Source organism: Eucalyptus grandis, chromosome 3 (assembly GCF_016545825.1).
Source record: "Eucalyptus grandis isolate ANBG69807.140 chromosome 3, ASM1654582v1, whole genome shotgun sequence".
Classification (NCBI taxonomy): domain Eukaryota; kingdom Viridiplantae; phylum Streptophyta; class Magnoliopsida; order Myrtales; family Myrtaceae; genus Eucalyptus; species Eucalyptus grandis.
The window spans coordinates 59387629-59459717 of NC_052614.1; the positions used below are offsets into that span (position 1 = coordinate 59387629).

The window sequence follows — 72089 nt, forward strand, 5'->3', positions numbered from 1 at the left end:
TGGTTTCGGTCGTGTCATCGTTTGTAGCACATTTAGCCGTGCCAATGTCGATCGTCTCATCACGAATTTGTCATGGATGATTTGCCTATCACGGTAGCTATTTGCATGAAAATCGTTACAATATAATTCATAGCTAAAGATGTAGTACCTACGCCGGTTGCTATTACTGACTAGTTGTAATAGTTGTTCTGGAAATCCCCCGATCTTTTCCTTTGCTCACTATGTCAATGTTAGATTATTGATTAAAATTTGAGTAATATTATCTACTTAATGAGAATACGAATTTTTATAATTTCGAATTAATCACGTGTCGTGTGAGAGATAAGAAAATTGTCAGTTCAAGTTGAAGAATTGACGTAATGATGATGGGGTTACCTTGATAGTGCATGTTTTATTTATTGTGTTAATATTTATTCGTAATGTAATAATAAGCATAATATTAGCTGTTTACTTTTAGTTGCGATTATCTAAATAAAGCATTAGCCATGTAATAAATTCTATTTATTTGATTATATTCACATATTGTCGTGGTAGGTTTAAATAAAAAAACATGAGTTAATTATTAGATAATAGATAAGATGTTATAAATTTTTAATATCTTGATAATGAATATGGGGCAGTACACTCATGATTGGGTATTGAAGTGACTCGTGTGTTTAAATTTTAAATATAACCATCCAAACATTAAAAAGAAAATCAAATATTGATTCTATAAATTATTGTGATTTCTCTTATTATAATTTTTTAGGCATTCAAGGAATTTAAGGGTGCGAATGGTAACGTTTAACATTTTTTTTTTGCAGGGACAGAACGAAAAAAAGTGTTTTTGTTAAACAATTTTTGAACAAAAGAACGCGTTTGGTAACGTTTGGTCCTAAATAAAAATGAACAAAAACACGTTTGGTAAATTTTATTATTTTTTTGTTTCTTTTAATTTTTAAACATTTTTATTTTATTTTTTATTTTTTCCTTTCTTTTTATTTTTTTTTTTTCGGTGGTCACCGGCCTCCGGCAAGAACCGGCCGACGGGGCCGGCCTCGCCCAGCCACGGCGAGGCTCGCCGGCCTCGGCGAGGCCGAGCCTCGCCGTGGTTGGGCGAGGCTCGGCATCGCCGCGCGGTGAGGCCGAGCCTCGCCTTGGTCGGGCGAGCTCGGGCTCGCCTGATCCGGCGAGGCCGAGCCTCGCCATGGCTAGGCGAGCTCGAGCTCGGCCTCGCCCAACCAAGGCAAGGCTCGGCCTCGCCCGCGCCGGCGACGCCGAGCCTCGACGGCCGTCGCCGGCCATGGCCAAGGCCGGCGACCGACGAAAGAAAAAGAAGAAAAAAAGAAGAAAAAAAAAGAAGAGAAGAAGAAGAGAAGAAGAAGAAGAAATGTTTCTTCAAGAAATGTTTCTGGAGCAAGAAACAACAATACAAATTGTTGTTTCTTTTTTTTTTTTATTTCGTTCCAAAAACAAAAAAAAAAAAAAAAAAAAACGCAACCAAACGCGTTTCCTTTTCCTTTTTGTTCCTTAACACTTTCCGTACAAAAGTGTTCCAGAAACGTTTCTTAGAAACGTTTCCATGCACGCCCTAACATTAGCCCCCCCAAAAAAAAGAAAAAATTACATGTCATTTCTGATATTAAAAGGTGCAACACGCATTATGCTACTTAAACGAAACAACTTGATAGCTATTATTTTTCTAGTGTGTTACAGAGATAATAACTATCATATTATAGTTTGACTTTACATTGCTACGACCAAACAATTTATTAATAAATGAGTTTTGGTCATGATAGGATTTTAATACTTCTAGTGACTTTAGGAGCAGACTTCGTGAAACATGGCGAGTGCTTCAACTCTAGAGTTTTTTTGAGGCAAAAAAGAAACATCAATCGAAGAACTTATGGTCACGAAAAGGAAAGTAGAGTTGATTTATTTGATTATATTCACATATTGTCGTAGTAGGTTTAAATAAAAAACACGAGTTAATTATTAGATAATAGATAAGATGTTATAAATTTTTAATATCTCGATAATGAAGTGACCCGTGGGTTTTAATTTTAAATATATCCTTCCATACATCATAAAAAATAAATAAATCAAATCTTGATTCTATAAATTATTGTGATTCCTCTTATTATAATTTTAGAGGTATCCAAGGAATTCTAACATTAGCCACCCCTCCCCCAATTGCACATGTCATTCGTGATATTAAAAGGTGCGGCACACATCACGTTACTTAAACGAAACAACTTGATAGCTATTATGGTTTCAGTGTGTTACAAAGATGATAAAATATTATATCATAGTTTGATTTCACATTGCTACAACCAAGCAGTTTATTAATAAATGGGTTTCAGTCATGATAGGATTTTAACAATTTTTAGTGACTTTAGGAGCAGACTTGGCAAAACATGCCAAGTGCTTCAACTCTAAAGTTTCCCCGGGCGAGAAGAAACATCAATCGAAGAAGCTATAATCATGAAAAGAAAAAGCAAAGTCGATATGCTGCATTGCATAACAAAACAAAAACAATCTATAAAAGGGTTATTGGCAACGATTAGGCACTCAGCTCGGGGCCTTCCGCCTCAAAACACGAAAGATCCCAAGTTCACTGCCTTTGCCAATTTCATAAGCCCATCCAAAAGCCTTGAGAAATCGTTCAATGCAATTGATTATCGGTAAACAAAAGAAAAAAAAAAATATGCACAAATATCTCATGGCAATTATGCATCATTTTCTTTCGAAATCAATCAAAGAGGAATTGATGGTTGGAAAGGATTCTCCTACCTAATACTTCGCCTATTCATGTTGTTTTTTGTCTTGCCAAAATAGTCACGTCCGAAGCATTTTTGGCGCCACATGCACATTTTCATCTTTCTTTTATTTAATCAGTGGAAACTGACGAGGATCTCAGAGATTTTTTTTGTATTCTTCTTTCCCGGAGTTCGGACCAACTGCTTTTTTCTCTGCCCCATAATTAATTGAAAAGATTCGACTTCGCATGTGTGCCACCAACCAAAACAAAAGGCAGAATAGAAAATTTTAAAAAAGGGGACAATAAATAAATTTAATTGCTATGGTCCTAAAAATGAATATTAATAAATCAATTAATTGAAATTGATGGAATACATAAGTGTTCGTGTTGATGATCGTCCGTCCTCTACAACAATTCAACGAGACTTTGTACGGCCTATTATAAGTACAACTGCCTACAGTTGATTAATATTGATATTGATGGTTACAACTGCATCTCCATAGTTTGAGATCCATGATTGTAGGTCGACCTTATTTACAATTAGTTGAATTTAACCATGAATCAGTATCTTCATCTTCCATTAGCATCTCCGTTCTCCAGCTTCTCTATATTCAACATTTAACCAAATTTGCTAAGTCACAATCATCAATTGATCACCATCGTACGTTGACCACTGTATTGTGGTCACCGACATGCGCATTTGCTATCAACAACTCATTGATAACCAATTCATACTTAATGCCGACATTCGCATTCATTCAAGTTGGCATCACGTTCGTCAGACTTGATGGGACTTCCGATAGTTATTATAAAAGCTTAAATTATCATAAAAATACACGATTTTAAATACCCCAACACTCTTTGAGGAGGCAAATGAGGTTCGAAAAAATTTAAACTTAGGACTTTCGACTTCAATTTTATGAAAAATTTTATGGAATCATTGTCAACTATTATGAAAAATGTTAAATTTTCGGGTTAGGACTTTTCTAACATCGTCGATTTTTTCGGGCTGTCTGGGAGCGCAAAAGCAATTCATGTTTTAAGCAGTACCGCGACGAGCATCGCATTGAAATCTAGGAAAATGACCATTACCAGCCCGGTGCCCCAGCAATGGCATCGATTGGTCGTGGGCGAAGAATGGCCGTTCTAAAGTCAATGCGGGCTCATGATTGCGTACTTGCCCGACGCCGGACCACCCGTTTCCGACCACGCATGTTTCGTGCTCGTTTCTTCCGTGCCGCGAAGACGCACGCTCCCGGTCTCTCCTCACGCATTTCATGCGTTCCCCGTTTTCCGAGTGGGAAAAGATCTCGGGAAAGCGCACTCCATCGTCCGGCTTTAAGTTTTTAGAACATTCGACAGTTGATTAAGGAAAAACGCTATTGATATTAAGAATACGAGGCTGTGTACCCGAATCTCTCTAGGGTCCTTGTCTGCTGCTCGATTTCGGGAGCGTAGTGGAGAGCATCGTGATATCCATTTGACTATTTGGATTTTTAGTGCTCGGTGCTTGGCTTGGTAATAAAGCAAAAAAATAGGCATGTATATATTGTAATATATATTATAGTTATAGAGTTAATATTATGAAAGACCCTAAATTGGTGCACCTGCGATAAATTTATCGAAATTATTTTTTTATATTAAAAATTTCAAATTAATATACTTGTGATAAATTGGATTAATATCACGAAAAATTGCAAACCGGTACATCTGTAACGACCGAAGGGTAAAATTCTAAACCGGTACGCCCGCCAAATGTCACGTGTTATCTAATTTAACAATTTAACTGTAAAATTTAACAAAAACTAACGGAAAATAAATTTGTTATAGGTGTATTAGTTTGAGATTTTTCGTGGTGTTAATTCTTAGTTGTACTGCAATAGTTCAGTTATCGGTTCATTGAGTGCAAATAGTTTCCTTCTATTCGACTTTTCATTGGTACCTTAACCACAAAGCCATAAACATTGCATGGACTTAGGATTTATCTATTTTAGATGGGTTTTCTCATCGCGACAAAGACAAGTGTATTCTAATTAAAGTCGGTTGACAACCAGAGCCAATCCAACATATTCATGTATATTGCAAAAGTGTCTTTGACAAAGACAAGAGTATTCAAATGCAATATATTGATGACTTTTTTTAATAATTTCCCCCCTAAATTAAAGTCCAAGCTATGTCGTGCTGCCGTATCGAGCCCGGCTTCTTCTCCAATGAATTCGCGGGATTCATGCATCCAAAGGGTTCATGGCTCATGGGGGAATTCCATGTTCCAAAAATCAACGTCCAACAACCGCAAGGGCCAAGACCCATGTCGAGATCGAGAGAGAAAGAGGCCTTAAATGCTGATCTCACGCGTCAAAACTCGTAAAGCAAAGGAAGACCTAACAAACCACTGAGATTCCTTCAAGAAAAGACGCCATCGCCATCGCCATCAAGACCAACAAGAATCCTTCAAGAAAAGACGCCATCGCCATCACCATCACCATCATCATCACCATCACCCAAACGAACGAGAGCACCGAACGAATCGAAAGCAAATGGGCTTGTACGTTGTTTGAGGGCAAGTTCGACAATGTCAGCGAGGGGGATGGGCAACTAACCTCGCCCTCTCGCCATAAACCTCATCCCCTTTCCAGAAGGTCTAACGAATACATTAAGGGAAAAGTGGTTGCAGCTATTTGTGTCTGCTAATTGTGTCGCCGCCAAAGCAAATGAGTTGTTGCTAAGAAGATCTGGCTTCATTGAAGTTGGCCGTGATGTTGTCATCATTTATTACGGAGCGTAGGTCCGTTGCATTTTTTTTTTTTCACGGGAGGTTTTCCCATGGATCTCACTTAAGTCGCGTTGGTGACGGAGTGGGTGTAGGTCCGTTTCATTTGACATGCGAAAAAGTAAGAAAAGACGCTTGATAGATGTATTTTTCGATTTTCTTTTTTATAAAAGAAGGGGGAAAGGCCGAGTGTGTTGCACTATTAAGAGGCGGCCTCGAGTTCATTCGCGTGAATTGGAGATATTTGTGAAAGGAGAGAGCGTACTCTCAAAATGCACGGTAATGTCTTGTTTGTTCATTCGACCTGTCTTCTGGTTCCGATGACCAACGAGTAATGTCATTCGTTTGCACATGAATAGTGCTGAGCATCTTGCTAAATGGTCGTTAGAGTACACCTATGATTCGAAGCGTGATTTGATAAGATTATTCGAGACGTTTGAATAACATGTGTTGTTTGGTCGCTTCTTGTACAATTCACCCATAAATTAAACTTTGGCATTACTAACCCAAAAAAAGAAGAAGAAGAAACTTTGGCATTTATTTTAGTAAATTATTTTTGGAGGAAATAGGTAGTATCCCTATATAGCCAGAATTGAAAGGCTTGTTGAAAGCATTTTGCTTTCCCCTATAAGTCACCATGGGCATGGTGTAAGCATAGTATTAATAATCAAAATTTTAAAGAGTGCTGGCCCTCTGGGCTTCGTCTACGTTACATTTCTGCGACATATCCTCCAAGTGATTTGTGATCCCCTTGATCATAGGTTCGAAATCTCAGTCGCTCCTAAGCTTCGAAAGCCTTGGTTCCCTATGGCGTACATTCGACTGCGTGACATAACATTAGATATCTCTGGGTCTACTTTCACTAGCACACTGACAGGTTTGCTCAAAATGACAATAGTTATGGCTCAAAATCAAACGCTCTGTCGTGGGTGTTGAACTCTTATGGTAATGCATAGGAATTACCGAAACCAGATGTATCTTCATACCCTTTACTGGTCAAAAGAACCTATTAGGTCTAGGTAAGAAAAGATAGAAACAACTGGATTACTGGATGTAACTTAGAGAAAAGCGACACTGAGTCTTTGGGCCAGAAGGTTTGTTTTGGGGCAATTTATGCCCTAGGCTAATTGCAAATGATGGATGGAAACCATTTTGATGGGATGTTTAGAGTGTTGGAGATACAGTTGAAGATTGTGATCGTGGATTGTGAATATGTGATAGTTTTAGTAAATAGGAAATTTATAATTCTTTGTATATGATTTCCTTTTCTTCTCTTTCATTCTTGCACTATAAATGTATTAATGTACTTGTATACAAATCAATGAATATACAGAGAATTTTCTCCTTTTTCTTGCATTTCCGTCATAGAGCATGCATAAAAAATTTTTATTTCTCTATCTTTTGTTTTTCTATTATTCAGAATAAATTTCACAATTATTTATTTATTTTATTTATGAAATAGATTTTTATTTCATAAATGGATTTAGATCAGAAATCAAAAGCTAAAATTTTTAGCTGTTCCTTTTTGGAATAAAAATGAGAAATGAAAACTTTTTTTATTGTTTACTCTCATTACACTCGTTGCCCACTTGTCGTTTGTGGGACACTAGCCACGTTTTGCCATCATACGCCCCCTTGGAAATAAAAAAGTTTATTCGTTATAAAACAAAATTTTGTTCTATAAACAGAAATGTTGAGTCATTATTAAACGTGTTTCTTTATTTAAAACTTATCGGAATAGAAATTGATTTATATTCTAGAAATTTTGTCAAAGGCACCCTTACTTGCTGCCTACCATGATTATTAGAGACATGATATTTTAGGGAGAAAAAAAAAAAAAAAGGACAAAAAGAGAGCTCTCATTAGATACAATCCATGAGATAAATTTTGGGTGGTCAAGTAAATCCACAATTGGGAAAAAGAGCATACATTTTGAGACCTTCCTACTCTTCCAAAACCAAGAAAGTGTTCACCGAATATCATGGAATACCATCACCAATTGCATATTGTCGTCCAGCTACATCAAGAGAAACTGGACGTTTGAAGCATCCTGGGCCTGGCCCGGCAACACCGGCGGGCCACATAAAAACTGGCGTTGGGCTCGCAGCCCAAAACGACAGCGGCCCGGGACTCCCACTTTATACGACGTCGTTTTAGGAAGCCTCTCTCATCGCCTCCGCCCGTTAACTAATCTCGCTCGGCCATGGCGCTTAAACCTCGGGAAGAACCCTAGAGAAGAGAAGCAGAGGAAGCAGCGATGGAGCGGCAGGAATCGAGCTCGAAGAAGGGGGACAGGGACGAGATCTTCGCGGACTGCTCCTTCGCCAGCCTCGGCCTCCACTCCGCGCTGTGCGACCAGCTCAAAGGTTCTCCTCCCGCCCCGCCCCGCCCCGCTTCCTCCGGCCGCCGTCCTCCCGGCGGCCGCGGTTCGTGTTCCGTTTCGCGACGTTTGAATCGTCTGGTTTGTGTTTTTCTCTCTTGCAGAACGGCTGGGATTCGAAGCGCCGACTCGCGTCCAGGCCCGGACGATTCCCGTCGTCCTGTCCGGGCGGCACGTGTACGCTTCCGCTCCTCTCGCCGTATCGTATTTTCCGGTTCTCGTCGGTGCTGTGGTTTAGCGTCTTGACTCGGTGAAGGAATTTTTTTTTTTTTTTCCCCAGGTTGGTCAGCGCGGCCACCGGGACCGGGAAGACGATCGCGTACTTGGCGCCGATCGTTCATCACTTGCAGAAACGCGATCCTCGGATCGAACGGTCCGATGGAACCTTTGGTGCGCATTCATTTTCTAATTTTGTAATTCCGATTGGGCATGCTTGAGAAGCGACGATTCGCCGCCAATGTTTTAAATCTATGGTCTTTCTCATTGATTATAGAGCAGAGAAGAGTTGTGAATTGGTGGCAATTCAGAGTTAGGGCATTTTATTTGCTAGTGGTAATGCAGTTGGTGCATGGATTATATTGATATCCTGGTTACAGCGTTGGTACTTGTACCGACGCGTGAGTTATGTCTGCAGGTTTATGAAATCCTGCAGAAGCTGTTGCACCGGTTTCATTGGATTGTCCCTGGTTATATTATGGGCGGTGAAAACAGGTCGAAGGAGAAAGCAAGGCTGCGGAAAGGTGAGAAGTTTTGCTTGTATCTGTTGCTATTTTGATGACCCTCTGAGACTACAGTTGCAATTCAATTAATTTTGCCAAGTAGACTACCTCTTGAACTGTGAGTAACGATAGGCTTATTGATCTTTGTCAAATTACTGTCTCACAGCTGTCATTAGTTTTTTGTTATTCTGTGATTATTTATCTGAACCTGCTAAATGGTTTGACAAATTAGAGTTAAAAATAGAAAATTTGGGCGGCATCTGAAGTTGGAAGCTTTAGGGTGATATAAGTTTGGTGAAAGAAAAATAGCTGGCCTTGCTTTGGAGAAGGAGTTACTGCTATGATTATTGCTTCCACCCTCTGAACTGTGTTGCAGTTGAAGACGACGTTGTACAGGCACATTTTGTTGTTGGTCGGATATTTTCAAAGACGTGCATTCTGTATGTTGATCTTTTCAGAAGTTTCAAATTGCTTGGGAATGACCTGCCAACAGCTTTGTTTTGTTGACTTTCGATCACTTCCTCCAGTTAAAACTGGAATGCTCCCTCTCAATGGGATAACTTAGATTAGGTGATTTTGGATTGCTAATACCTTGTATTTCAATTGGGTAGTCATTCTTTACCAAGCTGAATTTGAAGGTTGGATCAGTTGATAGAACGATGATTTTTACTTTTACGTTGTGACTTTTTCTGCTTTTGTCCTTGTCACGCAGGATTTTAACATGAGCAATGTTATACATGTTCAGGGATATCCATTCTCGTGGCGACGCCTGGACGCCTTCTCGATCACTTGAAGAATACATCATCATTTGTTCGTATGAATTTGCAATGGATAGTTTTTGATGAAGCAGATAGGTTTGTATGAAATCCTCTAATGAGGCCCACTGTGATCATAATATCGTGATGCTCCATCAGAAGCTCCTATTTTATTGAAATAACTATGCCCCTGACTGTTCACAGAATTTTGGAGCTGGGATTTGGGAAAGAAATAGAGGACATATTAAACATACTGGGGTCAAAGCAAAGTGATTCTACTGGCGAGAAAACTGGAGCTTCAAGGGATGCTGGATTTCAGAGGCAAAATTTACTATTGTCTGCCACCTTAAATGAGAAAGTAAATCATCTTGCTAATATTAGCTTAAAAGATCCTGTTCTAATTGGTCTTGATGAGAAGAAGCTGCAACTACATCCATCACCTCAAAAAGTAGGATCTTCAGGATCTGACATTGATGAAGAATTGGAATTTCCCGGTGAAAGAGAAATGTCACTGACGAGCAACTACAATCTTCCGTCGCAATTAGTTCAGAGATATGTGAAAGGTATATGTTGGTAAATTCTTAGTGAAACCTCCCAAATTGTATATTTATTGCCGGAGTCCTGACTGAATGTCTATCCACAGTACCTTGTGGTTCCCGGCTTGCAGTACTTCTGTCCATTTTGAAGCACCTTTTTGAGAGAGAAGCCTCACATAAGGTTATTTTCTATGCTCTCTTCACCTTTGGTTGTATGAAATTTTAATCAGTGCCTGTTATTTGAGTTGCTGGATACCTAATATGCACCTTGGTATTGGTCAAATACTCTAGTTGTGTCTGGTGTAGAAGGTTGTGAAGTTTTTGTTGCAAGATGGATGTCCCTGCTGTTTAAAGGATACTCCTTCTGTTAATGGTAGTCAATGGACAATTTTCTGTCGATTTCTAACATTGTAATAAGAAAGAATTTGGGTATTCTAATGTTCAACAACTATAATCTATTGACAAGGCATTTGCTCTTTTTTTTTTTCTGCTAGTACTTTCTTTTTATACTAATTTGTCCTGAAATTCCTGACATCAGATATCTATCATTCTTGAATATTTTTTCTGAGTTATGCTGCTTATGATAAAATGGGAGGGTAACAAGATTGCATTCTTGTGCTCATCTCGCAGATTGTGGTATTCTTTTCAACATGTGATGCAGTAGACTTCCATTACACATTGATCAGTGAATTTGTGTGGTCTCCGCATTCACAAGAAAAGGAAGTCAAGAGCAAGTTCTTGAGGTGCAAAACATTTCGTTTACATGGCAATATGAAGCAGGAGGATAGAAGAATAACATTTCAGTCCTTTAAGACAGAGAAATCGGCTCTCCTTGTGTCTACGGATGTAGCTGCTAGAGGCTTAGATTTCCCAAAAGTCAAATGTATAATACAGTACGATTCTCCTGGAGAGGCTACTGAATATGTGCATAGGTATCTCTCTGCTTTTTGTGAGACCCCAATATACTTCTTGTTTAAGTGTTATATCATCTGTACGAATTGCTGCATTTTTGGCTTTGGACTTTAATATCGTCTATTGCCTGCCTAGACTATAATGCATTCTGCTTTGAGCCCTGCACACAGCCTGTTCTTATTTCGGGTGAAATACCCATTTGCATCGAAAATTGGCGATTCCTGAACTTGATACTTGGTTTTGGGGCAAATTAATACACCATAAAACATGTCGGGATTGGCCGAGACAAGTAGCTGATTTCATGTACGGGCTGGACCTTTTAGTACGTTAGTGGTGAACCTTGTTCGGGAGGGATGAGTTTCAGTGGATAGAAAATCTTGATGATAAAACTACAGCAATAATGTTTGGAAATCTTTTAGTGGGAATGATGCCATCTTGAAAGTGATTTGACAGGGTTGGCAGAACTGCCCGTTTAGATGAAAGAGGGGAAGCTCTCTTGTTCTTGCAACCGGCTGAAATGGATTATTTACAGGACTTGGAGAAGCATGGTGTAAGTTTGGCAGAATATCCCATGTTGAAGGTGTTGGATAGTTTCCCATTGTACGGCCAGAAGCTCCATGTCAAGAATTTTGTTTTATTGGATTTACATCCTTGGGTGCTAGCTCTGCAAAAGGGACTTGAGCTCTTTATTTCAGCCAAGGTACTTGTCTTCTGCACTCATATGATTTGATTTTAAGATTCTAGGACTTCCCTTTCTTGCTTTTCAGTTCTTTTGCCAAAATGTTGAGGACATGCTCTGCAGTGGCTTTTGGTTTGTATTGATTAGAATATAGAAACCGGAAGATGATCTATGCTAGATGTGCAGTACCTTTAGTATTTTTTTAGCTTTTTATGGCCTGTTTAAGCGCTTCCGAAACTTTTGAGACTTCTGACGTTCCTTATGGTTAACTGAACACACTGCCACATAGGTATCAATCAAAAATCAACCTGAAGGAAAATAGTATAATGAGAAGAATTTTGCATCTCATTTCTCTAAAATTGTGGACACGTAGCATTATTCAATTTATTGCGATAAGTATAAGAATGTCGGTGAATGGGGCTAACAACAGGGTACCCATAATCTCACTCAGCTGCAATAGTTGATTGTATAACCCAAGGGGGTGAGAGTGATGGCTTTATTATATCCGGACTCTTTCTTTATTAGGGTTTTCTGATCATGCTAGATAATCACTTAACCCTTTGCAACATCTGGTTTTGTCGTGTGTTGTTATTTTCTTTTGTTGGGCTGAATGGCATCCTATTTGTACATGCTGTTAAGTGGTCTAATCTCTTCCTCAGGCAAGAATACATACACTTGCCAAGAGTGCATATTGCTCTTGGGTCCGTGCATTTGCAGCCCATCGAGGGGAGCTCAAGAGAATTTTTATGGTGAAGAAACTTCACCTGGGCCATGTTGCAAAGAGCTTTGCCCTGAAAGAACAGCCATCTTTAGTGGGGCAATCATTCCAGAAGCAAGCAAAGAAGAGAAAACGAGATCAAAGGCTGAAGGGCTTGTCCAAAAGGAGGAAGGTCAGCAGGAAAACATGAGTACTGATCAGAAGCCATTCTTGTGGACATTTAAGCCTGACTGCCCCTGATCTCGGAAATTTTTGGGCATGCTGGTGATGAATTGACGGTCTCACTGGTCTTCTGTGACCATTCAATGACACAAGCTGAGCTCACTTTTGGCTTCAGGGTTTCATACTCATTGCGAAAGAAGAAAGGATCGAGATAGGTTTATGGATGGTTAACCGTAGGCAAAATTTTGAAATGAAGTTATGGGAAGTACATTCGCTTAGTGGCTGCTACTTCTTTTCTGTAAAAGCTATTTTTTTTTTAGCTGGGAAAATTATTTATAGGTTGCGCTCCGGGTATATGATCTAGCCCTGGAGTTTAAGATTAAGCGTAAGTAGAGTCACATCCATTTTGTGTGCTACTGGCTGTAAGAGAAATTTCAAAGAACTGAAATGTGATGCTGGAGCACGTATACTGTTGCCAGCAGATTACGTACCTTCGCTTTCTCGCTACCTTAATTGCTTTCTCGTCTCTGTTCATGCACGTAAATTATTAGTCTGTTGGGCAGTCGTCGTCTGCGATAGTTCTTGTCCAAGTTGGTACTGGAATGACTGATGCAAGGAGCATCCTAAGACCATAACTAATCAGAGGGCTCATTCGATGGTCTAATCCTCATCCCTGTACCGCACTGTAGAACTTAGTCTTGCTTTCGGCTCTCAATTGGTAGTAATCAAATCCGGTGGTCCACCATACGTGGTGGGAATATATGTTTATCGTTGCTGTCTTCTCAGTCGTCGTCGTCTTTACTGTAGAATCAGCGGCCGATCGCGTCTAGTGCTGCGAGACGATGCCACGTCCTTCCCGCTGCTCTTCTTAGCTCACGACGGAGGTGGGGTGCTCAATCGAAAGGACACTGCTCACCAGGTGCCAGACCATATGACATACCTAAATGTTAGGGACCTCAACCTAAGAAGAGAGCCATATACAATGCACGCATTAACTGCCTCACATGCAATGCGGATAGCCCGTGTCTGACCCTACGAGGATTCCCCCCGGGCGCACGGATCCATCGAGCATTTAGACTCATCGGTACCGGTCAGCGTCGACCGTGGGGCGGTGTTAAATGAAGGGCATGACCCCATTCTAAACTTTCGCCCTGGCCCGCCCCAGCCCGCCCCGCCCAACCCAACCCAACCCAACCTGATCCAGAATTGTTCTATTGTATTATTAATTGAACAATCACAATGAATTATACCCTTTAATGATTATCATTTGTTACTACAATTTATTGATTATAATTTATATTTGAATATACGCGAAATATAAATATTAACAAAATAAAAGTCTTTAGTCATGAAATAAAAGCTTAACTTAGACTAATGGTTTCACATTCTACGTTATGAGATATTGCAATATCGCACGAAGACATAAATCAATAAAAACCCAAAAAATTGTTCTAAGTTCTAAATTACAAATTCCAAGTTTTAGGTTTCACCGATCTAGAATTTATAATTTACTTGTTGAAACAGGTTCCTCAATTTTTGGAATTCGAAACTTATCCTGGATACCTTGAAACCTAAAACTAGACGGGTTCTTATCGATTCGGTTCTTAAGTTCCAAGTTCTATCCTCAAAACCATGCTCACATGTACGACGACTAGTTCATTTGCTAGAGAGCGACCTCACAGAGAGTCCCGTACCGCCGATGGGTCGAGAGGGGAGAGATTTTGACTAGCGAACAGCAAAGCAATGAAGGCTGTGGGGTTCAAAGCTCCAGAGGTTCGGCCGGCCTTCCCTTTCGATGCAAATACAAACGCCCGCCGGTGCGCCGTCGCCATAGCCATCTCTTTTCCTTGCTCTTTTGGCCACGAGTCGCTATAAGGAAAGAAACGTACCTCTCTCTCTCTCTCTCTCGCTCTATCTCTATCTCTTCGCCATTCAACGTTCCCTCCTGTCGTGCAGTCAACGTCAGATGCACATGCACGGATGAGGCGGGGGGCCCGCCCCCACAGAAAAGGCCACCGCGGACCGCCTTACACGTTGACCGGCGCGCTGCCATAAGCTCCGCCGTGCGGTCCGGAGCCCCGCCACGTCAGCCCGGAGGTTGGGACCCCGGCCGGCCGCTCGGAAATTGACAAGGTGGGCCTGGTGCCTGAATCAGGACGAGGCCCGTCGTCCAATTCGTCGTGGCCCACTCTACGGATCGGTTGTCGGAATCATTTAATTTCATGCAAGCAAATTCTAAAAGTAGAAAAAGAAAAAGAAAAAAAAGCTTACTATCGAATTCTTATAAAGGAAAGAAATATCTCTAAATCTGCTTTATATATTTAGGGAATCGCATACTTAAAATGATCACGTGCATCTTTTTGCCAAAGTAAGTATTTTTTTTTTTTTTTTTATTTGATAACGTCGAATCGAATGACGAATGGTTAGGTTTTTTTGTCGCAAGTGCACGATTGATTCAGTGAGACCAAAGTCGGGTCAAATCGATCTTACATAATGGCTTGCAGTGCGTGTTCGAGATCAGTCCGATTCTCTCTGCAATGTGTAATTTATCCACGCTACAGGAATATAAAGTCGTTTCCCCTTCCGCTTTATCTTTTGCAAATTATCATTCAATTCCTGAACTACTTTCTTGACGATGGAGCATTTGAAAAGAGTTTTGAGAGGTTTCGTGATAAACAAAAATTACTAAATTAGTAAATTTTGAGGTTAACCTCACAGGGTTGGTTTAGTCGCCAAGGAAATAGAATGTATCGGTACTTCAAATGTAGGATGATTTCTCGCCATTGCATCATCACCCATTTAGGGTTTGACTTTTGCATTATCCAATCCGTAAGGTTAATGGGGATAATTCGCGGGCTCGAGATTTACCTTCCTAAACAGGCTTCTTCGTCGTTGGAAGTTAGCTTGATCTTCAAGGGTAAGAAACCACCTCGACCCGACTGATCGGTCTAGACTTATCTTCCCTCTACAGATGGAGGACTAGAAGATCCAAACCATCAATTACAGCTTATATAATATATAATACATATAAATATAAATATAATATTGACTTTTCTCGATCCACTTCAACAAAATGGTCAGCACCAAATTCCACATTATACAGCCTAAATCCAACGGACAAGGCTTCATTGCCGCCCAAGCTATTGAAATCTAGCCGCTCTTGTTGATCGGGAGAGCGTTGGCAACTTGCATAGAAAAGCCTCGGCTGCGCCATCACTAATACGGGATTAACACCATCATTAAGATCGTTGACGTCTTCCCTAAGGTTCTTTTGGCAGTGATTAGCAGCCCCAAAACATGCGTCATCGTCCATGATGGCTGTGATTATCACACCAATTAATGATTGTCCCTAATTTTGTAACGTGACTAATTATGGCTCCTCCACATCGGAAAGTGCAAATTGATGTCCCTAAACTTTAAGTTTGTTAGAGAAATTTGGAGGCTTATCAGTTGATGAAGACATTCGAGTCAATGCTCTTCCCTAGGGTAAAATAGTCATTGTGGACCCGAAATTGAGGTCAAATTAAAGACTAGATAGTACTATTTATTTTGCGGAAAAGGAATGATTTTGAAAAAAAAATTCTTAATATAATCGTTTGAAGTAATTTATCAATGAAAAATGTTTGCATTATTCATCTTTAGGATAATATATTATAGATTATTTATTTTCTGAGAAATAAATGGAGTCTCGATTGCTTAGCTGAAAATTTTGAATAGTTGTGGACTATACGAGGCATATCAATTGATATTTCATTCTGTTTATTATGTCATTTTATGTCTATTTGTGATACTTTTATTGCCGGAGATCTTATCAAGTCATGGATCGATCGCATTTTATTTAACACAAGTCTATTAGCTCTATTAAGATCATTTTCTCATTAATTATGTTTGAAATAATGAAGCAAGAGGATGGATCATTGATATGTAGCATGAAATTATAGTCGAGAAGAATTATTGATATGTATGCTACATTATACTCAAATAATGCCATTCGCATGATATTATTTTTCCAAAACCATTAGTTTAGACCTGCATAGTCGTACGCGTGTGGTCTAGGGTTATATAATTTAGCTTTATTTACAGAAACTTTGAGATGCACATGACATTTATTGCCACCACATTGTTGTGAGCTAGGAAGTTAATGGCACGCACTTGCAATTAATATCATCGTAATGCATGCAAGCTATTGAATGGTGGTACATATATAGGAATGCAGAGAAAAAGCAACTAGAATAGTTATTGAAATAATTTTATGTACTTAACTCTATATAAAAGGTTAAAAAACATAGTTGCATGATATAGATGGATCAATTGAAAAGTACATGTAACTGAGTCCTTTCGTAGTCTTGTGAACTACCATTAATTATTCTGAAATTTTAAACTATTAAATGAAAACATTGATTTAGTTTGTAAATATTCAGACAATACAAGCACATATGATCATGAGATTAATGCTGCTTCATAGACATCATTTTTCCTTAGTCTTTGTCAAGCCTTTCATAACCAAAAAGAAATTACTTTTAACTATTTACCAGGGTTTATTTCGTATAGAAAGTACTCACAAAATTACTAAAATTAACATTTAATACCTGCATTCCTTTGACATTCTCAATAGTGTCCTGTCCATCATATAAACAAGATCATTCTCTAGACACTTCTTCAAAGTCGAAATTCCTAGGGAGTCCCTCTTGGACATTTCTACAATTTCCTGAAAGTTCTAATTTTTAAAATGCTATTTTTACACTCCTTTCCCTTCTATCATATCTCTCCAAAACATCTTCAGCAAGCCTCAACTTACAATCAATTTGCCAAACAAGAACAGTCGTTCGATAGTGCAAAAAAACGAAAATAAACCCCAAAATTTATGACCACGGCCCCACGTGAAGGCCAATAATAGCATGCAAATATATGGAAACCGTGGGAGAGGAGCTTCAAAGAAAAGACCAAATAATTGATAATTCATGAGCTGTCGGCGTTATATACATAAAATAATATGCACGAAGCTCCCTGCATAAAGAATTATAAAATGGGTTTCATTTCATTTTATTTCATTTCGTTTTGTGCTATTATTTTATAATTATCTCTTAGGGTTAAAATGCCCTAGGAGACAGAAGCAATCATATATCTAAATATTTACGGCTTCTCCATAATTTACAAAAGCGGAAAGTACATGGGACACGGTGTAAGGTGCAGGTTCCCTGCAGCACTCACCTGCGCCGTGAATCTCGCTCCTGTGTCCCTCTTTCCGGATCGTGTGAATGAGTTCGCACTCATGGGGTGCGTTCATTCGATGCTCAGGGAGAGAGCTTCCTGTTTAATTCATCGGGTAATGCACGGATTCAATTCATTTAATCTGTATCTTAGTTCAATGGAGGTGGAAATCATTGGGTGGAATTTCCATATCCCCATGATTTTCTTGTATGTATAACATGATATTGAAGTGTGATTGTATATTCTGTTTACTTTTGTCTCTTCATAGAAAGATGTTTATATATGCCAATTCTATCACTAGACACTAAGATCTTGCTTGTGCTCTTGGCATTTTTTTTATTGATGCAGGGCTTGAAAAGGGTATCTATTCCATAAAAATGTAAGATTCAAATTGTTATAATGCATTAGAGGTGAACATGTCTCATGCCAAATGCAAGGGGGCTTGTGATGATTCACAATTGAATGAGTTTGTTTTCATTTGCAAGAACATCGAATGCATAAATTTGTCTCAGCTAAGATTGCGATGAACCTAAAAGAAAATTGATATGTATGGACAAACATCGCTTGCATTATGCGATGGATCGAATGCACATGATAGATTGTAGATGCCATGTTTAGTTTGTAGTTGTAGTGGTTCTCTTCTCTTTTTACGGTATCCGATCTATGACCATTGTATAATGCTTACAACATGAGAGCCCGCAATTTCTCTGTTAGGTGAGTAAGATGAGATTTGTAATGTTGGCACTCAAACTAATCATCCAGGACTAAGGTAAGCTTCTAGGGTCCATCTCCCTTAAATAATAGTAAGCTTTTGGCTTTATCCTCAAAACAAGCTTGTCAATCTTGATTGATTCCTCCAAAGTGATAGAGTTGAATTACTTGGAAGGGGTTGCACTATTGGACATTTAATTGATCATTGAGAGAGAGAGAGAGAGAGGGAGGTCCATGTGAAGGAGCAAAAGGAATCTTAATTATGGCATTCATGAGTCATCAAGAGGAAAGATAGGAGGAAAGCAATAAAAAGAATGAAGAAGAACATGCAGAATATTCACTCACCACCCAAAATCTCTTTATCTTTATATCCCCAACTAAGGAGAGAAGAGCAGAGAGGAGTTTGATTGATTGAACTCCACCTTTTGAAATAGTGCAAATAAATTGAATTGCCTTTGCCAAAACAAAAAAGATGGGGGGACCCACAAAAAGGGGGGCGAAAAAACAAGGAGCAAAAAAAGATAATGTGCAATCTTTATAATATTGCAAAAAGAGCTCTCAAATCTTCCTTTAGGGCAAAATATTGTGTTGAATCACCTGGATGGGGACTTGAGTGACTCCATTATCAACATCAACTTTTGCTTTGTGTTTGTGTATTGAACCCTAAAAGACGTTCTTCCTCTTTTCTCTCTTGGCCATAAGATTCATATATAATAATAATAATACTACATGAATATAATAATAATAATAATAATAATAATAATAATAATAATAATAATGAATATAATAATAATACTACTACATGAATATAATAATAATAATAATAATAATAATAAAAGCTGTAGAGCGCCCACCATATATCTATCGCTTGCTGAAGCTGAGATGCAACCACTTTTGCCCTCCTGTCTTCATTAATTAGCCAGGAGGAGGGTACTGAAACGGATAAAGATACACATTCCCCGCCATTAAAGCTTCTTTCTCTTGACCAGGAAGAAAAAAGGTTCTTTCTCGTTTTGTTTTTCTTTGTTTATTTTAAAAGAAATACTACCGATTTTTATTAAAATGAGCCTGCAACCTCGTTACTGGAAAAAATTAAATTTTTAAATGGCCGAGAGTAATGTATATGAAAAATCTTATGCTAGGGTAACATTAGCTCATACTTTTCTCATGCATATCGACTCTCAACTCGCTACTTTTCAGTGAATCAAATGAACAAAAACTCGTTACAATACGATTATTTGAAATACATGTAAATAACATTGAGATAGATCAGGAAAGTAATAATACTTGTATATAAATAATAACATCCATATTAAAATATCACGTTGCCTATCTACGATGTTCATATTCACTTTACATATATATAGTCTCACTCCACATATAATATTAGGTTTTTGGATCGAACATTCTAACATAGTATCGAAGTCAAATTCGGTTTTGATTTAGTCAAATTTAACACCTCTCATGCATTCGCTTACTTAAACTTTTGAATTACACATTTTAACAATTTCGTTTGAAACCGACTTTCAAATATCGTACCCTAAATTTTCGAATCAGAGCAGTACTCATCTCCCTCCTCCATCTCTCGTTCTTCAATAAGACCAGTTCCCTTGAACCCCACACGGATGCTAAATCTGCGAGGAGGGAATGGGGGGACCAGGGCTCGTGTGTTTAATGGTGGGTGAATCGTCAAAAGGAGAGATATTGATGTCGTGTCCTTGTCTTTTGATATTCTAACATCTGATTCTTCGCTTAAAAACGTACCCCATCGGAAACGGCTCCCGAACTCCTCACATGAAATTCTTGTTTAGTGGGAGGAATAATCCCATGATTAGCCAAGCAAAAAAGGGCACACTAATTCTCAAGGGGGACATCCCGAATGAGTTTATTCTTCACTTGTCCCTTCTTTGTTTAATTTCTCCACCGTTTTGTTCAGGAATCTTGGGATCCCCATGTGGCTTCCTCGAGAAAATTCGCGCCGGATAACATTCAACGCGATCTATTCACACGGTATGAACACGATGGAGAGACGAATTATGAAGATAATGATATCAAATACGACACTTTCTATTGACATGAATCGATACTTTTTTAATATAATAGGTTGTTTGCACTTTGTGCTAACATAAACCGGTGCAAATTAGACAATCCATAACGACATGCGAATACAAATTCTAGACCCTTGATCGTAACATGTCGATCTCACGTCGGATATGGAGAAGGACTTGTAGCTTACGTCATAAGTAGAGTCTGACCTCCGAAGATTTCCCATTTATCGGGGTTTAGTTCGTATGCACAGACCGCGTCGAATTATCAAATAATGTTGGTGTCGTGCACCGATCAAAATCATGGGGACCTGTTACTAAGATTACACCGTGGGAGCCACCTCTAGAAGCCAACCTATTTGATGCAAACATAGCTCGTGGAGTTGTTGAGATGTCTTTAGTTACAAATAGGGGTTTTCATTCCTTTGGCTGCCATTTATTTCTGCTCATCAAAAACCGTGTTTTGTATCAAATCAGCAGATTTCAGCATGTATCTCAGCTAGGGAAAAGTACAAAAAAAAAGTCATAAACCTTTTGTATATGTATTAATTCAGTCCTAAACTTTTCAATTGGACCAATTTAATCCTAAACATTTTTACATTACTACCAATTCAGTCCATCCGGCTAACTTAAGCTGGAAATTGCTGACATGGCCATCGGTGGTTTTATGTGGTCTTTGCATGGACAAATTTTATAATTTTTTTATATTTTTCTAGATTTTTTAAGTTTTTTTTTCCTTTTTTTCTTTTTCCTTTCTCCTTACCCCTTGGCTGGTGAGGTCACTGGCCACAGGTTGGTCAGGCGAGGGCCCCCGCAACTCGCTGGCCATTGGCGAGGATAGCCACGCCCTCATCGGCCACAAGCGAGGGCGTTGGCCCCTGCCCAAATCCAAGCAAGGGCAAAACCCTCGCCCGATGAGGGCCTCGTCGGCCACAAGCGAGGGCGCAATGGCCCCTCGCCCGGATCCAAGCAAGGGCATGACGCCCTTGCCCACCATGAGTGAGGGCATCGGGCGCTTGCCTACATCCAGGCGAGGGCCACGACAGCTTCACTTGAGGCATCGCGGCTCTTGCTCACCACGAGTGTGGGCCTTCACACCCTCACCTGTGGCCGACAACGAGGGCGCAACAGCCCTCGTTGGCCAAGGGGCGAGGGTTTGGGCCCTCGCCTGGATTTGGGCGGGGGCCGACACCCTCGCCTATGGCCCAACAAGGGCGCGGCGGCCCTCGCCAGTTGCTAGCGAGGGCATGGGGGCCCTCCCCTCGACCAACCTATGCCTAGTGATGATCAGCCAGCGACCTCGCTGGCCAAGGGGTAAGGAGAAAGGAAAAAGAAAAAAAAAGAAAAAAAGAATTTTAAAAGTCTGAAAAAATATAAAAAATTATAAAATTTGTTCATATGGCATTATATAAAACTATTAACAGTGATGTCAGCAATTTTTGACTTAAATTAGCCAGAAGGACTGAATTGGTATTAATATGAAAAATGTTTAGGGCTAAATTAATCCAATTAAAAATTTAAGATTAACTTGGTACTAATGAAAAAGATTTAAGACTATTTTGGTACGTTTCCAATCTCAGCTACGATTCGATGACCACACACCCCAAGATGTCATGGGAGATGGGAAATGACAAGTGTGTGGTGAGGAAACAGCCGATAGCACAAGCCATAATCATATATGCTGCTCTTGCTACGCAAAGGTGATATAGCGTGAGATTTATGTCTTAATGGACTTGGTCGTCTTTAGTCGTGTCTTGTCGACTTTCATTTTTGGATAGAACGTTTTATTCTCGCCCTCCATGATTGAACGAATGCGCCCGCCACGTGTCGCTGTCGTATGCTGAGTTCGTTGAGCTATGGAGATAGCGCATGGTTGCAACTAGTGGGAACAAACTCAATAGCCCTAATCCGCTGGGGTTTGTAACATCATATGTCACCTACCAAAGTGCAACCAAATCGTATCGAATGAGATACGCATATCATAGTGCGATTACAAGCTAGAAAAGTTGACAAGGTGGACCTTTATGAGAGGAGATTTTACAATGGAATTATTTAATCGATGCGAACTTATTATACAGTTATCAATTCAATCATAAACTTTTCAATGCTAATTGAGTTCTAGAAAAAACGTTGCAGCATCCATAGCAAATTTTGGGATTACTCTGCCTACATGCTTCATGTCCTAGAATTCTAAATATTGAATCTCCCCTCGGGAAAGACTCGCGATTTGCCATGCTCATGGAAGCGGGTATTAACAAATTCGAATCGACACGAACTCAAGACGATCGTATTCAACAAGAAAAATCTATCGTTGCCAAGAAAATAATGCTGTTTCGATTCCTCCACATTCCCTAAATTTCACACCCTCACGTGTTGGTGTCGTTCTCGCGACCCACATCCTATCAAACCCTAAAAGCCAATTCCTCCTTCGTGGTCCGGCACCGCATTAAAATATACTCCCAAAACGTGGTCAAAAAGTCGAATGATTTTCACACCATCCTTTTCTTCTCTGCACTAAGGTGTCAGCGTACGCACGGGGATTGCCTGTTTGTCGTGAAGAAATAGAAATCCCCTCGAGCCACATTTCCACAGAAAGCTATTTTCGGGTTCACACTGTTCTTTTTTATAAACGGAACACCCCTCTTTGATGTCATTATAACAAAAAATAACTAAATAAAAAGAACATTAGATATCGTTGCTAATTAGAATTCGACATTTCCGAGAGGTTACATATAAAATTCCCTCCTTTTATCAAATGGATGTCCTCGCCTTTAAAATTCATTTACATATTCTTCTGAGCGCATGCAAAAGGAATGACAATGAATAATGAGAATTTAAACAATAAATTGACACAAATGGTCCATAAATTCTTGTCCATTATACAATATCGTCCTTGGATTTTTTAATTGATTTAATGTGATTTATGAATTTCAATCAAATATGCAATAACATTCTTGAAACATAATTTGATTAGTGTAATCTATGAACTTTTAAATATTTTTATATAATTTAATGATTATATTATGGATTATATTTAATAAATTAAAATTTTAGGAATGACATTATATAATGGGCCAAAGTTTGAAGATATTTTATAAATTAAAAGTTTATGAACAATATTGTATTTTGGACAAAAGTTCATAGACTATATGTGCTATTATCCTAATCTAAAAGGGTTGAAATGGTAATCCAAATCATGGTTACCTCGTAATTTTCCTCATAAATCCTTGAATCACATTAGAACTTCCCCAATCTTTAAGAATTCAAATTCATTTTTCTTAAAGTCATCCAAATTATATATACCCTTTTATTAACATTTTTGAAAATTCTTTTTTCTTGCCACGTGCATGCTTTTTGCTGGTGGAAATAAAGGGTAGCAGGGTCCGTATTCCGTACCATAAGAAAGGTCAGAACCTACAGAGATCACAACGAAAGAGGGGGTAATCAACGTTAATCTATAACTTTGTCAAAAAAAAAAAAAAACGTTAATCTATAACCACTTAAAAAAGGAGGTGGCACTTTTCTTTTTTTTTCCTTTCCAAACAGAACATAAACAAGATTCTTACCTTTACCAAAAAAAAAAAAAAAAAAAAAAAAAAACAGAACATAAACAAGAGGAGGAGGAAGAAGAAGGAGAAGAAGAAACGCAAGTGTAAGCAATGAAAACCCCACATCGTGGTCGGAATTGGAGGTGGTTGGCCCGACAAAAGCTGTGCTCTCTCACATGCATTCTAGGGTTTCTCATGAGCATGCTAATACACAAATGTGTATATATATATATGTATATAATATTATATTAGTCGCTTCATATTATAAATTTCTGCCCATATACCTCTATCAATTTAACATATTCTAATTATTCTCGAAATTTAAGCTTCTATCTAAGTCGGTGCTTGAATTCTAAAGTTGATGTAGTTCATGTAAGGGAAGATTTGGTAATAGTGATGTAGGAGTCAAGGCCTGGCCTTAACTATCATAGGTGTAATTGGGATAAATCTTTGCAATGCATATCTTATCTTAGGTTGGTTTTGAATCGCAAGTATTGAGTGAATGTCCTTTCTCTAGTATATGTTTGGACACGATTTTGAGATTCATTTGAGTCCTGTGTTCTCCACTCATGTTTCAATCTATTTTACGAGGATTATATTAGAAAGATAAATACTAGATACTGCTTTGGAATCGCAATTTAAGTTTGCTCGTCATTTTGTTTTTCTTTGTGTTTAGAACTGCTCTCCGTCCCTCAGATTAAAAAAAGAAACACATTCTGCGAAATAGGGTTATTGGTGTGTTGATCGTATACCGGTCACAATACTATTACTCATTTTAATCTAGAATATAATTAATCGACAATGATTTGGCAATTATATCTCCGTATGACTATGACCAACGCGGTGGTGTTGGTCTTTCTTTGTGGCAAATCGAATGCATAGAGATTATGCACAAAAAATTATAATAAAGGGAAAACGATAGACCCACGATACTTCTGCTATAGATGTCAACGCCATATATTTGATTTAATATAATGTTGTTTTCCTGCATTTTGTTTCACTTTACTGACATTTGAACAAGAAAAAGTATGGCAATTGGCCTCGTTTATCTTCCATTTCATAATTGCACTGAAGATTAGCCAAAAGGATATAACATTATAAAATTCTCACACCCATCGAAAAATGATGACTATACTCTTTAAGTCATTTTTCCCTTTTCTTTTCCTTTACTGTTTAGCCTACCGAACTTATTAAATTCTACTATTTATTGATAATAAAAACAAAACGAGTTTGGTCGAGTAATTCGCCTCTCTTTTTCTCTTAAAAATTTATCATTGTTAAAAAAAAAAAAAAAAAAAAGAGGCACGAATGTAATCGGATGATGAATATGTAAATGCATTAATTCCATGAGTATACTCTGAGTCGCTTAATTAACTTTTCTTATTAACTAGTGTTCTCGTTGTGGACGTTTAGTTGAGCTGACAAAGAAAGACAGCAAAAATTATTGACCCGGAATTTGAGAATCCGGGAAAAGCTAAAGCAAATTGATACCTAAATCGTCCTATTTTAGATGGGACATATGAATTGTCAAACCATACCTAATTCCCTAAAATATAAAAATAATTTCCCTTGATGAGTATCTCGACAATGATTAATTTTTCCCTTCGCATGTTTATAAACAATGAAAGCTACACTTTAATTGGAGTATAATGATGTCCGGAACCGAAGAACAATGCTTGTGACATGTGAAGATCTCCTGCTTTTGCGGCTAGTTGGCCACCCTAATGACAATTTAAAAATAATCCCCCCGCCCCCCAAATAATTAATTCTTTCTTGTAATAAATATATATAATTCCCTAATAAATTAATAAAATATGTTTTGCTTTCTATGGCCCTCTTTTTAGCTGGCCTCGTACAAGGGATTGGTTTAGTAGGGTCGCCATCAATGGCACAATCCCATTCCCACGCTAGGGAAATTAAATCTTGCTTTAAAACCACATTTTTTGGGTCCTAAGCTAAACTAAGGTCATGTCTTATATTGCAAATTTCTCAATTTCACTAGCTTGTTTCAGGGTTTAACAAATATTCGAGTGGCCAAGACTACGCTTCCTATTATATAGAGTATTATCAAGATAAATGGTCATGAACTTTGACCTAATAACAATGTTGTCTTCAAACTTTTAATTTATTCATTATAGTCTATGAACCTTACTCCAATGTTTAATGTCGTCCTTAAGTTTTTAATTAATTCGATGTGATTTTTGAGCTTTTGATATAAATTTAATCAACCCATGAACATATGATAACGCTCAATTGAACATCAATTAATGTGAGATCAATAGTGAAGGTTTGCATATATTTTAAAGACTAAATTGAACATATATCAAAAGTTTAAGGATCATGTTGATCAAATTAAAAGTTTATGAACGATATTGCACATTGAACTAAAGTTCATATGTGATATAGGGCAATTGCAACTGAGCTAGATCAAGTCAAATAAAGTTCTAGTGATGAAAAAAGATATTGAAACTTAGTTTTACACAAAACCCTAATGTAACATATTTCTTTTTTCCAATATGACTTGAAAGTGAAGTGATTTCTACCTCCGCCTTCTTATAGTTTATATATAATTACCTCAATGGAGATTTGAGGATGTTTTCTGCCCTAACTTTTTAAATTCCACCTCTTTGATCAACCATTGGTCAAAGACGGCATATTCATTAACCTTTTGACATTGGACAAGTGAAATAGAAGGTGCCTTTATGTAGTCAACGGACGTGTTCTTTGGATTAATACACGACCGATGTCTTACGATACTGTCAAAATTGAAGAAAAATCGAAAAAAAAAAACTTTCTTTTTTTAATTATTATTATTCTGTTTTCGCATGTGTGTAAATAGTAATTATTCACTAGAAGCAATAGCCCTCCCACGTGAAAAAAGGTAAGCATGGATGGTCGTCATTAAAGATGACTTTATGGAGCTGATAATCATGCGGACTGACCTTTGCTTGATCTTTAGTTAAAAACCCTCCTTTGATCTCAAAGCAAGATTAAAAAGCTCGAGTCTCTTTCACCGGAGAGTAGACTTTCTTTGTTTAGCGAAATCGATAAGTTGGTCTTTTTCTTGCGGTGATAATGCGGTGGGAAAAGAAAATGCTTTTAAAGAAGGGCATCATTAGACCATGCTTAGTTTAATTTCCATTTCTATGTGGGAGGTGGGTCCAACCTAGAAGAAAAATTTGCCCCATCTAGGAGAAAAACAAATACTTTTTTCTGGTCAAAAAATAGTTGAGACTTGAATCAATCAGATTATATTAGAATTCTTATCACGCATGATATTTTGAGTTAACCATGTTGTGGAATTAGACCAAGAAATTGAGCCGCGCTCTCGATTGCTTTTCAGTCCCGGCATGAGAATTTCACTAGGGAATATCTTCTCAAAGGAGGCCCCATGCACCATTGGCTTTGCTCCACTGGAAAATTTACCCAAAACAGTGCAATGCAGCAATTTCATTTGCTTTAACATCTAGTTCTAGAGAGAGAGAGAGAGAGAGAGAGCATCAAAGAGAGGCGTGTGAAACTTAGGTGGAATCTGAGGAGCCGAAAAGATGTTTGTGGGGACTGATTATTGGAGGAGGCGGAGGAGGAGCAGGAAGGAAGGTTAAATAATGTCCATCGGGGAAGCATATAACGACGCGCTTCCGTGCATAAATTTCCACGGTCCGTCATCAAGATTTTGAGGGAAAAGAAGGTAAAATATGGGAAAAGGATTTGTGGGTTTTCTTTAACCATGCCATGCTCAGCTCAGTCCATTTCATGTCGGCCTGTTACAATAGCAAGAAAGCACAATAAGCATTTAAAAAAATAAAGCTGTCTTGGCTCTGCTCCTTTGCTTGCCTTTTCTCTTTGCTTTTCCTTCTTGGTCTCTGATTTCTCGGCGACAAGTCAGTTTCTCTCCACCTTGATCCCGGCCACCCTCTCTCTCTAAGTTCTCTCTCTTTCTTGCTCTGTCTCAAATCCCAAAATCTTCTCTTTTTGTCTCTCTCCTTCTCCTTCTCCTTCTCCATTTTTTTTTGGCTCCCCATTATTTGCTGCTGCTGCTGCTGCTGCTTACCCAGTTCTTGATTTCCTCCCGCCCTTCTTTCTTTCTCCGGGGATCTAGAATTCGGATTAGAGCCTGCCCAGAATCTGTTCTTGGCTGGAGATTTAGCTGAATCAGCTGTTCTGTGCATCATTGGAACTTTACAGGTGCAAAGCAATCGGGTTTTGGTGGGGAAAGTGGCAATCTTTTAGCAAATCTTTTTTGGGTCGCGGGGTTCTCTTTTTCTCTTTCAGCTGGGAAGCAGCTGAAGGCTGCTGAAGAGGGAGCTTTGAGAGTTTCCCCGGTGTAGTCTTTGAGCTGAAAGCACTTGGTGGGTAGAAACAGAGGTGGGTTCTGATTGGTTGGTTTCGTGTGTGGAGATGGTGTCGTGGTTGTATTTGGAAGAAATTGATTGCCGCAATTGTTTTGGGAAAATGGGTTGGAGGTTATGGTGAAGTACTTTAAGGTCTGTTGTGGAAGCCAACTTGAAAGGAGGTTCAGAATAGAAGTTTGGCGGAGTTAATTAGCGATACTAAGTATGAAGGTTCCTTCCAATGGATTTTTAGCTGGTGGTGGGGAAGGTGCGTATAATCTTCTTTTCCTGTCCTTTGCTCGTTTGCTTTGAGTGTTACTGACTTGCTCTTAATGTTGTCGTATTGGTGATAATAGCCATGAAACTAAAAATGTTGTTTGTATACGAAGAATTTTGCTTCCTACAAATTTTTAAGCTGCATATGGAGAAGCAACTTTTAGTTGCATAGATTGCAAATTGGAAAAGATAAGCAGTTCCATTTCCTTTGAGGCTCATGGTTGTTGAGGGAAAGATCAACGTTGTTGTTTTCTGGCAAAAATGCATTGAATCTAAGTGAAGTCTTTGCAATCCAGCTCTCCACCCCTGCCTAAGGGCACGAGGTGAAAGCAGTTTAAATGAGGTTGGTGGACGATGATTGCTTCTCAAAAGTTTCTAACGTTGAGCAGCAGGATCTGATGATAAAAGAAGATTCCTTGGTCTCAGATATTAATTGTCTTCTACTTCCTTTGCTTGCTGCCTAGAAAATATGACAGATTATTCTTGCTAAAGATTGTGTGCTTCCTTATATATGCGTGCACAACGCTCTTCTGATACAAGATGCTTAGGATTAATCAAGTTTCTTGGGCTATAGTTTCAGAAGATTCTATCAAACTAAACCTAATGAAAAATGGCACCTGCTGACTTATGTTCCGGTACTATAGAGCTAAATGATCATGGTAGAGTTGCTGCATTTACGTTTTTTTACTTTCTTTCTTGTCAATCACTGCAATTTCCAGACTCCTCTTTAAAGTGTCGCTCATAGCATACACCCTTTCTTTTCTTCAAATAACTACCTACCTTTTTCTAAGAACTTTGGCTTTCTTTCGGAACAGGTGAAAAGAAGAGTATAAATTCAGAGTTATGGCATGCTTGTGCGGGGCCATTGGTGTCTTTGCCTCCAGTTGGGAGTCTCGTGGTCTACTTTCCCCAAGGCCACAGTGAGCAAGTATGCAGTTTCTTCTCTGAGGATTAACTGGGTGTTCAATTTCTTGATGATGAAGCTAGTGGTGTTTATTGGCTGTTTAATATTTCAGGTTGCAGCATCAATGCAGAAGGAGACTACTTGTGTACCCAGCTACCCCAATCTGCCCCAAAGTTGATATGCATGCTTCACAATGTGACATTGCATGTATGTGATTCTCACTTGCTATCTGGAGCAAATCGCTTGCACCATAATACCATGACAGATTAATACTGTAGATAGGCATGATCGTATCATTTTTTTCGGACCCTTGTGTGCCAGAAGTTAACCACTCTTTGATTGCATGTCTTCAGTCCTTGTGAGAGTGGATCCCTCTGTTGGTTTATAGCCATTTAAACTGGATTCATATTTGTGAATCCATGTTCCTTCAATGCAAATAGGTGATGATCCTTTGTGCTGCTTTGAAACAGGCTGATCTCGAAACTGATGAAGTCTATGCACAAATGACCCTTCAACCCGTAAGCAAAGTAGGTCACCTATTATAGTAGAGCACTGGGTACAATGGTTGAAGAAATTTACTTGGCCTTGCTTTATAATGTGCTTAGCGACTAATTTCAACTACAGTATGACCAGGAGGCGCTACTGGCATCTGATATGGGCCTCAAGCAAAGCAGGCAGCCTACAGAGTTTTTCTGCAAGACGCTTACGGCTAGCGACACAAGTACTCATGGTGGATTTTCAGTTCCTCGTCGAGCTGCTGAGAAGATCTTCCCATCACTAGTGCGTATGGTGCTTTTATTTGGAAATGCAGTCTGTGCACTGGTGAAACGTTAAGTGCTCACCTCAGATTCTTTTGCTCTTTTTCCAGGATTTTACTATGCAGCCACCTTGCCAGGAGCTAACGGCTAGAGATTTGCATGATAATTCGTGGACATTCAGACATATTTACCGAGGTACTCCTCCAATTTAGCTGACTCTGCAATTTCTTTGATCTTCTCTTCATGTCTTCTGTTTTCAGTTTGACAGTGAAGATAAGTTGAGTTGTCTTCCAATTTCCCTCCTACTGTTTTGTATTTGTGACAATAAATTTCATCATAATACACATAAAAATTCTTCTTTTTTGTCTATATGTCCTTTTCCGAAAGCTATTTCCTTTTAGATATATTTAGTATCATTACTATATTTCTCAACAATTTGTATCATGAAGTTATAGCCTTTCTTGATGAGGAAAACAAGGACCAGCTGGTCAACCTAAACGTGTGCTTTATGATGCTGTAATAGGAAGCCTTTTCACTTTAGCATTTTGTTCCAGTCTTCTGTGTCTAAACTTTGAATTTTGATTCAGCTTCTCAGTAGTTGGACCTGCACTGCTATAAGTGCTGAAATTTAAGGGTACAAAGAAATGTGTACTTATCATGAAGCTATGAACCAATTATGGTAATAAAATTGGATGTTTGGTGTATACACTGTGAAAAGGGATGTATCAACTGTCGAGATATAAACTAAATTGCATGCTTCATACCTGCAGGCCAGCCAAAAAGGCACTTGCTCACTACTGGTTGGAGTGTCTTTGTCAGCACAAAGAGGCTCTTTGCTGGTGATTCTGTTCTCTTCATTAGGTATGTCTGAGATGGTTAGGAAAATGAATTCAGGATGAATTACTATAGCTTCAGTTTCTGAGCCAAAACCATCTTGTTGGTTTTGAAGGGATGAAAAGTCACAGCTTCTATTGGGGATAAGGCGAGCTAATAGGCAGCAGCCCGCTCTCTCCTCATCTGTCATATCTAGCGATAGCATGCATATTGGAATTCTTGCAGCTGCAGCTCATGCTGCGGCGAACAACAGCCCTTTCACTATATTTTACAATCCGAGGTGGTACAAGCACTCAACTCTAACATGTGGTTGTCCTCCTATGAGAAATGTTATGCAAATGACAGCATCTAACGGTTAATGCTTTATCTCATTTTCAATAGGGCAAGTCCTTCTGAATTCGTGATCCCCTTGGCTAAGTACAATAAAGCATTTTATACTCAAGTTTCTCTTGGCATGAGATTCAGAATGATGTTTGAGACCGAGGAGTCGGGAGTCCGAAGATACATGGGTACAATCACTGGAATTAGTGATTTGGATTCTGTGAGATGGAAAAACTCCCAGTGGCGCAATCTCCAGGTAACATTTCTTTTTTGAAGGTGCTTTTAGCCAGGTTCTGTAACATCTTAGCTTTTGAATCCTTATGCTACTATCATTTCAGTTCAAGATCGGGCGCATGATCTTTGTTTGATTAGATATTGGAATGCCTTTTTCAGGCGCATCGACTTGTTGCCATTTGGTTTTATATGTAATGGGTGAGTTCAAATAGTGAGAGCTGGGAAGTATAAGAGATATCATATATAGTTTTTACTTAAGTTTATCTTCCCATCAGATTCATGTAACAAAGTCTTCATCCAGTGAATCTAGATACCTTAAGGCGAGTCCAACTTTAGATTTTGTTTTCTTTTTTATTTTGACTCCTTGGCATCTTGATGCAGCTGCCGATCTTATCAAGGCTTAAATCTGGCAATTTGACATCCCCTGATTTGTTATTTTATAGGTGGGGTGGGACGAGTCGACAGCCGGTGAACGACCAAGCAGAGTTTCAATGTGGGAAATAGAGCCTGTTGTAACTCCTTTTTACATATGTCCACCTCCTTTTTTTCGGCCCAAGTTTCCTAGGCAACCTGGTATGCCTGGTAAATTCACAGCACTTACATTCCATATTGACTGTAGCTAAACAATTTATCTAAATGAGCTTTAAAGAACCCAGATATTGCTGTTTAATTATATGCTAGCCACTACTGTAAATGTAGCTTTAGAATCTGTGGTCATTATTGTGAATCTAGAAAGAATGAAACCTTGTATCCTGTAATCTTTGTTTAGGTTCATTAGCTTCTCGTGATTCAAAAAGATTTGAGTAGTAGCATCTCTGGCAAATATGTTGGAAAATGGACCTTCGTAATTACCAATAACTAGCCCATATGTTATAACATAATCCATTTGATTGCCTCTCTACTAATCTTCCTTATGATCGCTGACGTGTTTTGGCAGATGATGAGTCTGATGTAGAAAATGCTTTCAAGAGGGCCATGCCTTGGCTTGGAGATGAGTTTGGCATCAAGGACACGCCTAACTCAATCTTCCCTGGCTTGAGTTTGATGCAGTGGATGAGCATGCAGCAGAGTAATCCACTTCAAGCCACTCAATCCGGACTTCTACCTCCAATGCTTTCTTCCACTGGTTTACACAATAACCTTGGCATCGACGACCCCTCCAAATTGCTAAGTTTCCAAGCCCCCACCCAAGGTCTTCAATTTAATAAAACGAATCCACAAAATCAAGTCAGTCAATTGCTGCAACCGTCTATGGCTTGGTCTCAACAGCACCAGCTTCAGCAACTGTTGCAGAATCCTCTGGGCCACCAGCAGCAGCAGCAGCAGCAGCAGCTGCAGCGCCAACAACAGCAGCAATTGCAGTCGTCACAGCAGCAGACGCCCCAACAGCTGCCACAGTCACAACCACCTCAACAGCAGCCGCTGCAGCCACAACAGTTTCAACAGCAATCACCTCATCAGCCGTCACAACAAACGTCACAACAGCAACAAGTAGTGCAAACGCCTCTTGGAAATGGTGGGGTGGTTACATCTAATCAGTTCCCCAGCCAGATGGTGCAGCAATCAGCTTTATACTCTCAACTACAGCAGCAGCAGCAGCAACAGCAGCAGCAACTGCTGACCACCCAAAATGCACCATCCCAGCCAAGCATACTCGGTATCAATAAAGTTCCTGTGCATCCAACATCTGTATCACAAGATTCAAAATTTCAGTCACAGATGGAGCAGCAGCAACCTAGCCTCTTACAGAGGCATCAGCAGCAGCCGATGCAGATGCAACCTTCCTCACTTCTGCAGCAGAGCTGGACACAAAGGGCACAGCCGCAACTGCAGCCACAGCTTCCGCAGGTATTGCAGCAGAATTTATCAGAGCAGCAGATTCAACTACAACTGCAGAAATTGCAGCAGCAGCAGCAGCATCAACAACAACTGCCCAACCCTGCAGGCCCTCTTTTGCAGCCTCAATTGCAACAGCAACAGCAACAGCAACAGCAACAGCAACATCAACAGCAAGTTGTTCCGCAGAATCAGATGCCTTTGTCTCAACAACAGCTCGTCTGCAACAGCCTTCCCACTCCGGCTCTCTTGCCACCCCAACCATCAAATCCCAACCACCTTTATGGACAGCAGAAGGCACTTACTGCTGTTAGAGCTCTCTCTGGGCTCACAGATGGAGATGGTCCTTCATGCTCTACCTCTCCTTCTACTAATAACTGCCATATCCCCTCGTCTAACTTTCTCTGCAAGAATCAAGTAGCGCAACCTGTATTAGTTGGGGATTCATCTTTAATAGAACCCATGAATCATCTAATTCAAGAACATCAAATGAAGCCTGATGCCCGCATCAAGCATGAATTGCCAAGCTCAAAGGGGCATGACCAACTGAAATATAAGGCTTCTGTTACTGATCCCCTAGAAGTGTCATCATCTGCAACATCATACTGCCTAGATGCTACCGCAGCTCAGCAGAATTTTTCGCTTCCGACATTTTGTTTGGACAGTGATGTTCAATCACAACCTCGCAACACCTCGCCTTTTGCTGCTAATATCGACAATTTGGCAGCTGATACATTGCTTTCGAGGGGTTTTGATTCTCAGAAGGATCTTCAAAACTTGCTTTCAACTTATGGTGGTGGTACTCCAAGAGATATCGAGACCGAGTTATCCACTGCTGCAATCAGTTCACAGTCGTTTGGGGTGCCAAGCATGCCTTTTAAGGCTGGCTGTTCAAACGATGTTGCAATCAATGACACTGGGGTTTTGAATGGTGGAATTTGGTCTAGTCAGACTCAACGTATGAGGACATATACCAAGGTTTGTATCATGTACATTCTTTAGTTTTGGCAGAAACAACTTTTTATTAGAGCACCTGCACGTATGAAGGAGAAGGCAAGTTAATCAATCAATCTGAGAGGGAATATATATTTGGCATCATATCTTCCTGGACATCTTGATGTTGCATTGAAATTACATTTTACACCAACAAGATCTATCTTCATGCGTACATAGGGGCACCTCCTAATAGTCTAATCCAGTGTGCTAACATGCTTTTTTCCTCAATATGCAAATCGCTGAAAAACTAGTTCATCCTGTAAAATAAACCCCCTCACCCCCCCCAAAAAAAAAAAAGAAAATGAATAAGAAGAAGAGGGACACCCAGGTAAGTACCCCTATGAGTGTTATTAGTGTTCCACTGCCACTATAGAATATACCATTTGAACCATAACATCTCAGTGACCCAATAATTTGCCTGTGACTTGGTGGTAAGGCCTAGTACTCTACAAACATTCGAAATTGCTTGCATAAATAGTGCATATATCTGGCTTTTGTGTGGATGGGTTCTTGACCTTGTGAAAGAATGCCTCTCCTCATTCCTGCCCCCCTTAAGTGTGGTTTTACCTAGAAGCTTCAAATTTCAAAATCTAACTGAGATGTACCCATATATGCCTTATTGCTCTTCAGCGAGTCTTGAGCTTTTATTGTTTATCTATAGCTATTGAAAAGTGCATTGGGCATAGGAATAAAAGTCAAATCCGCTTAGTATCAATGTTTTCCTCTTCTATTTGTTTTTTTCTATGTTTGTTTTATAACCACTCGTCACACCAATACTGGTAGATGCAGATTATTGCTTTATGGAAGACCGGAACTGCATATTTTTATTGTACCATTAAACTTCTGATATCTTTCTGAAGTAGTCTCTGCTGTTGGAGCTAAAATAGTATCACAAGTGTTATGGGATGCTCTATCCTTTGATTATCTATTGAAGATAGTCCCTAGCTTTCCTCTGTCAAGTCAGTTTAAATTATTTTCCCTGCTTTTCCCTTGTCACAATTGGTATTTTGCAAGTCTTGCTTTCTTTCTGCATCACCTCTGTTGGTACTAAAAGTGGTCCTAATTCTTGAAGGTTCAAAAGCGTGGTTCCGTCGGGAGATCCATCGACATAACCCGTTATAGAGGTTATGATGAACTTAGGCGGGACTTGGCTCGCATGTTTGGAATTGAAGGACAGTTAGAAGACCCACATCGGACAGATTGGAAGCTAGTCTACATGGATCATGAAAATGACATACTGCTTGTTGGTGACGATCCTTGGGAGTAAGTGATATCCTCAGGTTTTCAAGTCTTGCATCGAAGTGCTTTGTGTTTTCTAAACTGTAAAATTTTCCTGGCTCTCGCAGGGAATTTGTAACATGTGTTCAAAGCGTAAAGATTCTGTCATCTACCGAAGTACAGCAAATGAGCTTGGATGGGGACTTGGGCCTTGTACCCATTCCGAACCAAGCGTCTAGTGGAACCGACAGCGGAAACGCATGGAGAGGTCACTACGACGATAACTCGGCTGCCTCATTTAACCGATAAGACGACTATAACTCGGCTGCCTCATTTAACCGATAAGATTTGCAGGTGATATATTGATTAGTAGATAGTGCCAATGCTTTAGCCCGCGGGTTGGCAGAGGGAGATCAACTGCTCGCTGGAACTGTGACCAAAGAGATTCACGTGGTAAGATTCAAGGTCAAGCAAGCTGTTTTCAGTTTCAAGCGGATGAGAAGCCATAATTTGGGGATTGCTTTGTTAACTCACGAAGATATCGGTGCAAAATTAATCTTCTGGCTAACCCAGAGTGGCTGTCCTTTTTGTGACCTTTTTTATTATTATTGTGGATTGTAGAAGTAGATATGAAGATTCAGGCAATAGATGTGGCAAGAAGTTGTTCATTGACACATGGGAAAAAGAGGAGTGGAAGTATATATACTTGTGGAAAGCTGACTGTAGTTTCCCTCTGTAAATTGTATGGTGATCTTAACAGTCACATGAGCATCAGCAGCTGCCACCCTCTTGCCAGCTGAAACAAAGTTAATTTGGCCCAATCTGGATTACACTTATGTCCAATCAGGGTCGGGTTCACCGTGGTCTTAATGTAGGATCTGGACTCACTAAACTTTATCCATTCCTTCTTTTCCAGTCATATGGAAAGGTTTTAGTATGCATTTTATTTGGCGAAATATCAAAATTAAAACGAAGACATTTCCATGCGAGCAATATTGGGTTTATAAGACTAATTTACGAAAAAATCTACTATAGACCAGCACGGTCCCTCTTCTCTATTAACTGTCAAATGTGAGGATACATTCCCAAAAAGAAATGGAACTCTAGTCGGTACTCTCACTACTTTCCAAATAGCTCTCCGAGGAAAAGCTTCAACCTACTTTTCAAGTAAACCATAATAAGACTTTACAGAACAAAAATTATCTGACACTTCTCCATGAGAAACCATGCCACTAGTGAGGGAAATATTGGAGTTATACAGCAGACCAGAAAAGCCGACCAAAGCTTCAAGTTCGAAATCTTGGGCTTTTCTCGTTAATTCGCATCTCCCTGGAGATGCAATTACTTTCCCACGGAAGAGCCTCTTTGTTCCCGGCGACGTCAAAGAGGTCAGGCAAGCAATCGTCGTATAGCATATTCCTGCAATTAGTGTCGAGCACAAGGAGGATCTGCTTACCATCTCCCGAAATAGAATTTGTCTGAGCGAAAAACTCATCCCGCTTAGCTCTCAACCCGCCTCCAAAGACCGCACTCATGAGCTATTCTCCTACTTTCGGAAATCCAGTCAGTTTCTTCCAAGGCCAAATTTAACAACCACCCCTTTCCTCCCAAGATAATGGTTTTCGACGTTGAAACGCCATAACCAGTGGCCAAGAAGAGCCTTGTTAAGCTAGAAAAGAGATTTGATGCCGAGACCGCCATTATAGTAAGGTTGCTTAACTGCTTTCCTATGAATCAGATGAAATTTATGCAACCTCGTCGTAATCTCCCCCACAAAAATCTATTCTGAACAGCTTCCAGCCTTAGCATTTGTTGAACTAATCGCACCACCTCTGGGAAAAGAATTTGCTGTTAGGACTAGTTAGAAACAGTTGCAGTCTGCTACTCAACCACCAAAAATGCTTGCTGTTCGCAAGAAGAAGGGCGAAAAGCTTCCGACCCGGCAAAAGGAAGCTTCTCCTCGTTATTACTACCATATACAACCTCGACAACAGACTTCGAACAAACTTCCCCTCCTGAGCAACACCCAGAGCATGGACAATTTCCAACCAGCCGCAGGGGAAAGCCTCCCATTGCTGATAGATATATATTCCTAGAGCCGGAGTCACTCCCCGGACTTGGACAAACCTCCAAGAGCCGAGGACTTTTGCCCGAAGCATGATGCAACTATACACCTTCCACCAAACCCTTGCTTCAGTCCCCCAGGCAAAAAGACAACCAGAGAACCCCCTCCATTAATCTCCATTATGACAAGAAATCTCCCGCTATTTCATTGAAGGGAAAGCATGAGAGTTGGACCGTTGCTCCCATGCCTTAGGAACTAGAGAGACTCCCTTTTAGACGGTCAGAAAAGCTTCCGGGAGTTCTTAAACAACAGGAAGCCGCCTTTTTCAAGGAAGACGCAGATGTGCCCATGATCGTTGTCTTCAGTAACCCAACAACGGGTGATCAACTCTCCTTCCAAAACCAGAGCAGAGACTTTTCTCTCGACTGCCACAGACGAACTCGTAAGCTAACAGGGAAAAGGAATACAGGAAAAGATATGATCAGGACAGAGAGGAAGAAAACTGGCAAGGGCCGCTAAAGGTCCGACACCAGTCGCTGGCCACCGCATAGAGGCTGCCAGAAAACAGAGGAGGTGACTTGTGTGTCAGTCGGCGAGAAATGAGAGAGGAGAGAGAGGAACTAGAAGGAATAAGAGAAGAACGAAAGAGGGAAGGAGAAGAGGAGACGGAGGATCCCAAAGAATTTACACCGGAGAGAAGATCACCAGCGACGGTTGAGACAGCCGAGAAGCCCCAAGCAGAGGCGAAACCGTGGAGAATCCTAGCAGACCTTTCTGATGTCATAATTTGATCAAATAATATTTTGCCATACTCTTCAGCATATCGTTATTTTTAACAGCTCTCGATAAATTTAGCATTCCTATTTCAACATAGCAACAAATGTTTCAGATTTTCATCCAGCTCGATTGATCTCGAGAAACTGCAAAATGTCAAGCAAATCGAAGCTTGCCAGTTGCTTCAATTCTATTATAAGGGTGCTGAAGCTCACTGGTTCTAGAAGGGAGCTCCGATTACATCACGGTTATAACTTGAATGGATAGCTATTCAAAGCTGCTAGATATGGTCTAGAAGCAAAAGCTTATAAAAAGATTTATCACACAGGCAATTCATCTTCGCCCAACAGTTACTGTTATAACTCAATTCACTCAGCCAAAGAAAAGTTGTAACAGGTTCTCCCCCGGAGAATTGGAATGCTGCAATACCATCACCATGAATTATATTTCACTTTCGTCGAAATCAAAATTTAAACCTCACCCCATTTCGCCGCGAAAGTTCTCAGTTACATTTATGGCACAATCAGAAACTAGACCTGAATAGAAAACGACTAGGAGAGCACTGCCATTACATCAGAAGCCCTCAAGACAATGTAATCCGAACCATCACTATTCTTGAAGTCATTGCCTGCGTACTTGGAGTACATCACTGTGTTTCCTGCAGAGACTGTGAGCGGTTTCCTGTTCCCTTCTTCATCAAGAGGACCAGGTCCAACAGCAATCACCTGTCCGATCGTAAGCAGAACATGTAAAATTAGCAAACAATAACCAGCAGAAAAAACATTGCTATTAGTAATAGGTCATCCGCATCATTCACTGCACAGCATGCAAGCAGGCATGGGCAAAATGCTAGTCATGTGTGACTAAAGGGACAAATGGGACATACCGTTCCGATAGAAGGTTTTTCCTTGCTAGCTTCAGTCAATAGAAGGCCTCCAGCAGTCTTTTGCTCAGCCTCAGCAACCTTCATGAAAAGGTAAGACATTATAGAAGACATCATTTTAACCCAAACAAGCAACAAAAATATGTGCTACGTGAATAAAAACCAATTGAGTGTACATATCATAAGAACTCACCAGATTTTTCATTTCCCCATTACCCAAGCACAATAAATGCCAGTTCGGAAATTATACTTTTACCAGAAAGAATTGATGATACACGGCACTCAATTAAGAATTCACAGGTGGTAATTACAACTGAGCATTTACACCTGGTCATGTAACAAACCTTAATTAGGATTCTCTCATTCAGGGGCTTCAGGTCCTTTACATCCTCAGTCTCTAAGATACCAAGAATGTCATCCTCCTTCAAAATAAGATGATTTGAACCATTGAATTCCAACTCGGTCCCAGCATACTTGGAATAGATAACCTGGCTGCCAGTCTGCATACACAACACAACAAATCCAGAGGAGGCTCAGATAGTCTTGCCACGAATCAATTTTTATCTTTTTTATTGTGATGTCTAAGCTTAACTAGTTAATAACAGTGTAAGGCTAATGGCTCAATATTTGGATCACACAATTACCTTCACACTGATGTCAATTTGTGACTTTCCAATTGTCCTACCCTCTCCAACTGCAACCACTTCTCCTCCTTGAGGCTTTGATTGAGCTGTTGATGGGAGCAATATACCACCCTGTGTCTTCTCCTCAGCAGTCTTGATCTTGACCAGCACTCTGTCGCCGAGGGGCTTAAGAGAAGTGTACTGCATTATTGCAGCATGGGGTCAGTCAAGAACGTTAAATGCATAAAATCAAAGTCAAGATAATAGCGCAGCAACCTACTTCATAGAAGCAGCATCCAATTATACAACACAACTGACCCCATAATCCAAGAACCACAAACCTGGACTTGCCACTACCTTTTCCCACTCATTAGCTTATTATCGTGTAGTTCTCCTAAGCCAAGCTAAACAATAATAGCAAGAGACACTCTCCGCAATGCCCGACATGTTTTAGCATCATCATCAACAAATAGCACGACTGACTTCACAGCCAATTCAACACTCAAAACTCTGCAGATGCCTACATGGGGTAGTCATGAAATAATCACTCCTAATAACACATCAGCATGTGCTTCTACCCAGATGAAACCCAAAACTCCAGTATCCCTTGGGAAGCAAAAGCACTGGGAATCATTGTAATTTGAACTAATCATATCAGACTACCAACAAGCCGCCTCAACTAACAACACAATCCTCTACTTCAAGCTATAACTATTAACCTCATTATCAGCAAGATAAAGGCCATTCAACCGACAAGCGATAGAACAAACGAACGGTCAGCCCAAAAACCCAAGAACCCCCACCTTAGGAGCAACAACGGTGGCAGCCCGCACGACGAGCCCCCTGAAGGACCTCTGCGCCAAGGACCCACCTTTGAACGGACCCACGAAAGCAAACTTCACCGTGGACGGCTTGAGCCCATCGAAGGACGGGACCAACCTAGCCGAGAACGCGGGCGCCGTGAGCTGACCGCTCGCCATATCTCTCTCTGCCCAATTTTCAAGAATCACGAAGAAAGTCAGTCGCTTTTCGAACCAATCGAAGAGAGCTCGGTCGAAGCTCGCGAGAAGGGGAGAAAAGATTGCAACTTTGCGATGCACGCACCTTGTAAGAATGAGGGTTGGCGTGGGGCAAGGAAGATAAGAAGGGGAGCTGTTCTTGAGCAGGTGACGATGGAAGTTTCAAGATAAAAACCCTAGTAGTGTGCACTGGAGAGGAAGACGAGATGTTTTATTATAAAGATGATAAGAGAGGCTTCTAGAATTTTCACCCCAATTTGAGCAAGCCCCCCACGGCTGCTTCCTATTTCTTTTGTCACTATTCCATCTATCTTGATACCAATATCCCTTTCACTTAAAAGTCGAGGAAGGAGTAAAGCGAAAAGTTTTAAAATTTATTATGAAAGTATAATTAAATTTAAATTTTAAAAAAAAAATAATCTTGAAATTTGTCTTGAAAGTTCGATAAAGTCCTAAAGCGTAATTAAATTCTCAAACTTATCACGAATGTGTAATCAATGAATAGACTTGATTGGATTAATTTGACAAATTTTATAATTTTATTGCATTCTTTGAAAGTTTCAATATTCAATTGCACTTTTGTGACAAGTTTTATAACTAAATTGAACTTTTTAAAAATTTTAGAATTCGATTGCATTTTACTAATAAGTTTTAGGAGTTTCGATGCACATATCTCCTAAATCAAAATATGATAATACTTGGATTCTATTGGTTTCGCAAAAAGTGTAACGATTTTGAAAAATGTTTTTAAAGAAACCATTTTTAAGAAAATGACAATATTTTATGGCAATTAATTAAAACTTTAAAATGAACTAGAAAATATATTATGTCATTTGATATTTGATTTGATTTTTTTTTTGAAAAATTACCAAAAAAATCGATTTTTTTAATTATTTTATTTTTAAATATTTTTTCTTTTTTTTTTCTTTTTCATCAACCATGGCTTCTTCCTCGATCGATCAACCAAGGCTCAAGCCTCATTTGGCGTGGCTTATAATTTACGAGTCTCGTTAGGAGGGCATTAGTGAGAAATATAGAAGGGAGGGAGGGTGGAAGGATAGTGGAGAGAAAAGTGAAGAGTGGCGGTGATTGAATCCGGCGCTGGTCTTGGTGTGGTGACTAGTGATGGTTTCATTGGAAGTGGTATTGATGACAAATGACATTTTCTCTCATGCACCTCTTTGCTCATGTTGGTTCCAAAAAAAAAAAAAAGTGCTTCAATTTGCAGCTAAAGCATCCACTTGAAGGAGGGAGAGTAAGATCTTTTCATCAGAAGAACATAGAGGGAGAACAATTAAAAGTGAACTTCTAATTTTTTTTTTTTTTTGGTCGGAATAGTAGATACTTTCATTCATAACTTCAAGAAATACAAGAAGACGACAAGTAAAATTCCGAGCACAAAATTTCCGAAAGAACTGGAGGAGGATTAGACATCCGCCTTTGAGGGAGTGCTTTTGTTCTGTTACTCTTCGCTATCTTCACGAGGGCAATACACCACCTTCACACTTGATTGGGCCAGTGTTGCATTATAAGGATGGTCTCGCACATTCTAGGGGTATTCGGCCCAGCCCATAAGACTTTGTACTCTGTCAAACGGTCCGTTATAGCACTTTCTCTGTTTCAACTAGTTCAGGGTGCGAAAGCTTTCTCGCTGTTCCAGAAAATAGCTAGGGTTTCGATCTCGCACGGCCAAGAGGCTCTGAGAAAAGCCATCCACCACTTGTCCGGCGTGATTCCTCGGGATCCAACCGGAGGACATTTAGTTTCGACCTTCTCGGTAAGTACAAGTACGTGGGGTTCTTAGCTTCGCTTGTGTTGTGCCATCTTATGAAATTCTAGAGGTTTGCTTGTGCAAGATCTACGATTGTGTTCGGATCGGGCGGTTTTGCTCTGAAGATGGTTCCGTTGCGGGCTTTCCATATAAACCAGAGGACCATCGCCACTAGTTCCTTCTCGGTGATGGTGGTTGCCTTCGAAGCTTTCCTTCAACCATTTATCAAACCCGGATATGTGCGTGGGTTTACACATGAGATTAATCCGTGGTCTGTCCATATTTTCTTTTGTCCACTGGAGGAGGAACTGCTCGGTGGTTTCCGGTGACGTTGCGAGTGATGGTTTCCATTGGAGGTTTTCTCTAGTTGGTATTGCATTTTGACATATGCTCCATGCAAATATGCGCATCTTCGGGGGATGGATAACTTCCATAGCTGTGTCCATAGTGTTCGAGGGGGGATGAACTTGATGCTCTTTTGTTACGTTTTTGACGTTTGCGCACACGCCTTGTTGTATCCGCTCTTACCGTGTACACTCCCACACTGTTCCTTTCCATACTAACTTGTCTTCCCGCCGATTTGGGCTTAGAGGGATGGATAGGATTTCATTTGCCACTCGGTCTTCAAACAAGTTTTGGACTTCGTTTCTTTCATGCTCGCTTTCTTCGATAAGTTCTGGCCACCATTTTAGGTTCATTTTTGTTTGCCGGCCCTCCTATCACTCCATATGCTAGCCATTTATCCTCTCGAATTCTGATTTGCTTCTTCGTTTCCTACCCTCCATTCCACCTCCTTTTCAATCGCTTCCCTCCCCACGAGAATGCTTTGCCAACCCCATGAGGGGCGCCGCCCTTTCCCCGTTTCCATATATCTCCGTTAGGGAAGTAGACTCCTTTAGTATTCTGCTCCATAAGGCTGATGGGGATTGAGATAACCTCCAGGCTTGTTTGCCCAGCATTGCCTTGTTAAAAATTGTCAAATCCCTAAATCCGAGCCCTCCTTCATCTTTCCTCATTTTCAAGACTTCCCATTTCTTCCAGTGCAAACCATTTCTTTTGTCATTTTGTTTCCACCAAAAAGATGCAATTCTTCGTTCTATTGCTTTGCATATTGAGATGGGTATTTTAAAGATTGACATTGCGTATTGAGGCAGGGCTTGCACAACACTTTTTATCAGCGTTTCTTTTCCTGCTTTGGACAGAACTTTCTCTTTCCAGCCTTCCAACTTCATGTTTACTCGAGCTAGGATCCAAGCAAACATTTCTTTTTTTGATTTTCCCCAGTCCGTCGGGACTCCGAGATACTTTCCTGTTTTGTCGATGATCGGTACTCGGAGTTCTTGCGCGAGGTTTCTTTTTAGAGTTGGAGGACAGCCCCTGCTAAAGCAAACCCCTGATTTGTTGAGGTTGATTGCTTGACCCGTGGCAAAACAAGACTTGGTTTAGGACAAGAAGTTGTGGCATTCTCGTGATAGTCCCATTAAGGAAGAAGATAGCGTCATCGGCAAAAAGAAGGTGTGATAGGGTAGGGCAGTGTCTATTTAGGGTTATTCCTGTGAGGCTTCCATCTTCCATAGCCTTATGCATTAACCACGATAAGACATTCGATACTAGGATAAAAAGATAAGGTGAGAGAGGGTCGCCTTGCCTTAGTCCCCTTGATGGTCTTGAAAATTGCATTGGCTCTCCATTAACCTTCACACTAAGAGTGGTTGTTGAGACGCATTGCATGATCAGCCCAACCCATCTTGTATTAAAGCCCATTTTCAGCAAGCATGCCTCCGTAAAATTCCACTCTACCCTATCATATGCTTTTTTGCATATCAAGTTTCAGAATTGCTTGGAACTTCTTTTTTTCTTCTTGATCTGGAGTTGGTGTATAACTTCCTGCACTATTAATATATTGTCTTGGATTTGCCTACCTTGTACAAATGCACTCTGCTTGGGTGTGATAATTTCTGGGAGCCATCTCTTCAATCTGTTTGCCATCACTTTTGCAATAATTTTGTAGATGAAATTGCATAGGCTTATAGGTCTGAATTGGGATATGCTTTCTGGATTTTTGACCTTCGGTATTAGGGAGATATGTGTTTGATTGAGGGTGGGATCGATGATGCCTGTCTCAAAGAAAGTTTGGACTAGCTGAACAACTCCATGCTTTACTTCCTCCCAAAAGTGCTGATAAAATTGCCCGTTTAGACCATCCGGGACCCGGTGCTTTAGTTGATCCTAATTGGAAAACCGCTTCTTCGACTTCATCCATACTCACGTTTTCCGGAGATGAGCATTAATTGTCTCATTTACTGGGCTAGGGCACCGATTTAGACCGGATATTCCTCGACCCACCGTTTCATATAGTGTTTGATAAAAGCCCTAAATATGTTGCTTAATTACGCTCGGCTCCCTGCACCAAGTTTCTTCATTTATTTTCAGCATTACAATTCTGTTTCGCTGCCTTCTTTGTACCGTTGTGGCGTGGAAGTACTTTGAATTTTGATCTCCCCACTTGAGCCAATTTATGCGCGCCCTAAGCCCCCAATATTTTTCTTCCTGTCTCCATAGCTTTTCTAGTTGGCCCTTCACTTCATGAGATTCCTCCTTACTACATCTTTCTCGGGAGGTCTCGTTTGTTAACTCGTTAAAGTCCGCTTTAGTTCCCTTTATCCGACGGGCAGCATTAGGAAACTTATCTCGACTCCATGCAGCAAGTTCCTTTGACACTTCTTGAACTCGTCTAAAAACTGTTTTCTTCTGAGGAGTTTTCAGTCCATGTTCGTTTGATTATCTCCCCGCATTCTCGTTTCTTCCAGCCAAAAAGCTTCAAATCTGAATTGTTTTTCCTTTTCTTGCTTTCAGGGTGGAGCGTAAGAAGAAGGGGGCTATGGTCTCGAGCCAACAAATTGGGTAAAGCTTGTACTTCCGCATTTGGGAAGGTCACCCTCCATTCCATGGTACATACTACTCGATCTAATCTTTTTTTTTACCAAGTCCCCTCCTGCTCTGTTGTTTGCCCAAGTGTAGGCACACCCTTTACTATCAACATCCATTAGGGAACAGTCATTCAAAACCTCACGAAATGCTGTTATTCTATAGTTGTCGGCCTCCTTCTTTCCCACCTTCTCCCAAGCGTATAATATTTCATTAAAATCCCCCATACATATCCATGGAAGTAGATTCTGTGACCGTATCTCTCTTAATTTCTGCCATAAAAGTAGTTTCTCCCTATAATTGGTTGGTGCATAGATAAAGGTAATTCGCATGTGGTTACCGCATATCGGATCCTGGCATTCCACGTCGATGAAGGCGTTGGTGCTGTTAATTACTCTTACGACCACCTCTGCGCTCCACATAAGTGCTAGTCCTCCCGCAATTCCTTCCTAGTTCTCTAGGAATTTATTTGGGAATTTTAGACGTTTGATAACGCCCTCAACCTTCGACTCATTGTTTTTGGTCTCCATTAAGAAGACTATGGTAGGCCTCAAGCCTCATTTGGCGTGGCTTATAATTTTTCACGATTAGGGCTAGCCACCAAAGCCCAATCGTTACCCTCCTTAACTATCTCGAACAGGGGTGTCCGAAGCTCGTTTCATCCACAAAGCGGATGGTGTTCTATGCTTCTTTTTCTGTTTTTTTGCTTTCAGGTCTTCAAGCCTTGCCTAGGAGGGCATTTCTTGACCTCCTTGAAAGTTCTCTTTTAGAGAGGGAAGTGTGCACATGGGCTTCCCTTTGTTTTTCTTAGGGAGGGAGGAAGGATAGTGGAGAGAAATTATCTCTTCCCGTGAAGAGTGGCGGTGATTGAATCTTGTTTTCGGCGCTGGTCTTGGTGTGGTGACTAGTGATGGTTTCATTGGAAGTGGTATTGATGACAAATGGCATTTTCTCTCATGCACCTCTTTTCTTCTTCAGCTCATGTTGGTTCCATGCCTTTTCAAAAAAAACATGTGGCTTGGAGAACAACTTCCCAAATAGGGTTAGATTACATTCTTGAATTTGCAGCTAAAGCATCCACTTGAAGGAGGGAGAGTAAGATCTTTTCATCAGAAGAACATAGAGGGAGAAAAATTAAAAGTGAACTTCTAATTTGAAGGATATAGTGGTCAACTATTTTAAGAGGAAATGATTTGGTAATACATTAGGTGAAAATAATGGCCGCCTATCATTTATACGATAATAATGGTGTATACGTATTTATAATTGCAACATGCTAGTAGACCATTACGGAATGATCTTATCAAGGGGCAGCGATTCTGAATCTTGAATATAGACATACAAAAATGATTTTGCACTGTATAAATGCATTGCATTCTTTAATTTTCAATCTTGATGGACTTTTAAATGAAAAATGGAACTTGTGCACGTGTTTAATCTTATTAAATGTGCTTTGAAAATTTAAAATCTACTATTTGAGGTGAGTGTCTTTATTAAAATATATAATTACCTATATCTTGATAGTATCATGAGAGGTGTCATTTCCATCTTTAGTAAATTTAATTAGTGCTCTATGGGCACTTATTTAAAAACCCATAGTAAATATGTACAAAAATGAAAATATTTTTGGAGACTTTAAATTAAATACACTTTAAAAAAAAAAAAAAAGATACTAAATTCACGCGTTAAGATTTTCGATGTGTAATGGGGGAATGTAAATAAAATCACACATCAAGCATTGGATTTAGAAAGCCGAAAATCGAAAGTCAAATGTAAAATCCAACCAAAAGCCCAAAAAGCCAACAAGAGGATTAGTAACTTAGTATCGACAAGTATGGGCCTTATGATCCGACAACAAGCCTAAAATCAAAAGTCAACAAAGAAATGTTGATGCATGAAGCCTTGCATTAGATTTTGGATCAGGCCCACAATATACTGTCGGAGAAATTTAAAAAAATAAAAATAAGGACGGAAAAAAAATTATTTGAAATAATTATACAAAGAAAATGTGAAATTTCTCGGCTGCAAAAACAATAATATGATTAATAAAATTTAACCCAAAAAGGGTAATTACCAGTTTTAATTGGGCTAGCTTTAAAAATTTCCAAAAATGTACATGTTAATTAAACACGATAATTGCCACCGTAATGGTCAAGTTTTCGAGTCTATATGATGTAAAAGGGTCTTCAATGATCGACAAACCTACCATATGCCAATTAAGTATATGCTACTTCTGTTTTACGTATACTCCAAATGCAATCATTATGAATGGCATTGAACTTATAGATCTTTCGTGGCTTGCAATCTATTTAATTCGCATGTTTGATCCGCCTCACACAACGATGGGCGATTTCCCACATTCTTACAAATCTTTTAATGGCCAAATCTAATAAAACTATTGGTAGTAACTATACATCAACTTAAACGTACCAACTTAGAAATCCTTCTGACCCACAGAAGAAAAAGAGAAGAATTTAGAAATCCCCACATGCTAATTGGCAAAATAAAAAATAATACTCACATATCCCATTTGGAAATGTTTCTGTTCATTCGATATGGAAAATAAAATTCTTGGAGTTTTTATTACGAAAATTGAGGCTGACGCAGTGGACAGAGAGAGAAAAAAAGAGGTTTTTTTGGGGTGGGGGGATATAAATCACCGATGACGTTGTCCGGATGTTGACGTTTGACTCGATGTTGTTTTGACCAGCGAGTTGAGCGGAACGCACGAGTGTGTTTTGCTGATGAAGGAGGTGACGATGTGTTTCGAAACTCCTTTGCAATTTCTTTAGGTTGACTTGGAATTCGCCTCTGCACGAGTGCCTATCACCTCTCTTTTCATGGTCCACTCACCTGAAGCTGCATTGACTGATCAATGACCAAATACTAATGATCTTGGAGCCGGGTCGCCGGTTAAGGAACGGACTTGTGTGTACGTTGATTGGACTAGTGACGTGCATTCAGTTTTCCACATTGCCCAAGGATCGGTATTTCGATGTTCAACCATGTCCTTGATTCCAAACCTTACATAAACTCACAAGGTTAGTGTGACTTTAAATTTCTACACTTAGTTTGAGGAAAAGTGTTAGAATATTTAATTAATAAATCATGTTAAATCCTCACACGACAGAAAACATTTTGGGTGCAATCAAAATGTATGTGAGTCAAATGTATTTTGGTTTTTAATTCACGTGAATTCCTAATAAGAATCTTAAATAGTAATTCGCACCAAATCTCATATGACAAAAAACATTTTTGGTGCAATTGAATGCACATGAATCTAGTGTGCTTCAATTTTTAAATCATGTGAGTTCCTAATGAGACCCGTAAATTATAAGCCATGCCAAATCTCACATGATAGAAAACATTTTTGGTGCAATCAAATTCTCGTGAGTTTGGTGTATTTCAGTTTTTAAATCACGTAAGTTCCTCAAGAGTTCTGTGCTGACGTATGCAATGACCTACTTTTCTACTTACCAAATTGGGTTTACCAGAAACTTGATGGTGATGAGTATGGTACGAATATCCCCTTCTGCTTTAAATCAAGGAATGAGTACCCTTAAAAGCCTTAAAATATATTACGAAAGTGCAATTGAGTCTAAAAAATTCGAAAAGTGTAATTAAATCTTAAAATTTATCTTGGAAGTGTAATCAAGTCCTAAATTTTTAAAAAGTACAATCAAGTCTAAATTTATCACAAAAGTACAATCGAGTTTTAAAAATTTTAAAATGTGCAATCAATGGATGGACTTGATTGGACTAATTTGACAAATTTTTGGATTTTATTAAAAATTTAGAAATTTTAGTACTCAATTGCACTTTTTTAACAAGTTTTAAGACTAAATTAAACTTTTTTAAAAATTTGAGGACTCAATTGCATTTTCTGACAAGTTTTAGAACTTTCTATGCATTTATCTCTTAAATCAAAACACGATAACACTTAGGCTCCATTGATTTTGCGGAAAGTGTGACAATTTTGGAAAATGATTTCAAGGTACAATACTTTCTAATGTTTGACTGAAATCTAAAATGAAATGGAAAATATATTTTTGTCGTTCAATATATAATTTGATTTTGTAGGGAAAATTACTAAAAAGATCGATTTTTTTTTTTCTTTTGCTTATTCCTCAACCAATTGCCAACCACATTGATGGTTGGCCATCAGCTTGTGGCAAGGTTCTGCCTTGCCCGAGATTACCAAAGGTCGGCAAGGCTTTGGCAACCTTGGGTAAAGCTCGAGCCTTGCCCAACTTCTAGACTTAGCATGACTCAAGCTCAACTAAGGCCATTTGGGCAAGCTCAAGCCTTGTAAAGGTTGGTGACACTCTAGCGAGCTCGACCTTATCGGCCTTTGGAGAGGCTCGAGCTTGTTTATGATGGCTAGTGGTCAACTGCCACTATGGTCGACAACCGACAAAGAGGAAGCAAAATGATTAAAATAAATAAATAATTAATTAAAAATTAGAAAAATTTTAGAAAAGAAAAAATAAAAATAAAGGGAAAAAAGTATTTGGTGAAAGAGAGTACTTGATATAGAGGTGAAAGATAGAGAATAGAAAAGTGAAAAACATTTTCCCAACTTTTGATGACGTTCTTTCCATTGGCGGAAAATGTTATCTTCAACTAGTTTATTTTCTATGAACTGAATAGGGAAAAATTGGAAAAATATTTCCTGAAAGTTGTTTTTAGTGGACCGAATAGAGCTTTAGATAATTGCTATGTTCACCCCACTTTCTTTGATTAAGGCTCTGTTTAGTCCAGTACTTGTAAAAAGCCTTCGGCCAAATGCAAAGGCCTTTAGCTTAGGGCTTTGGGGAAATGTAAAACTACTTGATAAACATATATTTGGAAAACTCTTTGGTGTGATCAAATTAAGTTTTTAATTTTAATATTTTTAAAATTGAAAAAGAAACAATGGCTATAACTTTTTACATTTTCACGTGCGAGTAATGTAAAAGATACGAATTAACAAATTTATTTTAAAAAAAATACATCAAAGGAATTTGAGTGTATGTAAGATGCAAAGCTCATTTTTTGGCCTGTGGCTCTTTTAGGTTTGTTTTCAACTTTGAATGAGTTTTTTCAAATGAGTGACCATTTTTCTTAATCTAGACAAGGACAATCCTGGCATTTTGCTATTTGCAATTATTTCCGCAGCCACAAGCAGGTGACGATGGAAGTTTCAAGACAAAAACCCTAGTAGCCTGGACCGGGTGGTTGGGGATGAGAGGTTTTATTTAAAAGATGACAAGAGAGACTTCTAGAATTTTCACCAGAATTTGAGCGAGCCAGCCCCGCGCTCCCACGCCCCCTTCCTATTTCATTTGTCACTATTCCATATCTTGATACGAGTATCCCCTCCTACTTTGAATCAAAGAGTAATATATTGAAAGTCTTAAAATTTATCATGAAATTGTAATTGACTTTAAAAATTTTCAAAAAATATAATTAAGTCTTAAAATTTGTCATTGAAAGTGCAATCAAGTCCTAAATTTAAAAAATGCAATCAAGTTTTTAAACTTATGAAGAAAGTAAAGTCGAGTTTTAAAACTTTTAAAAAACACAATTAATGGAATGACTTAATTGAACTAATTCGATAAGTTTTAGAACTTAATTGTACTTTTTGAAAGTTTTAAGATTTAATTGCATTTTTGTAACAAATTTTAGGATTAAATTGATTTTTTTTTTTTAAGTTTTAGGAGTTAATTGGATTTTACTGACAAGTTTTAAGACTTTCAATGTACTTATCCCTTAATTCAAAACACATAACACTTAGGCTTTGTTGGTTTCTCGAATGGTTTCTCGGAAAGTGTATCGATTTTCAAAAATGTTTTCAATGAAGCCATTTTTTAAGAAGATGACAATATTTTTCAATATTTAGCTGAAATCTGAAAATGAATTAGAAAATATTTTCCTTCGCTTAATATTTGATTTGATTTTTTGGGAAAATTACAAAAGAATTTGAATGTTTTGATTACTTTTTGTTTTTCTTTTTACTTCTTCCTCGATCAATCACCAACCACGACGATGGCCAACCATTAGTTTGTGATGAGGTTCTGCCTCGCCTAAGCTCGCCAAAGGTTGGCAATGTCTTGGCAACCTAGGATGAGGCTCTAGCCTCACCCAACTCACTAGATCGGATGCAACTTAGGCCTCACTAGAGATTGATGAGGCTTTGACGAGCTCGACCTTACTGACTTGTGGTGAGGCTCGAGCTCGCCTATGGCTAGTGGTCGACTACCGCCATGGTTGGCAACCGACTGGGGAAGAAGCAACATGAACAACAAAAAATGGAAATTAAAAAAAATTAAAATTTATATATTTTTAAAAAAGAAAAATGAAAAAGAAAAAGAAAAAGAAAAAGGTGTTCAGTACAAGAAAGTACTTGATCTAGAGGTAAAAGAAAGAGGATGGAAAAGTAGAAGTCATTTTCCTACTTTTGATGGTGTTCTTTCCATTTGTGGAAAATGTTTTCTTTTGCCAATTAATTTTATGTGAACTAAATAGTGAAAATTTGGAAAATATTCTGTAGGTGTTTTTTTTTCAATGAAATGAACAGAGTCTTGAGCGACCACTATTTTCAACCTCCAGTAATTGCTAAAATCATCTCACTCTCCCTCCTCTATACTTTTTTTGGTAAAGTCCCTCCTTGGTTTAGTTTAGGCAAAATTCCAAATAAGGACCGAAAGTGCTCTAATTTTCTCAAACAATGACTTAAAGTGGACATTATTTTAAATAAGAGCTTAAAGTAATACTTATTTCAAATAAGTACCTGAAATGATCATATCAGTGTTAAAAAAGGGTCTAACCTTACTGGTTGAATGACATTTTAATCTTTTAATTGTTTAAATATGTTTCTAATTTTCCTTTTCCTTTCATTTTCATTTTCTTTTTCTTTCTTTCTTTTCTCTTCTTCCCTCTGCCGAACATGGCAAAGGTCATTGATCTTAGGCACGAGCAACCGGGGTGGCGTTGGGCAAGTGCTACCCTCACCAAATTGGGCGAGGGTTTCCTCGCCTAGGTTGGGTAGGCAAGGCCAAGTGAGGGCCACCTTTGCCTACCTAAGTGAGGGCCGCCCTCACCCTCGCCGGATTTGGTTCCTCGCCCGCCCAAGCAAGGGTCGCTTGACGTGGGCGAGGGCACCCCTGCCCTCGCCACACTAGGCAAGGGTCAACCTCGCTCAATGATGGCAAGGGTTGTCCCTCCCCAGATCTAGTAAAGGCATTCCTCGCCTAAGTTCGGCGACCTCTGGTAATGCCAACAAAGGGAAGAAGAGAAAAAAAAAAAACAAAACAAAACAAATCAATTTAAAAAAAAAAAATACTATCGGAATTTTTTTTGACTAAAATACCCATTCTCTAATGGTTGGAATAGTCTATGTAGCACCAACACGGAGACGCAACACGTGACACGACACGTCATTTCTTAAAAATAGAGAATTTCGACACGTTCCGACACGTTATATATTAAATATATTTATACATATATATATACACATAAATAAATAATAATAAAAATAGCCTAGAATTAATTTACACGAAAAATATTAAATAATATCATTCATTATTTTAATTTGTTATAATAATACATAAAACTTAGAGAAAAAAATTGTTTAAAGAAAAATGCTGAATTTAAATTTATTTATTTATCATATATAGCATTTTTTTATTACTTCTTTCATAGTAAAAGACTTTTAAAAAAACTAAAACAATTCTAAAAAAAAAGAAAAAAAAATTGACCCCGTGAGTGTATACTTATAGCAATTTTATTACTTCTTTTGTGTATATTTATATTTTGACCCCTCAAGTATTATAATTTTTTAAAATTCACCTCGTGCGTGTTGGAATCGCGTGTCGGAATTCTGGACTCGCGTGTCGGAACGTGTTGGAGAGAGTTGACCACGTGTCGGATTTTTCGACACTTGTTGATCGCGTGTCGGACACGAAACGTGTCGGGACGTGTTGGACGGACACGATGTCGAAGCGTCGGACACGAGGAGAGTGTATGTGCTATATAGGGAATAGTCACGGCCGACCAAAAGTCTTTATTTGAGATGATTTAACGACTTAAGACCCTTATTTAAGACGCTTTAGCCACTTTAAACATTTATTTAGTTTTTAAAAACTAAAATCACGCTTTAAGATTTTCAATATGTATAGGGGAAATATAATTAAAATCACACATCAAGCATTGGATTTAGAAAGCCGAAAATCAAAAGTCAAATGTAAAATCCGACCAAAAGCCCAAAAGCCCAACACGAGGATCGAAAACTTAGTACCAACAAGTATGGGCCTTATGATCCGACAACAAGCCGAGATTCAAAAGTCAACTGAGAAATGGCCTTGCATTAGATTTTGGATCAGGCCCACAGTATACACTCGGCGAAAATTTAAAAAAATGAGGACTGGAAAAAAAAAAACTATATTTATTGAAATAACTATACCAAACCGACCAAAACTAATAATAATTATTATACAAAGAAAATGTGAAATTTCTCGGCAGCCAAAACAATAATACGATTAATAAAATTAATAAAGCTTAACCCAAAAGAAATTAGTTCCCTCTTTGGTGCTTTGTCTTCCGAACGGGACGTTTTAATAATTTTCTTTTCTTGCCGTATATCCCAAAAAGAAAAAAAAAAAAGCGATTAACTGTTATTAAATGGGCTAGCTTTAAAATTTCCAAAAGTGTATGTGTTAATTAAACACGATAATTGCCACCATAATGATCAAGTTTTCAAGTATACGTGATGTAAAAGACTCTTCAATGATTGACAAACTGGTTAGATGCCAAATAAGTATATGATATTTCTGTTTCACGTATACTCCAAATGCAAACATTACAAATTGCATTGAGCTTCTAGATTTTTCACAAGACACAACTTATTTAATTTGCATGTTCAACCCGCCTCTTGCAGCGATAAGTAATTTGTTCACGTTCCTTCAAATTTTTTAATAGTAGAATTTAGCAAAACCACAACATTGGTAGTAACCAATAGTACCTCGACTTAAACGTGCTCAATTAGAAATCCTTCTAATCACTAAAAAACAAGAAGAGGAATTTCGAAATTCCCACATGCTAATTGTCAGAAATTAAAAATAATACTCGTATATCAAATTTACAAATGTAGCTGTTCATTCGGTACGGAAAATAAAAATAATAAAAGTTTTGGAGTTTTTATTACGAAAGTTGAGGCTGACGCAGTGGAGAGAGAGAGAGAGAGAGACAGACAGACAGACAGACAGGTCACTGATGACGTTGTCTGGATGTTGACGTTTGACTGGAGTGGAGTTTTGACCAGCGAGTTGACCGGGACACACGAGTGTGTTTTGCTGACGAAGGAGGTGACGATGAGTTTTGCCACTTTTTTCCAATTTTCCTTAGGTTGACTTTGAACTCGCCTATGTGCGTGTGCTCATCGGCTCTCTTTTCGCGGTCGACGGACCTAAAGCTTCATTGACTGATCAATGACGAAATACTAATAGTAACGATCTAGCAGCCGGGTCAACAGTTAAGGAACGGATTTATGTGTACTATTGATTGGGCATATGATGTGCATTCGATTTTCTACGTCGCTTGAGGAGCAATATTCCGATGTTCAACCTTACCCTTGATTCTGAACCTTAAATAAACTCACAAGATTAATGTGATTTTAAATTTCCATGTTTAGTGTAAGGAAAATATTATAAAATTTAAATAATAAGTCATGCTAAATTTTCACACGACATAGATTTTAGGTGCAATCGGATGCAAGCGAGTCCAATGTATTTCAAATTCTTTTTTGAATCATGCGAATTTCTAAGGAGACTCATAAATCCTTATATTTTAGTGCATTTTAATGCATGTAAGTTCAATGTATTTTAGTTTTAATAAATCACGCCAAGTCTCACACCACATAAAACATTTTAAGTGCATGCCAACTGAATGTATATGAGTTCACTGTATCTCAATTTTTAAATGATGCAATTTCCTTAAGAGTCCTCTGCTGACGCACGCAATGACCTGGTTTTCTACTTGCCAAATTGCGTTTACTAGAAACTTGATGCTGATGAGTATGGTGACGCAGCCTCTTTTTTTTTCCCCCTTTGAAGGGGACTTGCCACTTGTTTCCAGGAAGCCAGCACTTCTTCGGTTTTATGACCTTTCCTGGCTCTCCAGTTGACTAAAATGGCTGGGCTTTCCATCTTTTTCTTGCTTGTGCTTATCACCACTAAAATCAGACAACAGCTACTGATCACAGAAAAGGTATGTCTTGCTCCCTGGTCCAGACAAAGCTGGCTTTTTGCCATCTTCCTAATAGTAATCCGAATTTCGAATTAGGGCATTTGAAATTACCTCGTTTGGCAATTGTCTCAGACACTTGAATCGGATTCGACCACATCATCACCAAAATGACCTTATATGCATATTCACTTCCGGGAAAAATGTATGGTGTGGTGATGTGTGTAAAATCAAATGAAGAAGGAATAGAAATTACCACATTGATTTTTCAGATTTGTTGAGATGAATTGATAATATTAGAACACATTTATTTGGACTTTATAATAGGAAAAAAGTTGATATATTCCGTAATGTGCACGTTAAACTTAACTTGAGCTTGGAAGCCGCATATCATAAATTGCCGCGATACAATTGAGCTTATAAGATCAAGGTCAAGGATCCCGTGCCAAACCCGCGCCGATATTTAGGAGAATTTCATTGCACGGGAAAATGCCTCGGGAAATGTTCCTACTACTTCAAATTGCACGGGAAAATGCCTCAGCCTGTTCGAGTAATGTTCCTACTACTTCAAATTCTCAGGTCAAAAAAGGAAAAGCTCAAGCCATGTACGGAAGCTTAGGGTTTCATTTACGAAAAAAATATATATAAAAAAAAATTCAGTAAATCAAGTGACATCACATTATAATGACTCACGATGTTATTGTTAGGGCAAATGTCACAAATAGTCCCCAAACTTTCTAAACTTTCATCTAATGTTCAATTTCATTTATGAGTTTTCAATTTGCTCAATTTGGTCAATGAACTTTCATCTAATGTTCAATTTTATCCCCGAGCTTTCAATTTACTCAATTTGGTCCATGAACTTTAATCTAATGTTTAATTTCATCCTCGAGCTTTCGATTTGTTTAATTTGGTCCCTAGACTATTAACAAATGTTTTATCTAGTCCTTTCATTTGTTCAAACCGTTAAGTGATGACGTGGAGCATTAATCGATGACGTGGAACTAAGTTGGATTACTAGAATTATGAGTCAATAGATACCTTTAAAAAGGAAAACAAATTAGGGGTTAGTTAGAGTTGAGAGCACTGATCACAAAAGCAGAGAAAATAAGGGCGCACATGACAACCATTCTCTTCCAGAAATAGTTTATGGAACAGAAATAGATTTTTTTATTTCTATTTCTAGAAGAATTTCTAAGCAAAAATAATCGTTTGATAATCACATAAAATTTCTACTCTAAAAATAGAAATTCATTTGATAACGACACAAAATTTATTCATTTCGGACGACGGCGGAGGTGGCCGGCGACCAGCGGAGGTGGCCGGTGACCAGCGGCCGGCAAGAATCGGTGACGGCGGTGGCCGTCAACCTAGCCGAGGACCAACAGCGCGGGCGGCGATGGACGGTGGTCGGTGGCAACGGATGAATGACCGGTTGACGAACGATGAGAAAATTTTTATTTCTCATTTCTGTTCCAGAAATAGAGAAGTAGAAAATTTTAGCTTTTGATTTCTATTCCAAATCTATTCCGGAAATAGAAAAACGGTATAAGTTTATCAAACGGATTTTTATTCCAGAAACAGGTCTGGAATAGAAAAATTGTTTCTAGAATAGAAATTCTGGTTTGTCATGCACCCCTAAGTAATTATGTATTTCTTTTTTGGATGGTGGCCACAATTTGACATGTTTTAAAGGTAATTTCCATGTGGATATTTCACATGTCCTTTTTATTTTATATTTAAGAGACTAAAAGCCATGTAAGCCGCCACCGCCCTCAGCAGCACAGCTGGTTCGAGCTCTCTCCCCCTCACGAAGGGGAGAAGTTCGAATCCCTGAGATATCGTTAGAGATTCTTACTGGAGTATTGTGGTGATGGGTCATACAATCGTTCATTCAGGGTTTCTTCTCGGCCAACATGGCCCCAGGTTCCAAAAAAAAAAGCCATGTAAGCCAATTCCGTTAACTTTAACTAATAGAATGGTGAAATTAGTCAATTTTCAAATAGTCATGGACTATATGAAACATTTATTATTAGTTCAGGGATCAAATTGAGCAAATCGAAAGTTTATGGATGAAATTGAACATTTGATATAAGTTAAAGGACCGAATTAAGTAAATCAAAAGTTTAGGGATGAAATTAAATATTAAATAAAAGTTCAGAAATCGTTTGTGACATTTTCCCTTTATCATTATAATGCCTCCCGAGCCAATACTATGGATGACAATTTAAACCGAACATTTCAGCAGCGAGTGTGACACATCCCAACCCGACTCCTTTTTTTCTTTTCTTTTCTTTTTTTTTTGGGTTTTTTTTGTTGTTGTTTGGGTGGGGGTGAAGGGTTGGGTTTGAGAATTTGGCCTTTAGCATGGCCGCGTCGCGAGTGCAACCTCAGTCCCCGAAAAGGCCAACCGCGTAAAACTGAGTGGACCAGACAATTTGCTGAAGTAATCTCTCGCGTGGCAGTCCCCTCTGCCGCTCGCTTTCCTTTTTCGTGAACTTTGAAGTTCTAGAAGGAACAGTGGAACGCGCAGGTTTGACCTCCTCCCCACGCAAACACTGGACACAGCTCACTCTCTTTCCTCATCTCTCTTTCATGGACACCCTATATAAAGAGCCGCAAAAATGCTCTCCGAATCATCAAAAAAACACCTACCCAACATCGTTCTCGAGAATCCAGCTCCATCCCAGTTCGACCCATCCGAGAACAAGTCAACCCAGATCGTCAAAATCGAATCTTGACTCGAGGGAGAAGCGGAATGACGAAGCGCAGCGAAGCCAAGGCAGCGGCGGTGCACGAGGGCGAGGGAGCGAGGAGCGAGCTGAAGTTCAGAGGGGTGCGGAAGAGGAAGTGGGGCAGGTGGGTCTCCGAGATCCGCCTGCCCAACAGCCGGGAGAGGATCTGGCTCGGCTCCTACGACACCCCCGAGAAGGCGGCCCGCGCCTTCGACGCCGCCGCCTTCTGCCTCGGCCGCCCCGCCGCGAAGCTCAACTTCCCCGGCAGCCCCCCGGAGATCTCCGGCGCGGCGTCCCTCTCCCCCGATGAGATCCAGTCGGCCGCGGCGAGCCACGCCAACTTTGGGGCCGTGGCCGTGCCGGCCCGGGCCGAGCTGCCCCGACCAGGATCGCCGGCCCCGTCGCCTTCGGTGTCGGCCTCGGAGGCGAGCAGCGTGCTGACGACCGAGAGCGACCTGACCCTGGACCTATCGTTCCTGGATTTTCTGGATGATTCGGGCCCGGTTTCCGGCGAGCCCCATATCGGGAAGTTCCCGGGCGTGGAGGAGGCTCCCGACGTTTTCTACCACATGCAGTTCCCGAGCGTGGAGAGCGCGGGGCTGAATCTCGATACTCTATTGGCTTCAGACAGCTTCCCGTGGCGTATCTGAAGTGGACTGAAGGAAGAAGCCTGGCCGATCATTTCTCTCTTTTTTTTTTCTTTTTTTTTCTATAATTCTTTTGATGGACTAGATTTTGTGGGGTCGTCATCCACTTCAGGATAATACAGATGACAAGAACTGACTTTTTATGGTGTAAAAAGACGTAGCTTTTTTGTTGGTTCGGTTCAGTCCATTGTATTTCAGTTGACAGCGGAAAGGTGAACTCAATTCTGTTGGTCAAGTCTGTAGACCGTGAAGCTAATCCGATCTTTTCGGTTGCTGTAACCATCTCGACACTTGAACAGACAGCAGATCAAAATAATAAGCATTGAATCGAGATCGATATTCAACTCGTGACGAGCATGTTTGATCGCCTGAGGCAAGCTTCTCGCTTTCTCCCTTCCGATCATCAATGACCGATGAAAGTCTAGTCGCATGATAATCAAAAACGGGCAGGGGCACTGCGACATGCTGCTTGCTTACTCACAAGGGATGGTGACCACGGCTTGCGCTTGTGCATGATTTTTCCTGGTCTTATTATGAGATTTACAAGCATGTCTACAAGCCAAGCGTAAGAGAGAGTCTATAATGAATTGTATGCGGTTTTCATGTTGCAGGCTCGAGGGGAATTGCTCGACCGTCGCCTTGCTCGATGATTTTTTTCTCTGGGAAAATAAAAAACCTCGAGTCGTCCGCTTGTAGTGATTATTGTGTTGATCGACCCAGAAACGACAGTGTATGTGTGAGATCCAACATTATGGAATCAACTCGAAGTATTTACGTTGTATCAAGGATCACAATGTCGGATGACATATTGACATACGGAACTGTCTCACAGATACTTCGTGCTTAACGTTGCCGGATCAGCAGATTGATGGACAGGAAATATTCCAAAACTCAAACGCTCATGCTAAAGTTACTCCTGATGCAACTCAATATGACTTGTAGATCATGATAACACTATATGTAGATGTACGATGAACCTAAAATTATAATGTATTTACTTCATGATTGTTTGAGCTCGCTGTTCCTATCGTGAATGGCCTGAAACTTGTCTCAGATGGGACTGCCACCCATTTCTCGAAGATAATCAGTGTTTTGTCTACCATTCCCTATGAATGATCTCGGGACAAGTACGTGACAAATAAAAAAATGAACACACTATGACCAAATAGACGAGAAGCATGGCACTTATCAAACCTTAGTGGAATCTTGAATCCGAGCACCTACTTGACCTGTTTTACTCGAGTCTCTCGCCGACAAGGCAGGTCACCCCAAATCCAGGAAGAAGTCCTGGTTATCGGCTCAGTCTGTACCGTGTGTGACCGAGCTTAGGCCCTGCGGAATCAAATTCAAGTCCAAGAAGCCAGACAGCTTCCTGGACATAAGTTTCCGTAGACCAGTGCTCCAGATCCAATCAAAGACTTCGTGACCAGCGTACTGATAAAATCGGTACTCCAGATATAAACATCATAATCAACGACTTCATGGCCACCATGCTGATATACTGCGTGTCCCTGGAACAATGCCGGGAAAACAGGTCCAAGTACATGACTGATTGCGTCTCCTCCTTCATGCACTGCCTTATCAATCAACCAACGGACGTATCGCTCCTCCGTTCAGATGGGATCGTCGCACTATTTTCTCATGATGACCAGCATGTGGCTGATTTGTTCAATAAGCTCGGGAAGAACGTTTCTTACAATGTTCATGACTGTTTTCTGTCAGAGCAGTTCATGGAACTCGAGTCGTACTACCTCAGCAACTGGGCGAAGATGATGCGCACTCACTTTTCCAGTCCGTGGTCAGTCATATCGCTCTTCTCAGCTTTATTAGTCATAGTTCAACGAATGGTCTGTATAATGGCGAGAACTATGTCAATATGTGATTCAGCAAATTGTCTGGTCAGCTCAGTTTTACGCGGTTGGCCTTTTCTGGGACTGAGGTTGCACTCGTGACGCGGCCCGTACGAAAAGCTAAATTCTCAGAGAAAAAAATCTGTGAGAAAGTTTCGTATGTCAATATGTCATCCGACATTGTGATCCTTGATACAACGTAAATACTTCGAGTTGATTCCATAATGTTGGATCTCACACATACACTGTCGTTTCTGGGTCGATCAACACAATAATCACTACAAGCGGACGACTCGAGGTTTTTTATTTTCCCAGAGAAAAAAATCATCGAGCAAGGCGACGGTCGAGCAATTCCCCTCGAGCCTGCAACATGAGAACCGCATACAATTCCTCTCTTACGCTTGGCTTGTAGACATGCATGTAAATCTCATAATAAGACCAGGAAAAATCATGCACAAGCGCAAGCCGTGGTCACCATCCCTTGTGAGTAAGCAAGCGGCATGTCGCAGTGCCCCTGCCCGTTCTTGATTATCATGCGACTAGACTTTCCTCGGTCATTGATGATCGGAAGGGAGAAAGCGAGAAGCTTGCCTCAGGCGATCAAACATGCTCGTCACGAGTTGAATATCGATTTCGATTCAATGCTTATTATTTTGATCTGCTGTCTGTTCAAGCGTCGAGATGGTTACAGCAACCGAAATGATCGGATTAGCTTCACGGTCTACAGACTTGACCAACAGAATTGAGTTCACCTTTCCACTGTCAACTGAAATACAATGGACTGAACCGAACCAACAAAAAAGCTACGTCTTTTTACACCCTAAAAAGTCAGTTCTTGTCATCTGTATCATCCTGAAGTGGATGACGACCCCACAAAATCTAGTCCATCAAAAGAATTATAGAAAAAAAAAAGAAAAAAAAAAGAAAAGAGAGAAATGATCGGCCAGGCTTCTTCCTTCAGTCCACTTCAGATACGCCACGGGAAGCTGTCTGAAGCCAATAGAGTATCGAGATTCAGCCCCGCGCTCTCCACGCTCGGGAACTGCATGTGGTAGAAAACGTCGGGAGCCTCCTCCACGCCCGGGAACTTCCCGATATGGGGCTCGCCGGAAACCGGGCCCGAATCATCCAGAAGATCCAGGAACGATAGGTCCAGGGTCAGGTCGCTCTCGGTCGTCAGCACGCTGCTCGCCTCCGAGGCCGACAGCGAAGGCGACGGGGCCGGCACGGCCACGGCCCCGAAGTTGGCGTAGCTCGCCGCGGCCGACTGGATCTCATCGGGGGAGAGGGACGCCGCGCCGGAGATCTCCGGGGGGCTGCCGGGGAAGTTGAGCTTCGCGGCCGGGCGGCCGAGGCAGAAGGCGGCGGCGTCGAAGGCGCGGGCCGCCTTCTCGGGGTGTCGTAGGAGCCGAGCCAGATCCTCTCCCGGCTGTTGGGCAGGCGGATCTCGGAGACCCACCTGCCCCACTTCCTCTTCCGCACCCCTCTGAACTTCAGCTCGCTCCTCGCTCCCTCGCCCTCGTGCACCGCCGCGGCCTTGGCTGCGCTGCGCTTCGTCATTCTCCGCTTCTCCCTCGAGTCAAGATTCGATTTTGACGATCTGGGTTGACTTGTTCTCAGATGGGTCGAACTGGGATGGAGCTGAGTTCTCGAGAACGATGTTGGGTATGTGTTGTGTTGATGATTCGGGGAGCATTTTTGCGGCTCTTTATATAGGGTGTCCATGAAAGAGAGATGAGGAAAGAGAGTGAGCTGTGTCCAGTGTTTGCGTGGGGAGGAGGTCAAACCTGCGCGTTCCCCTGTTCCTTCTAGAACCTCAAAGTTCACGAAAAAGGAAAGCGGGCCGCATAGGTGACTGCCACGCGAGAGATTACTTCAGCAAATTGTCTGGTCCACTCAGTTTTACGCGGTTGGCCTTTTCTGGGACTGAGGCTGCACTCGCAACGCGGCCATGCTAAAGGCCAAATTCCCAATCCACCCCCCCCAAAAAAAAAAAAGAGTCAAGATTGGGTTGGGACATGTCGCACTCGCTGCTGAAATGTTCGGTTTAAAGTGCCATGCATAGTGTCTTCTCAGGAGGCATTATAATGATAACATTGTGAGTCGTTACGATGTGATGTCACTTGATTTATTGAAATTTTTTTATATTTTTTGCGTAAATAAAACCCTAAGCTTCCGCACATGGCTTGAGCTGTTTCTTTTTAACCTAAGAATTCGAAGTAGTAGGAACGTTACTCAAATGGACCCGAGGCATTTTCCCACGCAATGAAATTCTCCTAAATATCGGCATGGGTTTGGCATGGGGATCCTCAACCCTGATCCTAGAAGCTCGATTGTATCATTGCAACTTATGATATGTGGCTTCCGAGCTTAGTTTAATGTGCACATTACGGAATATATCAACTTTTTTCCTATTATAAAGTCCAAATAAATGTGTTCTTTTAATATTAGATAGAATCAATTCATCTCGACAAATCTGATATGGTAATTTCTATTCTTTCTTTGTTCGATTTTATACACATTAACCGCACTATACATTTTTCCCGGAAGTGAATATGCATATAAGGTCAATTCGGTGATGATGTGGTCAAATCTAGTTCAAGTGTCTGAGACAATTGTCAAACGAGGTAATCAAATGCCCTAATTCGAAATTCGGATTACGATTAGGAAGATGGCAAAAAGCCAGCTTTGTCTGGACCAGGCAGCAAGACATTCCTTTTCTGTGATCAGTAGCTGTTGTCTGATTTTAGTGGTGATAAGCACAAGCAAGAAAAAAATGGAAAGCCCAGCCATTTTAGTCAACTGGAGAGCCAAGAAAGGTCATAAAACCGAAGAAGTGCTGGCTTCCTGGAAACAAGTGGCAAGTCTCCTTCAAAGGAAAAAATAAAAAAAAGGCTGCGTCACCATACCCATCAGCATCTAAGTTTTGGTAAACCCGATTTGGCAAGTACAAAAGTAGGTCATTGCATATGTCAGCAAAGGACTCTTAAGAAAATTGCGTCATTTAAAAATTGAAATACACTGAACCTACATACATCCAGTTGGCATGCACTTGAAATGTTTTTTGTCGTGTAAGATTTGGCGTGATTTATTAAAACTAAAATACACTGAACTTACATGCATTCAAATGCAGCCAAAATGTTTTATGTTGTATAAGGATTTGGTATGATTTATTATTTACGAGTCTCCTTAGGAATTCTCATGATTCAAAAATTGAAATACATTGGATTCACTTGCCTCCGATTGCACCTAAAATCTATGTCATGCAGAATTTAGTGTGACTTATTATTTAAATAATATAATACTTTCCCTTACACTAAACATGGAAATTTAAAATCACATTAATCTTGTGAGTTTACTTAAGGTTCAAAATTAATGGTAAGGTTGAACATCAGAATATTGGTCCGACCTAGAAAATCAAATGCACATCATGTGCCCAATCAATAGTACACATAAATCCGTTCCTTAACTAGCGACCCGGCTGCTAGGTCATTACCATTTCGTCATTGATCAGTCAATGAAGCTTTAGGTCCGTCGACCGCGAAAAGAGAGCCGATGAGCACACGCGCAGAGGGGAGTTCAAAGTCAACCTAAGGAAAATCGGAAAAAAGTGGCAAAACCCATCGTCACCTCCTTCATCAGCAAAACACACTCGTGCGTCCCAGTTAACTCGCTGGTCAAAACTCCATTCCAGTCAAACGTCAACATCCAGACAACGTCATCAGTGACCTCTCCCTCCCCCCTCTCTGTCCACTGAGTCAGCCTCAATTTTCGTAATAAAAACTCCAAAACTTTTATTCTTTTTATTTTCCGTACCGAATGAACAGCTACATTTGCAAATTTCATATACGAGTATTTTTTTTTTTAATTTCTGACAATTAGCGTGTGGGAATTTCGAAATTCCTCTTCCTGATTCTTTTGGTGATTAGAAGGATTTCTAATTGAGCATGTTTAAGTCAAGGTACTATATTGGTTACTACCAATGTTGTGGTTTTCTAGATTTAACTATTAAATAATTTGAAGGAACGTGAACAAATTACTGTCACTGCAAGAGGCGGGTCGAACATGCAAATTAAATAAGTAGATCTATAAGTTCAATGCAATTTGTAATGATTGCATTTGGAGTATACATGAAACAGAAGTGGCATATACTTAGTTGGCATCTAACCAATTTGTCAATCATTGAAGAGTCTTTTACATCACGTATACTTGAAAATTTGACCATTATGGTGGCAATTATCATGTTTAATTAACACATACACTTTTGGAAAATTTTAAAGCTAGCCCATTTAATAACAGTTAATCGCCCTTTTTTTTCGGGATATATGGCATGAAAAGAAAATTATTAAAACGTCTTGTTCGGAAGACAAAGCACCAAAGAGGGAACTAATTTCTTTTGGGTTAAGCTTTATTAATTTTATTAATCATATTATTGTTTTGGCTGCCGAGAAATTTCACATATTCTTTGTATAATAATTATTATTATTTTTGGTCGTTTGGTATAGTTATTTCGATAAATATAGTTTTTTTTTTCCAGTCCTCATTTTTTAAAATTTTCCCCGAGTGTATATTGTGGGCCTGATCCAAAATCTAATGCAAGGCCATTTCTCAGTTGACTTTTGAATCTCGGCTTGTTGTCGGATCATAAGGCCCGTACTTGTCGGTACTAAGTTTTCGATCCTCGTGTTGGGCTTTTGGGCTTTTGGTCGGATTTTACATTTGACTTTTGATTTTCGGCTTTCTAAATCCAATGCTTGATGTGTGATTTTAATTATTTTTCCCCTATACATATTGAAAATCTTAAAGCGCGATTTTAGTATTTAAATTCACCTAAAATGTTTTCATTTTTGTACATATTTGTTATGGGTTTTGTTATTAAGTGCCCATAGAGCACTAATTCAATTTACTAGAGATGGAAAAGACACCTCTCTCACATGCTATTGAGATATAGGTAATTACAACTTTTAATAAAGACTCTCACCTCAAACAGTAGATTTTAAATTTTCAAAGCAAATTTAATAAGATTAAACAAGTGCACAAGTTCCATTCTTTAACATATTTCATTTAAAAGTCCATCAAGATTGAATATTAAAAAATGGAATGCATTTATGCAGTGCAAAATCAATTTTGTATGTCTATATTCAAGATTAAGAATCGTTGCCACTTGATAAGATCATTCCGTAATGGTCTACTAGCATGTCACAATTATAAATACGTATACACCATTATTATTGTATAAATATAGGCAGCCATTATTTCCACCTAATGTATTACTAAATCCACTTCTTTTTAAATAGTTGATCGGTATATCCTTCAAATTAAAAGAGACTTCTAATTGTTCTCTCTCTATCTTCTTCTCGTGAAAAGATTTTGCTCAACATCTTTTTTTTTTTTTTTTCGGTCCTACTTTATGCCTACTCTAACACTCACTCTCAAACTTTTGCCCCAGTGGCCACCCTTCCAACACGAAATGGGGAGGTTGAGGGTTCGAATCCCCACCTTCTCAAGGCGGTTGGGGTGGTATATATAGCCACTATGCCAAGATTGCCACTAGATTCAATTATCACCACTCTTCACTTTTCTCTCCCCTATCCTTACATGCACCTCTCTCTCTCTCTTCACGCGCGCGCGCACACACACTAATGCCCTATGTGTCTTGCTCTTGGCAATAGCCACAACCTCAAATCGGCATTAATTCGAGACTGCAAAAGCCCTTAATTCGATTTGGGGCTTCAAATGAGCTTGAGTTGAGATTGCCATGGCACAAGGTTGAAGATAGAGGCAAGGAGGAGAGGTGGTCGAGGGCGAAGGCATCAATATGAAGAGAGAGATAGAAACAACAAATTGGATATGAGGGAGAGGAGGAATGGTCACGTTGTAACAATAGAGACAGATAACAATAGAGTGACGAGTGCAATGGTGAGGACTTACGTAAGCCAAGGATGATGGTGGTGGTAGTAGGCTCGGCATGGGGTAGGGCAGGAGCAAGCCCATTTATTAAGGTAGTCTAATAATTGTTATAGGAGGTCAATGAAATCTCTTATGCACCTCTTTACTCATCTTGTTCAAGAAAAAAAAAACACAACAGATACTTGAAGTTGCACCACAAGTATAAACTAAGGGAAAATTTCAAAAAAGGGCATGAAGTGTCAACATTTTCTCAAATAATAATTAAAGTGGATATTATTTTAAATAAATGTTTAAAGTGACTAAAGCGTCTCAAATAAGGGCTTGAAGTGGTTAAATCATCTCAAATAAAGACTTTTGGTTGACTGTTGCTATTCCAACCATCGAAGAAGGGGTATTTTAGTAAAAAAAAAATTATGATTGTATTTTCTTTAGATTTTTTGATTTGTTTTGTTTTGCTTTTTTTCTTTTCTCTTCTTCCCTTCGCTGGCATTGGCAAAGGTCGCTGAACTTAGGCGATGAATGCCCTTACTAGATCTGGGGAGGGACAACCCTTGCCATCATTAAGTGAGGGTGACCCTTGCCTAGTGTGGTGAGGGCAAGGGGTACCCTCACCCACATCGAGCAACCCTTGCTTGGGCGGGTGAGGAACCAAATCCGGCGAGGGTGAGGGCAGCCGTCACTTAGGTTGGCAAACGTGGCCCTCACTTGGCCTTGCCTACCTAGCCTAGGCAATGAAACCCTCGCCCAATTTGGTGAGGTTAGCACTTGCCCAACGCCACCCTGGTTGCCCGTGCCTAAGACCGATGACCTTTGCCATGTTCGGCGGAGTGAAGAAGAGAAAAAAAAGAAAAGGAAAATTAGAAACATATTTAAACAATTAAAAGACTAAAATGCCATTTAGCCAGTGAGGTTAGACCCTTTTTTAAGACTAATATGATCACTTTAAGCACTTATTTCAAATAAGTATTACTTCAGGCTCTTAGTTAAAACAAGGTCCACTTTAAGTCATTGTTTAAGAAAATTAGAGCACTTTCGGTCCTTATTTGGACTTTTGCCTAAACTAAACCAAGGAGGGACTTTACCAAAAAAAGTACAGAGAAGGGAGAGTGAGATGATTTTAGCAATTAGTGGGGGTTGAAAATAGTGGTCGCTCAAGGCCTTGTTAGTTTCATTGAAAAAAACACCTACAAAATATTTTCCAAATTTTTCACTGTTTAGTTCACAGAAAATTAATTGGCAAAAGAAAACATTTTCCACAAATGGAAAGAACACCATCAAAAGTAGGGAAAATGTATTCCACTTTTCCATCCTCTTTCTTTCACCTCAAGATCAAGTATTTTCTTGTACTGAACACCCTTTTCTTTTCTTTTTTCTTTTAAAAAAAAATCGAAATTTTAATTTTTTTTTAATTTCCATTTTTTGTTTTTCATGTTGCTTCTTCCCCAGTCAGTGCCGACCATGGCGGTAGTCGACCACTAGCATCCGTTAGATGTGTATTGACCATGGTAACTGCACCCATTGGTGCATGCTTTGGCATGGCAGGACAGAAAGCCAGAAGGGCCCAATGCTCTAACCGGTGACCGACGCCTTTGCCCATGCTCTCAACTCCACCAGCACCAGGAGGCCCGGAATGTGCTCAAATTGACAGCAACCTCACGTGTCGATGATGGTCTCCCAGGTAATTTATGTATGCAGAAGTATGATTTGTATAATGTCGTGATTGTCATCTTTCCAGAGACCTGAACTCCTTCCAAGTTTGATGTTCTACCGCGAGAATCAGGATTATACAGCTTCTTGTCCTGGCCATTGAATCCAATCTTCATGAGGGGACTGACAAGTTCTTTCCAACTGATGGCAAATCTGGGAACAATTCTGAAGTGACAAAAGCTCAACGGCCGATCCTGATTATGCTCAGTTTCAGCTGTTCTTACCTCATAAAACCATGGTTTTGCTGACAAATCCCCCATGGCATAGTAATGAGAGATCTGAACCAAGCAGCCCACAAAGTAGGAGACGAACCATAAATGCGCCAGACAGCCATTTACGAAGGAAAGTAGTTATTCATCTATCATGACATCGGTGGACAACCGAACTGCCAAAATTTGCTGTGAGAAAGTGTAGCTCTTGAACAAACTCTAGAGGAATTTGCTAGCAAGAAAACTTTCCTTTTACCAGCTTCAGTAGCGTTGATTACATTGCGATGCGATTGGCAAAAACTCTTTTGTAAAGTGCAATACATTTTGCATCAAACTTTGTAATGGAAGGTTCTATACAGATTATCAATTACGTCATTGCCGATATAGTCATCATGTCATTTCTTCTAGGCTTGAGACCAAAAAACTGCCAAATGGACGGTGCTTCCGAGTAAGGCCACAGTTTTCTTTGAAGTTTTCGGATTTACAAGAAACCTGACTGGACATTTCTTCCCCGTTTTAACCCTGAGCTACTGTCAAATTCGAGACAAAGGCTTCAGAAGCTGTACTGTCGTCTTGCTACATCAGTACAGTGAACGGCAGGCTAATGCAAAAACGAACACCTATATTTGGCTGATAAATGTAACCATGAAAGACATGACTTCCGTATTTATATTGAGCATCACATTATGCAATGAGGGCTCACATTATATGGCTGCATCTGAGCTAGATAGCAGTTAGAATAATCTGAACTGAACAAGATGGAGTGAGGAATCGCTCAGTTGTCGTGACTCGTTTACAAAAAACCTGGTCACATCACACTTACTATCAATTCCTATCAGTGAAAGAATGTTATTTGGTTATCAATTTCAGTTGGATTGGGCACGATTTTAGAGGTTTCAGAATACACCTGCATAATGACTACTTAACTAAATCATTCATTTTCATCCGGTTACAGAAGCTGAGATAACAAACATGGCAATATGTTTGAAGGGCAACATACAAAACTTCTGCTTTTGCCACGTTATAAGCTCCAGTATTACAATCTTAAACAATGCAAACAGAAGAAGCCAATACTAAGTATTAGGTGTCTTGATTCAAGTCACTTTTCGCATCAACATCTTGCCTATAGTGTAAAGGAAAAAACAGAATCTCAGAGGTGGCATTGTCCAAGTTCAAGTGATCTAAACCAGAAGAAATGAGTTACATTTTCTTATTGGGACATCGATACTGCAAATATTTTAGGCCACTTTTAAACCAAAAAATCTAACTTTCATGAAGGGGCTGACAAGCCTTTTTCCAACTGATTGCAAGTCTCTGAATAATTCTGAAGTGACAAAGCTCCACTGCTGATCCTGATTCTGCTCAGTTGCAGCTGTTCTTACCTTATAAAACTATGGTTTTGCCAAAAAATCCCCCATAGCATATTGATGAGAGATCTGAATCAAGCTGCCCACAAAGTAGGAGACGAATCATAAATGTGCCGAGACTCAGCCATTAACTAGGAAAGTAGTTTTTCATCTATTGTGACATCAGTGGATGGCAGAACTGCCAAAATTGCAGTGAGAAGCGTGGCTCCTGAACAAACTCTAGAGGAATTTATTAGCTAGAAAACTTTCCTTTTAGCTGCTTCAATAGCATAAATCATTTTCCAATGCGATTAGCAAGAACTCTTACCTAATGTACAATACATATAACATCAAAATCTGTAAAGGAAAGTTCTATACAGATTATTAGTTACATTATTGCCAATATTGTCATCATGCCATTTCTATTAGGCCTAAGACCAAAAACTGCCAGAAAAACAGCTCTATATGGTAAAGCAATAGTTTTGTCGAAGTTTTCAGATTCACTGGTTTCTTGTACAAGAAACCGGACTGGACAATTCTTCCCCATTTTAACTCCGGTTATTGTCAAATTCTAGGCAAACACAAATGCTTCAGGAGCTGGCACTATCATCTTGCTACAACAGTACTGGGAACGGCAAGCTAATGCAAAAACGAACACCTATGTTTGGCTGATTAACATGATCATGAGGTGAGGATCAAATTATGCAATGACGCTTACTAAGTATAGGGCTGTATCTGAACTAGATAGCAGCAAGAAAAATTTCTAACTGCACCGGATGAGTTGAGGAATCGCCTCAGTCGTTACTCGGGTACAATAAACCACGTCACTCACACTTACTATCAATTCTCTTCTGTGAAAGAGTGGGTTATTTGATTATCAATTTCAGTTGGACGATGTGTTAGTTTAGAAGTTCAAGAATTAACCTGCATAATAAGTACTTAACTAAATCATTCATTTTCATCTGTTTACAGGAGCTGAGATATAGAACATGGCAATATGTTTGAAGGGCATTTGCCACGGTATAAACTCCACTAATGCAACCTTAAACACTGCTAACAGAAGAAGCTGGTACTAACCATTAGCGGTCTTGATAGTAGCCGGTTTCGCATCCACATCTCATCTGAAGTCCTAAAGGAAATAGAAGAATCTCTCAGAGGTGGCATTCTTCATGTTCACGGTAATCCAAACCAGAAGAAATGGTTTCATTTTCTTATAGGGACATCGATGCAGCAAACATTTTAGGCCACTCTTGCAAGTACCAAGCTATCCCTCACCTTATGCTTTCCAAAGTTTGATTTCATCATAAATTGTGAACAAAGATACATCGTTCATTTTCCAGTTCGGCCGAGTCATTCTTTACCTTCACAACTAGTATCAATTCAAAATATTTCATGACATACTAAAGCTTCACTCTACCCTGTCCGAACAAAAAGAAAAATCAACTCCGTTCAAGGTAATACTAATACATTGCATGGTCGCGGTGCCAGTGTTGCTCCCGGTCCCGGTCCCCGATCTTGCTGGTGTACCTACCTAACCTTTCTTAGCCATGGATAAAGCCCGGCCCAGCCGTTCTCTCGTCAGTTCTCAGGATCTGGGCTGGGCTTCTTTGAAAAATATAACCATTTGCTACAAGATGCAATAATTTGGTAATAGCCCTAATTTCCTACTAATGACAATGAAAAGATGACTGACAAAAAAAAAGACAATGACAAGATGGAATATGGAAGCTGCAACTTACCAAGAATTTGGTCATACATAGTTGGTTTGCAACTTCCGGGTGCCGTCCATTTTGAGCAACTTCTT

The 72089-nt window shown here is 39.7% G+C and overlaps 4 protein-coding genes across 5 annotated transcripts; 3 read left to right on the forward strand and 1 right to left on the reverse strand.

Moving 5' to 3' along the window:
• Window positions 1-7712: 7712 nt before the first annotated feature.
• LOC104438008 (DEAD-box ATP-dependent RNA helicase 17) lies at window positions 7713-12878 on the forward strand. Of its 2 annotated transcripts, XM_010051067.3 has the most exons (10): window positions 7713-7876; window positions 7995-8067; window positions 8171-8280; window positions 8487-8630; window positions 9355-9463; window positions 9569-9927; window positions 10008-10081; window positions 10531-10832; window positions 11266-11512; window positions 12151-12878. In XM_010051067.3, the coding sequence occupies exons 1-10, from the start codon at window positions 7768-7770 to the stop codon at window positions 12397-12399; spliced, it is 1776 nt and encodes a 591-aa protein (XP_010049369.2). In that variant the 5' UTR covers window positions 7713-7767; the 3' UTR covers window positions 12400-12878. The 2 variants fall into 2 exon arrangements, with proteins under 2 accessions (XP_010049369.2, XP_039166221.1); XM_039310287.1 differs by lacking the exon at window positions 7713-7876 and having other exon boundaries at window positions 8001-8067; window positions 8525-8630.
• Window positions 12879-27379: 14501 nt separating this feature from the next.
• Window positions 27380-36427, forward strand: LOC104438009 (auxin response factor 19). The gene is given in 14 exon segments (XM_010051071.3): window positions 27380-28488; window positions 29312-29424; window positions 29513-29567; window positions 29570-29607; window positions 29871-29927; window positions 30025-30180; window positions 30269-30353; window positions 30929-31019; window positions 31108-31272; window positions 31374-31569; window positions 31991-32129; window positions 32485-34361; window positions 35452-35642; window positions 35726-36427. Coding segments are annotated over 14 exon segments (3387 nt in total). The 5' UTR covers window positions 27380-28445; the 3' UTR covers window positions 35907-36427.
• Window positions 36428-38752: 2325 nt separating this feature from the next.
• Window positions 38753-41206, reverse strand: LOC104438010 (20 kDa chaperonin, chloroplastic). Its single transcript, XM_039309184.1, has 6 exons — window positions 41047-41206; window positions 40746-40930; window positions 39964-40143; window positions 39664-39819; window positions 39323-39400; window positions 38753-39161 (listed from the first exon to the last, which is right to left on the reverse strand). The coding sequence occupies exons 2-6, from the start codon at window positions 40920-40922 to the stop codon at window positions 38988-38990; spliced, it is 765 nt and encodes a 254-aa protein (XP_039165118.1). The 5' UTR covers window positions 40923-40930; window positions 41047-41206; the 3' UTR covers window positions 38753-38987.
• A 17329-nt stretch (window positions 41207-58535) lies between these two features.
• Window positions 58536-59607, forward strand: LOC104440118 (ethylene-responsive transcription factor ERF017). The gene has a single exon (XM_010053098.2). It carries the CDS (start codon window positions 58640-58642, stop codon window positions 59264-59266), a length of 627 nt encoding a protein of 208 aa, XP_010051400.2. The 5' UTR covers window positions 58536-58639; the 3' UTR covers window positions 59267-59607.
• The last annotated feature ends 12482 nt before the right edge of the window (window positions 59608-72089 follow it).

Bases quoted from the DNA above. Each gene is read 5' to 3' on its own strand.
- LOC104438008 (XM_010051067.3), top strand. From the start codon at position 7,768: ATGGAGCGGCAGGAATCGAGCTCGAAGAAGGGGGACAGGGACGAGATC. The intron at 9,464-9,568 runs GTTTGTATGAAA...GACTGTTCACAG, and splicing joins GTTTTTGATGAAGCAGATAG to AATTTTGGAGCTGGGATTTG. The intron at 10,833-11,265 runs GTATCTCTCTGC...GTGATTTGACAG, and splicing joins GCTACTGAATATGTGCATAG to GGTTGGCAGAACTGCCCGTT.
- LOC104438010 (XM_039309184.1), bottom strand. From the start codon at position 40,922: ATGGCGAGCGGTCAGCTCACGGCGCCCGCGTTCTCGGCTAGGTTGGTC. The intron at 40,144-40,745 runs GTGGGGGTTCTT...GCAATAATGCAG, and splicing joins CCACCGTTGTTGCTCCTAAG to TACACTTCTCTTAAGCCCCT. The intron at 39,162-39,322 runs GTATGTCCCATT...ACGATCGGACAG, and splicing joins AAAAACCTTCTATCGGAACG to GTGATTGCTGTTGGACCTGG.
- LOC104440118 (XM_010053098.2), top strand. From the start codon at position 58,640: ATGACGAAGCGCAGCGAAGCCAAGGCAGCGGCGGTGCACGAGGGCGAG.